Genomic DNA, 72,089 nt, shown 5'->3' with positions numbered 1-72,089 from the left:
GTAATTTCCTTTATAAACCAAGGTTGTTGGACATGTGTCTCAGTGAATCCAGCAAAGTAACAATATCAAATTTCACATTACATATTACTGATCAACATAGTAATCTAGCTACACCAACAGCAAAAATACTGAAGTCAATACTGTAAAGTTTAACAGCAGAACAAACTATAAACTCCAAAATAACCATACAGTTGATTCATCTCCGGTAATTTAACTGGGCTGACTCTTTGTTAGGTGTGTTTAATGGGCAGAATAATTCCCAATTATGTACAATTATAATATGTTAAAACGGACTTATGTACATAAGGCCATTAATAATTAACTGTACATAGCTATTTGCTTTATGACTATCTAGACAGTGTGAAGAAGTGAAGTATTGAAATTATTTTATGTTGCATAATGACAACATGTTGCCCTATACATTTAAGGACAAAAAGTTCAATGACCGCCACCTGCTGGATGGTGAGTGCAGAGGGCGTGTAATTGTTGAGCTGGACAAAGAGAACATCTTTGCTGATGCAATGTCAGTCTTCTTTGGTTCATTCTATGTATTGAACCTGGAATACCAGGAGTCAGCGTGTGCAAGGTTTTTGTAAGGATAAACCCTGAAGAGGGAACAAAATGTACCTCCAAGGTTGGGACAAGCAGAAAGACTGGGACCACTGTGAAGCGAAAGGTTGTTCACATTAACCCTCATGTCACAACTTTCCTCCAGTGGCTTACTGAATTTGAGTGGAGAACTTCAAATTAGGTAACTGTTTTTGCCATTTTTAGTGAATTTCTTGTATAATTTAAGTGACCAATGTGTTGTTACCTGTGTCTCCACAGATGATCCGTGGCCCATGCTTTCTGGACATTTACACAAGATGAGCAACAATGAAGACAAGCTCTCTTGCCATCTTGCAAGACGCTGTCTCTGTCCAACAGGTTTTTGAGTGCAACAGTGTTGATTTTTTCCCTTCTTTTACCCGTTTGTTAAAAATTATTTCAGCTACTTACACTTTAATTGTCACATGTATTGGCTCACCCTACAAATCAATGAACTCAGTCCACAAAGCAAGATCAGGGTTCAGTGCAGGTCAGTCAAGTTCCTTCACACCACACACGCTCATCCATGTCCTTGTGGACCCTGCTTTGTGCATTGATTTGGTGGTGTGAGCCAGTATTTTGGACAAAGTGTATATAAAGGCAGAAGTGTGCGGACTTGATATTATATTCATTACAATTCAGTTTGTTTGTATGGTGCCAACAAAATGAATGCCAAGGCACTTCACATTGTAGGTTTAAGACCCTACAAAATATAACTAAGAAAACCCAACACTTGAGCATATGTTGTCTGCCATGATATGGATATGACATAATATCGTTATTGTTTGTACAACCATCTGAGAAAATAATGGATTACATGGTTTAGTAAAAACAAGTGCTTTCTCAATGAAAATATGTTTTCAGTTCGTTTCAGTTTTTGATTTTGGAAATGTGTATTTCTGCAGAGGAAAATCGGAACTGAAATAAAAAGTGGTGTAAAGCACATGAATTATATTTTGTGTGTGTGTGTCTATCTATCTATCCATCCATCCATCCAGTTTTTTTGAACCCTCCAGTCTCTTACAGTATGTTACTGTTAACTGAAATTACGGTAAATTACGACCTGTTAAACAGTAAATGACCGCCTGTTGGGACACGGTATCCTCTAGCAGAGATGAATATTTTTGGTACTGATGATGCGTGATAACGGTAAGTTACTGGTTAATATATTGCAGTTTATTACCTTGCAGCGGGCTTACAGTGACATACCGTGAATAAACGGTAGTATACCAATTTCTTAATCACAGTATGATGTTACTTTGTTGACGTAATTTACGACATAACGACATGACGGTATCTCACTGGCGACAGTGACGCCAGTGAGATACCGTAAAAAAAGCTACGGTGCGTTACCATAATTTGTCCAAGAGTATTATACCACACCAGCAAAAAACGGTATCATCCTGCAGAACGGTAAGCTACCGTAACATGGCGTCACGGTATGACGCTGGCAACAGTGACGCCAGTATGTTACCGTAAAGTGGAGATGAAAAGTCTAACAGTGTGTGTATGTGTACATACCACTGAGTAGGGTTTCTGTCAGAAAGTTAATGATGCATGAACTCGCTAATCAATTCACAACAGGTCCTATTGCAGCAAGACTTGACAGTTATGGAGAGCCTCAAGTATTCACTTTGGTGTGCATGCATTCAGAGATATATTAAAAGGAAATCCGCTGTACAGTAGTAATGTATGTAGTTGTTTGGCATACAAAATCATGTATTTCAAAGTAAGCATTCTACAGTCAAACATGAGATACTTAAACATTATTCAAAGGATCAGCTCAACATTTCTACAGAAATTATGTCACTGTCTGGTGCTGTGATCATCCCTCCAAAAAAGTAATAAGTTACGTATTGCTCGCTACTCTTCATAAGAGTAATGCAGTGTGTGACACTCTCAGTGCAGGACTCAGCTTTAACATCATACTGGATTCTTTGCTAGCTTTGTGTTGGCATGCTGTCTGTGCGGATGGTTGCAAAGAGTTAAAGCAGTTTGTACTTTATCATTGTTCTGTTTTCCTCTATACCAATAAAAAGAAATGTCCATATCTCCACTCCTCAAAAGCTGTAGACAGCTTCACCATTTCCCTTCTCCCTGCGTACAAACTAATATCACCTGGCTGTAGGGTTCTCACTGTAAGTGTTCAGGACAAAAAAGCATTTTTGCTTTTTTTTCCCTTTGTAATCCAAAGAAGAACATAACTATAATGTGATTACTAAATTTAGTACAGTAACACATTACAGTACTGCATTAAAGACTATAATGTGATTGTAGCAATGCATTACTTTGGAATGAAATACACCTAGTACTGTACTTTACTAGTACTTTAATGAACATAGACAACTTAGGTTAGTTAGATGTCTTCTTTCAAGTTAGATATCTGAATAATATAAAAATTACACACTGAAGAATAAAATGCTGGCTGTTTTGGGGTAGTGCACTCCAACACACATTACTAAAAAAGATTTAAAAAGATAAATGAATCAAGCTTTTTTTGGAAAGAAAAAAACTTTTTAGAGGTCATTCAGAAGTAATTGATGATAAATAAACTAAAAACTAGATATATTTCCTGTCTCCTCAAATGGTTATGAAAAGAGTCGTGTAATGAAATTTTCCACCTAGCTTTTCACATTCAGTTTTTAGCACATAAACCCTGAGGCTGTGAGCTGATTTTCAACCACAGCCCCCCTCAGCTTCAGCCACAAACAGTGACCATCATTATCTGTTGATTTGTAAATGTGCTACCACAAGATGATTTACAGTGCAGGCCAGCCATTAGCATCACAAAGGCTCAAATGTCCAAGATATGGGAACAAGAGGTCGTAACGAGCACTTGGGCTTATGTTCGTGTTGGGGCACATATGGATCCTTATTAATGAATGTGTTTCCAGGCGAACAGGCAAAATGTTTTATTGTGCTTCAGAAATTTTAAATGTCTGGGGGGTTTTGTAAAGTTGTATGATAACCCTCTAAGACTTAAGTCATAATCAGTGACTACCCCAACTCTAACCCTATAGCCAAGCAGAGTAAAACATTTTTTGTATTTAACCACGAGTGAACCACTTAATGTGTGGTTGCTGCTGAAGGTTTTCTATACTGTACATGCAGAGTGAATAATTCTCTCTTAGTTGGCTACATGCTGCGCCCACTGGGTCTTGAAAGTGACTTTGTGTCTCTGTAATTGGCAGAATGATCCACCGCATGGTGATCAGGCAGTCTGCTGCCGTTACAGATGTCTGTAACCAGAAAAAATCCAAAAGACATCAGCAGAGAATGATGTCTGCTAGTTAAGGACTTATTGTTACATACTTTGTCATGGAATTTGTATCACTGAACACATTCCATGGCACTCTTTTTCCACCTTCTCCTGACACTGATACAAACTGCATGACTTTAAGAATCCGATTTGCCATTGTATCTCTAAGTGTGCAGACTTGCAGCAGTCCCTGACCTTTTCTGCCAGGGATGCTAGCTGGTCTGGTTGCTTTTCTACCTGCTACCTCCTGTACAGGTTTGCAACTCAGCTGTGGCTTTTGGCAGTTGTGTGCAGGCTGCTGGATCCATCTTATCTCCAAGTGATGCAGTAGTTTCTTTATCTCTGACTAGGCTGATTTCATCAGAGACCAATAGCAGTTTCTTTCTGTCTCTGAATGTCCGAGAATGCATTTGCTTCAAATTATTAAACTTCTTCTCTTATAGTGTCCGCCTTGTTTAAACCAATGTCCCCATAATATCTCTGTAATGTCTGCCACACAAAAGGTCAGAAGAGGAGATTTTGAGCTTCTCACGCATGGCATAAATTGGAAGGCATACACAAAAAACGTCATGTGAATAGGCCAGAAAAGCACTCATGAAATGGCCAGTGTTTGGAAGGATTCCCCAACTGTTAGGGTCAAATATATATAGTGACTTTGTGTAACCAAAATCGGGCTACTATGTAGAAACCACAAAAAACGTAAAAAAGGTATTTTTAAAAAAAAAACAATGTGTGGCATTTGATTACTTGTGTAAAGTCTATAGGTGTGCGTTGTATACAGAGAACATGAAATTAGCTCCCACTGTTCCATACAAAATAACACTCAAGCTAATAAGTGGCACGTGACTGTCCTCACTTGATATCTCGGGTTAAAATGCCCCGTAACCAGGGTAACGACTCATCATATTTGATGACAAGAAAAAGGTTGTCATGCCCGAGTGCTGGCCAACATGCTCAGATCAAATTGCAAACAGCAGTCAGGGTTTGGTCCTTATTCTAATAACATCTTCATTAACATGAAGAGTTAAAAGACATTGAGGGAGACTAAATCCACTGGAACAATTTAAAAACAACATCACTATTGGGTTATTGTTGCATTATTAGACACATAAAACAAAGCATCTTCTACCTGTTTATAAATGAACTATAAAAGAGTTCCCAGCAGTATATTTCCTATTTCTTTAGAGATTTTAAGACTTTATATCAACTTCTAAAGTTGATGAGCTGCCGGGACAAACTGTCACGGTTAGCACTGGCCAACCGTGGGTGTATGGAGAAGGAGGACCCAAAATGCAGGACTCTGTGCGATGAATGCAGTCCGTTTATTTACAGTGAAGTAAATAGTACACAACAATAAATCCCCGTGCGTTTCCAACTCCCGTGCCATGTCTTCTTCTCAGTGCTCGTGCTCCGTGTCTCTGCTCCCGTGATACTTGTGCTTGCTGCTCTCCCATTCCCACTCCTGCTGGAAAATCCACAGAGGCAGCCATTAACACACAACTAAACAGCGACAGACTAGCACTCACTGATTTTGCTAAAAACACTGATGGGTAGTCACTCAACGATCCAGCATTGAGGAGCTCTCAGCTACACTGCTTTGTAGCTCCCCCAACGATGCTTGATCAGCTGCAGGTGTTTGTGATCATTTCCTTAGGTGTGGCCAACCACCTGGCAGGTCACACCCACCAGGCCTGAAGATGCCTGTAAACAGGTGCTCCCAGATACACCTGCATCCACACCCACACACTCACACACATATACCTGCAAGTAGGGAGGACGAGGGACAGCAATGCGGAGCAGCAAAAACACATATAATATAATACAAGTCCATAACTGCTCAGGGACCCTGGGTCGCTCAGACCCAGGACCCTGACACAGTCAATAATCCAACAACTGACTCATGATCTTTCTGCAGGTTTTGTCCATCATCGTTCCCTCCTGCACTAATGGTGTGTCATCACATCATTTTGAAATGCCTAAACCTTAGGGAGATTTAGGTCAGGATATTTACCACAGTTGTCCAGTTTCAGTAGGAAATTGTGCACCTCAGATGTGTTCTTGTGTCAGTGGCATTGACATTTCTGTCAGGTGAATGAAAAACGTATGCAGTGCATCTATGACATTTGCTCTTTTTTTTAATAATTACATGCAGATATTCATGTTACAATCAAACTAATATCAGTCACTCCAGAGAAATTCTTTAGTCAAGAACTTCCATATAGTTTTCTAGGTTGTGTGATTGGCCCCTATGGATCTTAAACCCTAAGGAACTAATTTTTCTTCCAGGAATTTCCAGCATTGTTTTGATAGAAAGGGGTTGAGACAGTTTTTAAACTTTTTAAAAAACTTTGTAATGAAATACCTTTCTGTAAGCATCAAGGACATCACAGCACCATAAGCAACTGTGATTTCAGGCATGAAGCGAGCAGAAACTGAGAATGCTCATCAACTGTCATTCATCACAACAAGCTACTTCTTTTAAACACACCAATTGAGCTGTGTCCTAATCTAGTTATCAGTTGGATTATTTCAGTCTAAGCAGGTAATCAATACTTTGCAAAAAATAACATAAACATTAGATTTTTTTTAAAACACTGAAATAGGTTCAAGTTTGACAGCCACCACCAGCATTTGTCACGATATTCACAAATTCTTGAAGAATCCTAAAATATTTCTGGTAATGACATCAAACAGTAAATAGATCAAAATAAAGAGAACTTCTGCTTTACATATACATTTTCAAAGAAAAAAACATTTTTTTTCTATCCACACTTAATATCCTTGGGCAAGATGTTATCCACAACTTGCTCTGCCATGCATATGGAGTATGAATGTGTGTGAATGAAATGAATGAATGGGTGAATGAGGCAAGTTGTTCAAACCACGTTGAGTACTCAAGAAGAGGCGAAAAGTGCTATATAAGAACCAGTCCAGTGATCATTTCAATGAAATAAAAAAAAAAAACACAATTTTGAACAAAAACCCGATAAAAACAGACTTGTCTTTTCTCAAAGATAGACGATTTGAGCATAAAACTGATTTCATATTCACATGTTTCTTTTTCTTCTAATTGTCAAAGGGGGGAGACATTCTGGGGTTTCATTCTGGGGCCTCAGTGTTCACCAGGAACAGGAGAACCACAAAAAATTAAACATGACTGCATAAAAACCACAGACAAAAGCTGTAGTGGGCAAGTTCTAACTTCGCTGGCTGACAGACAACAGACAACAACAGCACAAACAGATCGGTTGTACCACATCTGATAATAGACCATCCCTGGACTATCAGCAGACTTGACCTATAGGACTTGTTAGCTTCTTCATTCAAATCTGATTCAAAAGGTGTACTGAAGCATGGATCGTCAGAATTTGAGTCCTTCAACAATTCTTAACTCTAAACTACTTCTTCAGCACTGGGATTCTCTGCTTTGTAGTATACATGCTTATTAGCTCTGCTGTGCATAAAAGCATTTTTCTTTTCCTGTCAACTCACAGCTGGAGAAACATTTTGCAACTAAATTAAGTAAACGTCTTGATGCATTCTCTATCATCCAGGAAAGTAAATCTCCAAAAGTTGAATCTGTTCATCTGGATGTAGCGTTTTGTGGGAGAAACGTTTCGATTAAGGAACTGACCTCACAGCCCATTGTTCCTTCAGTGGGCTGTTTTCAGTCATTATGCAAATGTACTGTTTATAAGGTTTGGGGAAACCTGCAGTCAGCTGAGACTGAAGAAGTCACTTGGATGAGTGACGAAACATTTCTCCCACAAAACGCTACGTCCAGATGAACAGATTCAACTTTTGGAGATAAATTAAGTAAACTAATAACAGGTCAGTTAGATGATTTTATATAGTGTAAAAAGAGCATTTTAGAGTGGCAGACTTTCTTTGAAGTCAAGTTGGACATCTGCATCTGCAAAAACAAAAGCTAGATGCAAAAATGTCTACAGATTTGGGGTGTGTCAGTGAAGAGGCTTGTACCGTGTTTCCTTGTTCTTATTAAACACAGACTAAAGGTCTTTTGTCTGGATACTTCTGGAAGACATTTCCACAGTGTATTTTGTCATTCTCCCTGTCGCTCTCTGCCACGGGTTGTGTTTAGCTAAGTTAATTGGTTGAGATCGATTTCCCCCCTCTGGGGTATGCACACACATCTGCCTGAACATTATTACTCTGGATATAAATGCAGAGAGCAGTGCTGATATTTGTTTGATTGGTGTATGAAGGTTATTTGAGTGTGTGTCATGTAACACACACTTAAAGATGAATGGTCTTCTGATTTCCCTCTTTGACTGCCATATTGGCCACTTTTTATTTAGTTTGGAGTTAATATTTCGAGGTTTTAAAAATAATTGTCTAACCATATATATAAATTAAAGAATGTGCATGTATAGTCATGGTAAATAGATTTCTATTATGCCAAACTATTCATACTCAAACAATATGATAACTCATTGTGATATACATATAAATGTATACATTCATTCCCTTTATGTCATGTTGAACATTTCTGATATTTTCAAAAGATTAAGTGGAGAATTTATAATTTACAAAATTGTGCTTCAAAGTAAATGTCCGAAAAATAGGTATTACTATGATGGGGACCATTTGAGACTTTCGTCTTGAATGAGGCTTTAGGCTCCATGCCGATGATGTCATACTACTGCATGGTTCTGCAGGTGGTAGTACTATGCCAATATACGCCAATAAGCCTAGATTTAACTCGTTCCAATACCTCCCCTAACACCTTGTAGGGCGTTTCTCATTTCCCCAGATAGTATCTACAAAATACTGCTGACCCATAAGCCTCACTTTGATCTAGTTATTTTGAATGAACAAATTAGCCCTTGCCAAAATTGCTCAGCTCTTTAAAACTGCCTGTTTCTACCTGCAACACACATCACACATTAATATGCAGAGCCCAGCCAACAATGGATTTTTTTGGACCGATGCCAATAACTTTTGTTTGGAAACTAAGAAAAATATATTAGCTGATATTCTTCAAACTGTGTGATGATTTGACCTTTTACAGTGAGCACCTTAGACATCCGGAGGGAGCTCCTTCAGGCACCTGACCAAGATGCCTCCTGGGCCCCTCCTTCTGACGGTTTTCCAGACACACACACACACACACACACACACACACACACACACACACACACACACACACACACACAGAAGGCCTGCTATAGACCAAGAATTTGTTAGAGAGATTACTCATCTCTATTGCTTGGGAACCTTTCTGGACCCTGCGTAACCTGCTGAGTTTGGAGACGTGAATCGAACTGGAAAGATAAAATGACAAATTGGTTTCTGACCAAATACCTGTCAGAAACATCTCACAAAATGGCTTGTCAAGTTCACTGACAGTATTTCAGTATTTAGGAAATATTAAACCCAGACCACAGAAGAATCTTTCAACAAGGTAAGACCTAAAAGGAGATTTCTGAAACTTTACTTCTGTAGTTCAGTGCTGTTTCTTGCCACTGTGGGTTTAGAGCAATACTTTGTTCATATGTTTCAGAGAAAACACAGGGAAACCATTGGATTGGCTATGAGTAGCACTTACTGTAATTTTGAAAATATGGAGTACACTAAGTAAACGGCTCTAGCTGGTAACCATGGTGCAGCCGTATTTAACTTAATGGCAGAAGAACATGATGTTACAAAGCCAAAAAAAAAAAAAAAAAAAAGACATTGGGAAGGTTTTAATAGAGCAATAATAGCAATGACACAGCTAAAGAATGACTGAAATAGTAATAATAAAAAATAAAAATAAAAAAATCTGTTTTGAACTGCATGTTAATGGCCTAATCTGTGTGTGATGGTCCACTGAATGACCATCCACAAACCACAAGGACCAGGGTCTACTGCCAGGCAAGACACTGTGACACAGTCCTTTGCAGAGACTTGGACAATATTTAGGTTGGTGGTTTTCATTTTATGTCTGATATGTGTATATGTGCAGTGTGTGATTTGTAAAAAAAAATATATATATATATATATATTTGGGAACTAGAGTGATCCTGTATAGTTTAACACCAGTAATGAATACTATAACAGGCTTAAGTGTAATTTTTTATAGAAAAGTTATAGGTTTCAACTAAACGGGTTTAGAATGTAAAAATATAACAGCTATAATGATAAATATAACATTTACAAGAATATTATTTTAATGAAATTATTAAGTGTCATGTTCTCAACTCACTGTTGCCTGGCCCAGAGTTCAATTCCACTACCAGGCCTGGGTCTTTCTGTGTGGAGTTTGTGCAGGTTCTCTCCAGGTACTCTGGCTTCCTCCCACATTCCAAAGACATGGGTAATTGGAAATTCTAAATTGCCCATGGGTGTGAATGTGAGTGCGAATGGTTGTCTGTGTCTATGTGTTAGCCCTGCGACAGACTGGCGACCTGTCCAGGATGTACCCTGCCTCTTGCACTGAGACAGCTGGGATAGGCTCCAGCCCTCACTGAAAAGGATAAGTGGAAGAGAATTGATGGATTCCTACAAATCAGACTCCTGATTTGTAGCCTGGTTGTACTTGATGGTATGCTTTTGCATACCATCACGTTCATTGCTTTCACCATTAGTGGGAACAATTTTCCTGCATATTTTGCAAAATACTGTGATTTGTTGGAGGTTCTTCTTCTTGCCTCAAGGTGATTTAATACTTGGTTCTGTTGTCTACACTCTGTACTGTTTCCAAATACTAAAACACTACAAAGGAAAATCAGAGAGATTGAAATTGTAGCACAATCCAAGGAAAATCCCCCTAGCAATCAGTATCCTCTATATGTGATGTTTATTCATAATTATTGTACATAAGGCATATGGGTATCAGTGTTCTCTTTGTCTGCATCAAATGTTGCTCCCTCATATTGTGGCATAGTTGAAAAAAATGTTGCTTTAGTGCATCAAATATTTTACATTTACATTATACATGATCTTCCATTTATAATGTGGTTTCTAGCACCTCTCCAGCTCCAACTTCAACTTAGCTAGCAACTAACATCTGGCCTTCCTTTGGCGTCCATCCATCATGTTCATCAGACCCACATATCATGTGGAATAATGGTAAAAATTCAAGCAAAGTATTGCCTGCCAGGACGCAGGCAGAACAGAACCGGATGACGGACATATCAATAAAAAGATAAAGGGCTGGTAAATTGCTAGAATACTGATATAAAACATTAAGGACATTATTCAAAATATCCTTGAAAGTAAAGTCACTGAAGGGAGGTAAAATTAGTTGTTATGAAGCTAAAATGAAGGACACTTTTCTATTTATTTATTTATTTATTTATTTTGCAGTAGAATGTGCTTCACTAGAAACACCCCAAAAGCACATTAATATGTCTTTTTAACACAATGGAAAAAAAGTTGTGAGTGGTCAGCTATTTGATCTTTCGGGTCAGTAGCTGTATGGGATTTGCCGCTCACAGTTTGCCCCTGGAGGTCTGACTACTCTAAAGTGGAACTGTGTATCCATGCTTGTAATTTACTTTGGATCTGAGAATACAGTTGGGGAAAGCAGAAAAGATTAATTTTATTTTTCTGCCCATTTTCCCCTGTATATGCTTTCACTCTGTCCTAGATCTCTGAACTCTGTGTACTTTTCTCTTTTATGCTTTTCTCTGTCTATATGTTGATTCCTATCCATTATGTTTCTCTCTCTCAGTCGTTATCTCTCTCCAATTATCTCCATGTATCTGATTCTTTCTTCCTATGCCCATTCTTGTCATGTTCCAAGCAATTTTCATCAACTAAGGTAATATAATAACTATTACTATATGAGTGTCCAACAGAATTTAATTATTGATGTTGGAAAGTATCCCTTTTTTGTAAAGATCAAGTTCTAGATATATCTCAAAGATAAATGATAAAAATCCGAAAAAGGACGCTATCACATCTGTCTTTCAGTCTTTTCTTACCTGTCCACTAGATGGCCTCTGTTTTTAACTGACTGCTGCTCCTGTAGCTCATTACATTTCAAGCCCATGTTCTTTGTTGCATGTCACAAGTTGCTGTTCATGAATAATTAGTCTCCCTGTGTCTGAAGTCTGTATTTCACGTGTATCAGTTTCACATGATTGGAACTACCGTCATCTTGCTGCTATTCCTGGTTTTGTTTACGGTGTATCCTGTCTCCCTGTGGTGCTTGGGTTACTTGCCAGCTTTTGAACTAATCTGCATGTGACTAATTTATGTGGCAGTGGTGTCCCAGGTATTTGTAGTTTCTTTCTTAACATTACCAACCACTAAACTATTGATCCATAAGTGGAAAAATACATTAAATGCATGAACACAGGGGGTGACCACTCGCAGAGCTGATAATTTTAGAATGCTTTTGAATGTGTACCTATGGATGATTAAAAATGGGTTCTAGTTAGACATACTACAGTAATTAAAACCTTATACAGACTAACCATGTGCCACAGAGACGCAGAGGTCTGCAGGTTTTCATTTCAGCTGGTTGCCTCAGCAGGTGATTGTAATAATGAGCTGGTCTCTTCTTGCAGGAGTGCTAATCAGTAGGGGGGGTTGACTGAAAGACACAGCTTCTTTGTGCCACATAGTTGGTGTCACTCTGTAAGGAAAGAGTCATTCTGTTAAATACCTAGTTAAGAGTACACCAAAATAGCTAGATCACAAAATTGATAGTTGATAGTTTTGTCCCATTTGATGAACCATAATTGGTGATAACTGATTACACAAACAAAAGTCTCTTTCTTTTAATTGTTCAACACTTTCCACAATTTCACCAGCAACTTAACGGAAAGGGACAGAAACTAGTTCACAATAACAGTTGTCTCAAGGCCTTATATATTGTAAGATAAAGACACTACAATATTGGTGATGGTGACCGGGTAGAACTCTCTAGCAGAACAATATCACAGAGTATCAGCAATATTTTGGCAATACTGGAGAGATGAAAAAAGTGATATTTGTTTAATATGTAAGTTAAAAGGTCATATCCTGATACAAGTGATACAAGAGGTAAGGTAACACTGTGCACTGTTAGTATCTGATAAGACTTTGGGACAAATTAAATAACTTAAAATAATTCCTAACCTTAAAAACTACAGGTTATCCAGGCTTTTGTGTTTTTAACACATGACTTTAGCTTAACCAATTGATTTGAATCATTTGACAGTGGGCTCATCTCTATGCTTGTACTGCTAGACCTCAGTGCAGCAGTTAATAAGGTTCACCATAATATGTTATTACATTAGATTAGATACATTAAAAGCATTTTCAAGTATATGGCAAAAGAACACGATAGCATGACTTAGGTTTGCAAAGTTGCATCTGAACAAACCACAACATTTCTTCTGGAACAATTTCTTTTGAACTGATGAGGGTAATGCAGTGATGTTTAGCCATAATGCACAGCTCTATGTTTTGTGAAAGCAAAGACGAAATATCAGTAATAACACCTCAACTGTCAAGCACAGTGGTGGAGGAGTCATGATATGGCTTATTTAGCCACAGGACCTTAGAGTCTTTGAGTCTTCTGTATTCCAAAATATTCTATAGTCAAATGTGAGGCCATCTGTCTGATGGCTAAATCTCGGCTGAAATTACATCATGCAACAGGAGCATAATCCCAAGCACAGCAGCAAATCTACAGTAGAATGACTAAAAAAAAAGGCAGTCGAGGTAGTTCAATGGCACAGTCACAGCAGACATAAACCCAACTGAGTTTTTTGTTTATACACAGATTCCTCTATGACTGAAGTCAGACAGAAAACAATTACCTCAAGGTATTGCTGATAAAGGTGGATCTGCAAACTACTTAATCACTGAAAACTACTGGGTGATGACTCGGACTCTTAGGGAATCAACTCCCATATTATACGAGGATGTAATCAAACTGTTTATCAGAGGGAAAACGTAATTTTTAGAAAGTTCAAGTCTAACATTAACTGACATAATGTTAAGTAATGTAAAATAGCCAGCTGTTGTTGTTGTTGTCCAGCACTTGTTAGCTGCCACATGTCTGATCAGCTGACAATAATAGCAATTGTGACAATATCTGTAATAAATAAGCATGTTTATTCAAATTTGAATGTGTTTGTGCCCTGACTTTAGATGAAGAAGAGAAGGAGAATGAGATGATAGGAAAGTGAGAATGAGAAACATATGATGAAATGTACAAATCCTACATGGTCACATATAGTTCAAAGCTGCTGTGAGGGGTCAGTTATAAGTGAGTTTTAATTTAAAGATCACAAGTAGCTCTTTTAAACTATATGTAGATGTTTAAAATGTTTATCAGATTTCCTCTTCTTTTCAGAATTCTCAAGAAACTCGGCCATTCTAATAGCATTCTATTAGTTCATTCTGTTAATTGAGGGTTAATTGACTTAGTTGTGACATGTTTTTTTACTCTGCTATTCTTGCACTTTGTCCTTTATTATTCCTCTTTCTGTCTTACTGAGCTTCTCCACATTCTTTCTGCCCTGTTGTTTTTTTTAATTATTCTACTCTGCACCATACTATCCCTTTCTTTTTTTCCACTTATTTTTGTTCCCCTCTTCTCTTCCCCACTAGCTGGTAGATTTGGGCCCCTCCTATTAAATCCACAAGCATTTCAAGGCTCATGCTGTCATCTATTTTATTCTGAGGCTAGTTGTATTCAGCATGTCTTTCTTTTTTTCATATGGACATTGTATCTGCATTCCGGGGCGACCATGGCTCAGGGGGTTGGGAAGGGCACCTGTAACCGGAAGGTCGCCGGTTCGATCCCCGGCCTCTCTGTCCTGGTCGTTGTGTCCTTGGGTAAGACACTTTACCCTACCGCCTACTGGTGTTGGCCAGAGGGGCCGATGGCGCGATATGGCAGCCTTGCTTCTGTCAGTCTGTCCCAGTGCAGCTGTGGCTACAACTGTAGCTTGCCTCCACCAGTGTGTGAATGTGAGCGTGAATGAATAATGTCCTTAAAGCGCTTTGGGTGCCTTGAAAAGCGCTATATAAATCCAATGCATTATTATTATTATTATTATTATCATTCTAAAATTAATTGAGACCTTGTGCTTCTACAGCGCAAACACAAAAGGGTCACTTTAAAATGGTAGTAGAGGGGAGTCATGAAGTGCAGAATTGAGGTATAAAAATGTGGAAAACTGTTGTGGGTTTTTTAATTCAGCTAACATGTTGGATTTCGGCATCTCGTCACTAATATTGATGGCTTTTAGAAATTAAGGCAATTGCATATCCTTGCTCTCTTTCCTAGAAAATGTTCGCATGCCTCTGTTTCACACCAAAAGGTATTTATTTTGTCTTGCATCTGTATAGGTTAGAACATTAAAAAGTCTGCCAGAGTGTGACACAAAAGTTTTTAAAAGTGCATTTTTCTGTTCCAAGAAGTGCCAAGATGCATTGTGCCATGTTGCCTTATCTGAACGCACTTGTTAGATGACTTTGAAAAGAACAGGCAAACTAGAGTGTGAGCCTGAGACAGGAAGTGGGAATATAAGGTGACAGAAAAGGATGAGCTTCAGGGAGAGAAAGGAGAAAGGACATGAATTGGAGGTGAGAAGGAAAGAGTTGTTTGGGATAAAAAGAGAAAGATTTTTTTTCACAGAGAGGTGAGTACATCATTAAGAGAATGCACTTTAGCCACCTACAATGAAGTCTCCAATTATATCTGAAATTTGCAAGGCAATGCATGAAGTGTTATTGTTGCTGTTCTCCACCTGGAAATAGACCTTACTCCATGTGATGCTGATATCAATTTTTTGTTTCTTCTTTTGTCTGAAAAACAACAGCAATGAAAATAATTGCTGGTCCTCTAACAAGTGAATTTATGCACCTCTCAGGCATCATTGTAAAGGTCGTATTGCTACCCTTGACTTGAAGGTGAATGCAATTCATGGATCCAACCCCAGCACTTCATGGTCATGTGACAAAGAAACTTTCAAAGGATTTGAAACCCTAACCCTTGATCAAACCATCATGAAATTCCACAGTATGAAGATGGATGAAATCAATAAGATGCTTGAAGGTGCCCAGATCCTGATCCTGTCGCTTAAATCATTATCAGATGCTATTTTGCATATCTAAGCTGTGCTGCCATTTTCTTCTTAAGGAGGCTTTCCAAGCAAGTCATACTTTTTTCGGCCTTTCTAATAGTACTGCCATAAATCTTAACATATAATAAGCTGAATAATAACTGAATCCTGTATAGTCAACAATGAGACGTCTTGATGCATGCTCAATCATCCAGGTAAGTCAACAATGAGACGGTTGGATTTTTTACAATTTGCTGAAAATTGCACCAGCTGACTTTTTAGTGAATTTGCTGGGATGTCCACTCCTGGGAAGATCGCCAGCATTCTTGAATGTTTTCCAATTGTAAATAATCATTCTCAGTGTACAATGACAACTTTCACATTGTTTAAAAATGGCCATATAGATGGATAGTAACAATTGCTAATTTGATATAATTGCTTTTCCTATTTGGAATGATGTTAATATACTCCTGGATCATCCAGACCTGAAAATTGCAAAAACATTTGCTTTTAAACGGTGATCACACTTGCGGATTATCAATTAATCATCTGATTATCAACACCTGGCTGCTACTTACCCTCTAATTCTTATGAGGAGGTAAGAGTTGTACTTAATTTTTCAATTTTTTTTTTGTTACACAAATAGTGAAATGTGTCATTTCTGGTCATATTTTGTAGTTCATCTAAAGCTGTATTTACCTAATTTTAAGACCTGTTAAGGGCCAGATCACTTTTATTTTGTCACCCTGGAATTTCTCAAAGCACAGAAATAGATTTGGGGAAAATATTGAAAAAGCTACAGTGGATTTAGAGATCTGAGGTAAGCAACACTGATCATAAATTGCAAAAGCTAAAATTCTTACATTTACATGCAAAGAAAAGCTGAGTGGTAAAAAGCAGCACACTTGGACAGGTCTGTGGTACAAACAAGAGCTATCTGCAAATGGCATCTGTTAATCTCATTATAGATGAAATACAAGGTTGCTTTGTTATCTAGGTGACAAAAGGTGGTTTTAAATGGTGCAACTTTATTTAATTTTCTCTTCGTTCATACTGCATGCTGTCAATTTAACAGGTGAAACTTTTTCACCCCGTTTCCAAGGTGAAAACAGATGGAGTGCTGTCAGCCGAGCCAAACAATCCAAATTGGTTTTGAAGCCAGCTGAGCCCATTCATATTATCAGATTATATAGTAATTCAGCATGGTTTATCAACTGATTAAGACATTAACTGCACTGGAATCCCAAAGGGTAGAGAAGCTGTTATTATTAAACACAGGCATCATTCAAAATTTTAGAAATTATCTGTGTGAGCAGATAAAAATGAAAAAATATCAGTGATGTGTACTTGAATGTACTGCCTAGGTTTAAAATACTAGATCTTAAGGTAACTGTATAGGACTATAAAATAACAGTCTATTTCTCTATGTGTAAAAATAATCTAAATTAAAATAATGCCTTTTTCCTTTAGAAAATAATTACAAGAAATCTACAACTACTACTCCCTGTCATGGTTTCAACCGCAGTTCCCATAACTCCAGTCCTAAAGTCCAAATTTTGATCCTAACAGCAGCAACTACTAAATGAGTGAAATTTAAGTTTTAATTGCCTGGTTGTACTTGGAAGTACTTTATCATATAGATGTACACTGGCACATTAATCTGCTGGTAACTTCCTAGTTGGTAGCTGTGAATGTGATTCACATTCACTATATGTCACATCTTTGTAGGGTTATGAGGTACACCAAAAGACTGTTTTATTGTTATTGTTTTAAATTTATATTTAGTTTGATGCTGTAAGGTCCTTGTTCTCTGATATCTGCCACCTTTTGTTGATCTTAAGTTGATCAGCTAGTTAACAGTGTTGACTAGCTGTTTCATCTGGCTTCAGCTGCCACCTAGATCTGCATGTAACATTACCTTTACGTCATTGTTTTTATATACACATACAGACATAACTAAATATACCATAAAGATATAAAGGACTGATGAGCAACTTGTATTGAGCACTAAATCTAATTTGTCTTTTGTTATCAGCTCCTCAGAAAACAGAGCCCAATACATCTGTCCAGTCACTCAACAATGCACTCGTTAATCAGGAACAAGCTACTGGAAAATATTTCAGATTTCAAATAATAACAAAGGAGATTGAAAAAGTGTTGTATTTTGCCTGGAGAAAGATAAATCTGTTATGTAACAGAAATCTATTTAAATGTCAAAATCATTTCACATCATTTACAGCTGACATTAACAGGTGTTAAAGGGGCTCGTAACATTTACATGAAGCCTAATGTTTTTTTCCACACTGCCCTTTCGGAGAGCCAAAGTTCCAGACTACCTGAATTTGTAGATGGATGACTGAGGCTACATCATAAAAACCCGCCCATAAGAGAGGGAGACAGATGCAGAGAAAGAAACAGCCAGAAGACAAAATCCATGAGAGAAATAGGGAAGGTTTTATGGACAGTGGCTCATTTTGACAGAGACACATTGAACAGTCCCCTCTGCACACCTCACCGAAAAGCCCAGAGTTTCAACACCATAACTCTTAACTGACAAACTGCCTGTTTCTCCAGTTGCATGGACAGCCCTGCGTCAGAGTGAGAAAAGTAGTGAATCAGGAAAAGTAAAAGAGATATAGGCAAATGAGACAAACCAGTTCTTCTACCAGGCAGCTCCACATTTTGCGCAGCTACAGTACTGATTTTCACCAGGCAAATTGTCATTTTGGAATTTTTATCTACACCAAGGAAGTTGGGTTTTTGGTAACGCTTCTGTGTGCATGGGTGTGTCATTCTGTCTGCACACATGATAGCTTAAAAAGCTTTACATGTATTCTGATAAAACTTTGTGTGGTCATTTTAATTTTTCATTAAAATTTGGTTTAGATCCAACAAATAGACTCAAGGACAGCTTTTACAACAGGGCAATAGCCCTGATCAATGCAAATAGCTGACCTGACTGGCTACCTACCTGGACTTTGTTGGGGGGGGTTAACAACGGTAAAAACAGTAATAATAATAATATTTATATTTATAACAAGGTGCAATAATAATTAATGTGCAATAATAACAGTGTGCAATACAAATACACTTATTCTTTTTTATTACTAAGTTATTATACTGTGTTGTGTTGGTTGTGTTGTTTGTGTTGCGTTGTGTCGTATCGTATCGTGTCGTGTTACATGTAGTGCCGACGTAGGACAGTTTTCCAATTTCATTGTACTATTGTACTATGTATGACTGTGCAATGACAATAAAGAGTTATCTTATCTCATCTTATCTTATCTATCTTATGGTCTTTGTGTTCAACTGAATGATTTATTGTTCAAAAAATGGCTATGATTCTGAAGTGTTGTGTGTATAGTCAACATATAGAAGTACTGTACAAATACTTACATTTGACCGTTGATCTCTCCTTTAGAGACAATACAATGCTCTGAAAGCAAAGTAATAATAATGTCATTGCATTGCCATCATTTCTTATTGAAATGTTCATTTGCATGTGTATACATGCTGATCTGTATTGTGTAATTGTTTGCCATGTAGGCTTGGACTTCATCACTCCACATGACATTCACACACTAGAAATAGATGCTCATGAGATTTTCTGGGTAGAAAAACAAAAGGTAAAAAAAACAACAACTCTACAAGGGCTTCAACATCAGCAATATGAAATAGCAGCAATGTGCCATAATTAAAATGCTATCTAAAAAGACTAATTAGAAGGCAACAGTAAATAACCACTTGTTGTACTAAGGTATGCAGAAGAGCATCTCCTAACAAGCAATATGTCAAACCTCAAGGCAGATGGGCTACAGCAGCAGAAGATCACAGATCTTTCTTTATGTTATCCCAAATTTAAACAGTGAGTAGTTTTATTGTAGTCATGCCCCATCGTTTATATCAAATTTAAAGGTGGCCCACCAATGTTGACTAATGTTCCATTATTAGCCTTTGTGTGTCTGTGAAGGGTCTCAGTCGTAGTCTAAGGAGTTTGGAAAGAAAAGCGTCTGGACTTCTGTAAGTTTTCTTGAAGACGTTTCACCTCTCATCCAAGAAGCTTCTTCAGTTCTAAGCGCAATTGGTGGAGAGTCCCAGGTTTTAAGCCGTATCGGAGTGTCCCAACACTTTTCTTTCCAAGCTCCTTAGATTAGACTTTGTACTTTTGCACCTCATGAGGAAAGTTGAATGATGCAGTAGACCACCCATCAGGAGGGAAACGGGCAGTACATGAGAGAAAAAGGAAAACCAAAGCAGAATACAGCACTATAGCAGGTAATATTTATGTTCAAGTCTTCTTCTTTTTAATCATTTGCCATTTCATTAAACTACAGTAGGTTCAATTGACCCTAATATAATGCCAATCCAAAAATTATAGCAGAAAAAATGCTAAATTACACTTACAGTGGGCAGAACTTCTTAAAGTATGGTCAAGCATCCCAATAAATCTGCAGTAGAAAAGTGTGGACTTGTTTTCTAGCAGAAAAGGCAGAAATTGATTACTTTCCCAAAGCAGAGTAGATAAGTTCTCAGCTGGCAACTTTACTGAGAAATCTGCAGAGCACTTTCTCTTCCCCTCTCTCCATCTCTCTCTCCAAACAATCCAATAATTCACTGATAGAGTACTTTACCTTGATGCCTTCTGGCTGGAATAAATAGAAAAACAAAAAAAGTACAGTGCAGGAATGATCCAATATTCAGGAGATTTAACGGCTCAGTGCCCAGCTGTGCAAATACTTCTCTTTTTTACTGTAAGGCCAACCAGCACATCTTGTTTAATTTAGCAGACATTCTAGCTGTGACCATCTAAACCAAAATTCTGACTTATAATGGTCTAACCATAAGAGCAAGCTGTTTCTCTGCAGTGGATTTGACCAAGTTTAAAGACACACAGTACAAAATGTTACATTGGGAACACGGGGCTGTTCATTTGTTGTCTAAAAGAGCCATTTCTGGTTAGTATCTATCTTAGCAATGAGGCAGGGAGAATGTTACATTTGCAAAAGTTCACCAACTGCATCAATCACAGAAAAAGGCTCTAATAATTTGGATGTACTTTTATTCTTCCGAGAAGATCTTCAAGAACAAAAACATGAAATCAATTAAAGCAATTACAAAAAAATTATTTCAGACATTTTGAAATACTACCACAGTGAAATACTGCAACAATTGTCTAAAAACATTGTACTGTTAAGGTTCTAAAGTTCTGTAAATTTCTAGATTTATGTATCTATCAGACTCGGTCTTGAAGGACGTCCATGCAGGAATTGACTAACAGTGAAGTAGCAGAGACCTCTGAGAGTCAATTATAATCAATGACTTCAAGAAATGAAGGGTAAAATAACTGCTGGTGATGCAAGTTAAGCCTTTCTCAAAGGCTTAACCAGTTGAACTGACTCCAAATAAGAGTGACGGACTATACAGTTTTACTAAAAGGCACACTGGAGTCTGCAGTAACTGATTCGTTTCTGGAGCCAGCCTCAAGTGGCTACTGAAGAAACTACTCATTATTCAGCCCTGGAGGTATTCACTTAAGTTATATACCAATACCCAGCTTATTAACCTCCTCCGTTAAAGGTGTGTTGATGTTAATTCACCTAAAAAACCAAACAAAAAAACCCCACCTTTTTATTTTCAGACTGTGACTTTGCTTTTATAGCAAATATGTCATATATTGTAAAAAGTGTTTGAATCGTTATTAGCAACATGAATATATCTGTACTATTTGGTCAGCAAATGAGTTTAACCTTCTAACATCTAACAGTTTCCCAGTAATCTGTTTCGGCTCATTTCCACTATTTCATCTGCAATTCATCTGTTTAGTATTTTAGGTATTAAGTCAAAATTAACTTTATGTAGCCTAGTGCAACACATTCTCTTCAACTTAGTACTGTACTTTCATTAGGTGTTAGTGTGGCCAACATCACTGTTGTTTTCCTTACGGAGAGCTGATTACTTACTCTGGTCAGCCTTAGTCTATTCTTCCATTTGCTCTGGGAGGTGGAGAAACAGTCTTCATGTTTGTGGACCCATGTAAATTTAATGAGTCTGGTGTCATCAGGTCCTGATCCATGCACCAATGTTTTGCTCCTTATTCACCTATGGAGAAAAGTAAGGACAAGAACTCCAACACTTTCCCAACACTATGATGCAAGAAGATTTGTTGCCACATCCATTATTCATCTGTTATCTTCAAGCTAGCTTTTATCCTTGTCTGTGTACCCATGACAAGCTTCATGAAGTACATGGAGGAACAAGCTAGTACACTTTATTTGAAGTTGTGTGTTACCGGACATAGCAATTCAAGTTGGAAAATAATGAACAACAATGTAGCTAATGAATGTAAAATAAACCTTGAGAAAAAACTATTTAGATAAAAATGTGTGGTTATATTTGAAGCATGTCTTCCATCTCTGCAAACTCAACATGGAACCATAAGTTCCAGGTGTCGCAGTGGACTCATTTGTCAGTAGCATCATCTGCTGGGCCAAATGGGATCACTTTCTGGCAGATGGTATGGGGGCTCCCAGCTTGTAGAGCCAGAGGTGACTTCATCCTCCATTTTTCAGTGTTACCTACACATCTTTGATAATTCATTTTCTGTGGTGCAAACTTTAGTTTAGGGGAACTTGTTCTCTTTTATGGTAGTACATAAGGGATCTGATGTTTGGATTCAATAACAAATTCCCAAAAGGCTTATATTGTAAGGAAAGGACCCTATAATAGTTGGGAGAGAGGACCAATAAGCTAATGATCTTCAAGGAGCAAGAAGTGCAGATCAAATTCTCCTCAACAAAAAGCAGTCTATGGAAAAGTCAGGCTCAGTGACCGGCAGCCTTAAGCTTACTGGCTGGGTGTTTAGGGGGAAGAGAAAACAGAAAATGACTGAAAATAGATGGCTGGGATTCCTCTCATATTATGATTTTTGTGTCCTGTAGTCTGTGTCTATGGAGGATCACTAAGGGATCATTAAGGGTCATCTGATCCTACAAGCTATATCACAAAGGAAAGTTTTAAACTTTATCTTAAAAGTAGAGCAGGTGGAGATGCCTTCCTCCCCCAAGTGAGTGGCAGGCAGTCAACATGCAAAGAAAAGCTTTGGAATGTTCTTCAAGACATCTGGAAAGCTTGTCAGTTCAGGCTATGTTCAGGCCGAATATGGACATTTAAGCATGATAGACTTACATACTCTGTGTTTCCCTTATGTAGAAGTTCTATGTATGTGTGTGTTTCAATAAATTGCTTCTGAAAAATATGAGAAATAAGGTCTAAGTCATGGTTTTTTGCACAGTAGTGCAATTCTTAAAGCAAAAGGAGATAAAAGAAAACATTTGAAAAGAACTTGTCACTGTGCATAGCTGCCATGACTACTCATTCCACTGAGGCAGGAGATCAAGAACTGTTTGTGTAGGGAAAATCCCAGGCTTAGTTGAGTATAGAGGCTGAAAACTTTGTCAGGTTTGAGATTCACTTAAAAGTCAAATGAAATAGAACTTTTTTTTTTTAATTTTTCATTTACTTTTTTCTTTATGAGTCAAAATGTCATGTCAAAATTCCAAAGTTTTTGTTACATGAATTTATTATAAAACATATTATTACATTTAATAGAACATTGTAAAATACACATCCATGCACATACACAGACAGACACAGACACATGCACAAAGACAAATATATATGATTGCACACATTAAGGGACCTTGCAGGCAGTAGCTGAGTAAAGCTAAGTCAAAGTGACAACTTCTTCTTTCTGAGTCACAATAAATGTACTAATAACTGCACTCTCAGTCTTGCTGTCTCTTTCTCTGACCTCTCTGCTATTCAGAGAAAACAAACTAATATTTATGGTCTCATTCTCATTTCACACCCACCCCTCACCCACCACCCATTCTCCACCACATGCGCTAACATTCGTCAGTCCCTCTTTGTTTATGTTATAATACTTTGCTTTATTCTTTGGGTTTATTTCTCAGTTGCCATGATTTCAAAGAAGATTTTTGATGTAATTTTGCCACACAACCAACATGCCCCTCTGGGTGACAATGTAGGTCAGGTCAATAGTCCATTACTTTGTTCCAGACCGGAAAATCAAACTACTGAATATTACAAACTAAAGCACAAACCCTTTGTTGAGAGATTCATTGACGTTAAGGCAGGGGTCGGCAACCCGCGGCTCCGGAGCCGCATGCGGCTCTTTAGTCCTTATACTGCGGCTCCGCGTGGTTTGGGCAAATAAATTAGAAGTATTTAGCTGAAGTGTATTTTATTTATGTTAGTTCTTTTTAACTCGTAGTTCTAAATTGGAAGATTGTTGTGCTTTTGAAATATAAAAATAAAATTATATTCTATTATTTTTTCATTGCTCAAAATAAGAGTCACACTCGCGGAAGCCGGTATACCCCCCGAAACGCCGTGCATTTATCGAGACTTTCAACCCCAGATATGCCAATTACGGATCTTCGGATCCACATTATGTCAGCAGCTGTTCTCCACCGTGAACTATGTTAAAGACAAACACTGTGAGTAAACTGACTTCGTATATCCCCGATTTGTGGACTCTGTGTGCAGAGGTTCAGGAGCAGAAGTCCCATTGTAAACAAATCACGGCAGACCCGACGATGTTTCCATGAACACGCTTTTGAGCATCTCTTTATTGAGCACTTTTCACACACTGTTGCTGTACGCATACAGCCGGCTGTAGCTTTTCAGCTCACAGCCCGACATACACCACCAACAACACAACAGCACAGATAGCGCAGGCGCGTAAAGGCGGCGAGGTGTGATTGTGGGTGTCGCTCAGGTGCGTCCACTCCCCTGCAGCGGCGCTGCAAACCACGCCCGCCGCGCGATTAACCAGGTAAAATACATATTTAGGCAGAATTTTGCAAATATCTATTTTTCATTTTCAGCAGCATAGTGCTTTTTTCCAATTATTTTTTAAGAGTCAGGTCAAGGCTCCAACAGCCCAAAGGCGATATAAGGGAGGCGGCTGACAACAGTTTTTGTTTGCTACATGGATCATTTTAGTTCAGCTGGGTGTCTTTCCTTTTGTTCTATTTCTTTAAGAGTTCAAAATGTGTTAATTACGTAAATAAAATGTAATTTTCTCTGTAGCACTTCATGGATTTCATAAGCAACACACCTTAGTTGTTCACACAAAGCACAAAGATAAAAAACAATATATACAGTGTTATCTTCATTTTAGATGTCAAAAAGTATTTGCGGCTCCCAGAGTTTTCTTTTGCGTGGAAACCGGGTCCAAGTGGCTCTTTGGGTGTAAAAGGTTGCAGACCCCTGCGTTAAGGCATCCCACCAACCACCTAAGTCCAAAACCCTTACTATGAGTGCCAACATATTCCCCCACATTTATCTCATACTTTTAAAAAAAGACTAAATTCTTAACCCTACACTAAATCTAAGGAGTGTGTGGGATGCCCCGGTGGCCACATCCCAGGCTGGGCCATCACCATCACACCTGCATCCCATTCCAGGTGATTGCCAGGAGGACTATTTAACCCTGCGCTGACGGATGCTCCATGCCAGTCCATTAGTCACCCCTCAGTGGTAACTAGGCTCCCCGCTAAGCTTTGTATATATCTAAGTGCTACATGAATTGTGTTAATTCTGCGTCCTTGTGTCCAGGTTACTATCCAGCGTTTTGTGTCTGCCACCTGCCTATCCTCCTGCCTGCTCGGATCTCCAAGTGCACCATCTGTCCTCATCCCTTCCTCCTCGGATTGGCTTCCCACGGACACGCTTCCCCCCTTCCGAGCCCCACGGTCCGGCTGTGATCGTAAGCCTAATTACTATAGCCCTTTTTAGTTGTGTCCCTCAATCTCCCTGCTCACTAGTAATTTTCTCCCCTTTCTGTTGCAGCCTCCCACGGTCCCGATTACGGCTTCCCTGTGTAATTTGTCTTCCCGGTTCCCTTCAGTTCTGCGATTTTGCTTCCTTGCTTATTCCGGGTCACCTTTTGTTAAAACAATAAAATCTGTACTTGCTCGCATTAAGCGTATTGAGTCTGCTTTTTGATCCCGCTTGTGTGCACAAACTGTGGTTCATGACAGGAGATGTGTTCTCTGGAGTGACAAATCACACTTTTCCATCTGGCAATATGATGGATGAGTCTGGGTTTGGTGGTTTCCAGGAGAACTGTACTTGTCTGACTGCAATGTGCCAAGTGTAACGTTTGGTGGAGGGGGGATTATGGTGTGGGTTATTTTTCAGGAGTTGGACCCTTAATTCCAACGAAAGGAACTCTTAATGCTTCAGCACACTAAGACATTTTGGACAATTTCATGCTCTCAATTGGGAGCATGAAACAATTTGGGGATGGCTCCTCCTGTTAAAACATGACTGCACACCAGTGCACAAAGCAAGGTCCATAAAGACAGGGATGAGGGAATCTGGTGTGGAAGAACTTGACTGACCTGCAGAGACCTGACCTCAATCCAGCAGAAAACCTTTTGTATGAATTAGTGTGGAAATTGCGAGCCAGGTCTTCTTGGCCAACATCAGTGTCTGACCTCACAAATGTGTTTATAGAAGAATGCTCAAAAATTCCCATAAACACACTCCTAAACCTTGTGGAAAGCCTTCCCAGAAAAGTAAAAGCTGTTCATAGCTGCAAAGGGTAGGTCAACATCATATTCAAGCCTATGGAATACAAATGGGATGTCACTCAATTTCATAGGTGTGTGAAGGCTGATGAGCAAATACTTTTGGCAATACAATAAATCTGGCCCGTTCTTGCAGGGTCCCTATACAACCTGAGAGTTTGGAGTGCATTGTTGGCAGAAAGTCAGCCTCATTCGTGGTGGGAGCTGGCATCTACCAAGGTTGCACTGTCATCTCATACTGGAGCAGTTTACACAGAGGTCTGGGCATCCCTGTTTAGACGTTTGCTCTGGAACTTTGACCTGGATATCAGTTAAAATAATTTATTAAAATATATAGAAAAAAGCACTGAACAAATGAATGGGCTTATTTGGCTTGTAATCTTAAGTGTCTCAGTGGTTAGTAAGGGTAAAAAATATGTATGTAAGTGCCAGTCCAATCAATTTCAGTAGTTCCGATTGCAGACTGCAAAGTGAAGCCCATGTAGTGGTGTGTTAAACCCACACTCTGGCCAACAGGGGGTTCCTGTGGCTGCCAAAAAAATAGACTTCAAATAGAAGTCAATTTGAAGAAATCTGGAGTGTGTAGAGTATAAAAAGATTTCACTCACATGATTAAAAAAAAAAAAAACACGATAAAAGCAATATGGATGAAAGCTTGTTACATTCAAATAATGAAAAAGCAGCAGAAAATTACCAGAAACAAATAAACTTAGAGTGAATATAACTGAAAAAGAATGGGATTACATGTACTATTATAGCTAAGGGTACGTGTTAAACTCAACTCAGCCCATTACTTGTTATGAATATTTTATTAAGCCAACAAAAAAAAAAAAATAGGGATGGATGTATTGAGCATTTGTTTCCAATTATAATAGGAGCAGATGAGACAAGAGAGAGATGAACTACAAAACTATAATAAGATATATTACAAAAATGGACTTGAAAAGAAGGGCTTGGATTTTTAGTCACTCTCCTTCAGTTAGATAGCATTAATAGCCATTCAAATGTTAAAAACCTCTTTCAGACCCAAACATGGAAGACTTTCCTAAACAACTCTAGCTGTTACACAGCAGTAGGATCCATGCTGTCTCCAATGTGTAAAGGGGCTGCTGGGTAAATTATTTACATCTTTTGATGTGTCACTGAGATCTTAGAGTCGTCATATTAATCTAAAACCTTTTCTAGCAAATGAGTGAGTCCCTGATAACATATTCACCGATTCCACAGTGAGAACAAAGCTATCATACTCAAGAGGAGTCACCATCAGAGCTGTCTACATGTTTTAAGTTATGGTCCAAATAGTCTTTCTTGTGAAATGATAAGAGAATTGCAAGATTTGCTCCAAGTTTTACAGGCAGTTTTGTTTTGTTTTTTTGCTTAAATGCAGTAATATCTGTAGCAATGGCAGCATTTCAAACAATGTACAATTGTCTACATTGATAAAGCTGAGGGAGTGTGTCTGATTGCAGGTCTATATGCAGATCTCTATGACGTGTGTCTAAACTATACTACATTTGCACATTTTGCATCTTGCACATGTCTTTGTCATGTCTCGTCTATAATATCCTGACAATAACTCAACCTGGTATTCAATACCACTGCACAATCCACTTTGTATTGTCTCTGTCCTGTCTTTGTTTACCGTACAGTTAGTATTGTATAATTATCATCATAGTATTGTATAGTATTATATAGTTAGTAATTAGTACCTTTTATCCCTTAATTTTACTGAAATTTAGCACGTTATTTATTTGTAATTTCAAGTTTTATATCTCTTTGAGATATATCTTTTACATACCAGTATCAGAATAACAAATACTCCCTTAATAATATGACCAAGATGAACTAACTTTATCCCATATTTCAGAATATCTCTAACAGTGAAAGTAGAATTCATTTATTTACTTAATACAGGACAGTTACAAAACTTTTTTATGAAATTTGACACTAATGATACACTAGCATTATCTAATTTAACTAAAATGCAAATAAAGAAATATATTGGAGATTACTTAATTAGTTAATTTAGGTGGCTTTGGCTCAGGAGGTAGAGCAGGTCAGCCATTAATTGCAATGTTGGTGGTTCTTCTATAGTCTGCATCTAAGAGAATCCTTGGACAATATAACTGACTCCCGAAGACTGCCCCGGATGTGTCTGTAAGTGCATAATGAAGAAAACAATGTATATATAGAATAAGTACAATGCGAATACAGTAGGTGAGCAAAATACAACTTTAATAGTGTAATTAAATGGTCTCTACTCACCTTTTCAAAAATTCTGTGATATAACTAATTTTTTGGTGAAACACTTGTTGGTAAAAAAAAAAAAAAAAAAAAGTACTCATAACTGTAACACCGATTATTTTATAATTGTCAAGTGTTTTTTTTGTTTGTTTTTTTCACAGGAAAGATTGATAAATTAACCAAAATCACATCACATATATCTCATTCTGAACAACTTTGACTTCAGATGATCGGGGTCATTAAATTCTGGAGGGTTAAACTTCTTTATTTTTATGTCCCCATTAGAGGCATTTTTTAGGGTCAAAGCTTGCTTTTAGCATTACAGTTACAATTATAGTTCAAGTTAGGCTTAGCACTTATTTCCACCCCTGTGTGGGTATGTGTGCCCCATCTCATACACACAGAGTGGCGCAGGCAGCAGTCGCTCTACTGCAATATAAGAACCACTCATCCAAATGTCAGATGGCATACCATACTTACTTACCTACAAACTATAAGTAACAAACTACTGTTTGAAGCTAATCAAACAAAATGATTGTAATGAGAGCCAAAGAACAAATGGACAGAGGGATGGTCAAAGAGATACCCGAATCACTAGGAAGATGAAAATTCAATTCAATTCAATTCAATTCAATTTTATTTATATAGCACCAAATCACAACAACAGTCGCCTCAAGGCGCTTTATATTGCACAGTAGATTGTATAATAATAGAAAGAAAAGATTCTTATGATTAAAAAATGGCAGTGTATTTTACATAAAATCACATCCAAATTTGCATTTGAATATTTAACTGGAAAATTATTTGTTGACATTCAGTTTCTCCTGTTCACTGGTTCCCATGTGTTTTACACAGTGCACCGGTCAGTGAAACCTGAGTGGCTATCTTATGTGTATATAAACAGGAGTTCAACTGTGGACTCAGTTGCAGTGCAGATGGTTGCTAAGCTACAATTTACTATATACAGTTTGACTGTCATAACCCATTGTAACACAGACTCAGGCTGCTGTCATAATAGAAAATAAACCCATATTTTTTCTGCCATATTGTAAAAAGAGTGTTGTATCAAAACATAAACAAAACCTGCAGGTGGGTGCAACTACTCAAGCAGCACATAGAGCAGGGTGATTCAAGCATGCTTTGGTCTGGACGCAAACACAACAGTGGTTTATTTAGTTGTTTGCTAATTTGTTTTAACTTCAGAAAATCAATCACACACCTACGTCTCCATGACAGTGCTTCTACAACCATGCTGAGGCTCTGTGTGGTTATGTTTGGACACAGCATTGCCTGGAGCTGAATACCATCACACTGTGTTCATAAGCTTAATGTGTTATTTCCCCCCATCCAGTGCAGGCTATTCACAGCTTTAAGGCTCTTTTAAAGCCTTGAATAAAGTTTTTTAACTTTATGGCCCTAGGATTGTCAATCAAAATTCTTCAGGAATTTAAAAAAATATATATATTAACTGTTCAACATTAGCTGGAGTCTGTTAATAGTGCTGAATAATGATGACCAACATCCACTGCAAGTTTGATGAATTCTTAAATGGATGCAAGATTATCACAAATCTGCGGCTTTTAATACTGATATCCAGAGATGGGCAGTAACGTGTAATCCATGTGATTTTATTAATTTTTTCCTGTTTTACTTGCATCTATTTGAAAGAGCAAGTCTAAACACACACACAATATATTTTTTATGCAGGGATATGCAGAAAATAGATTTAAATGTTAAACACATTTCTTCAAGTCAAAGACAGTTGCATATTATTTAATTTTTGCTTGATGCAATGCGCATAAAATTAAAAGATTAAAACTAATAAAGCAAATTTTAAAAAGAGATTTTACCATTTGATTCAATTTTATATGATGGTTTATGCAGAAAAAATAGAATTGGGCTGAAAGGTCTATTGCTTTATTGCGTATTCAGGTTGTGTATCATGTTTTTTAAAAGTAACTAAGTAACTAATTACTTAAGTATAACTAATTAGTAAAGGAATTGCTTTTTTGGAGAGGTAATCAGTAATTAGTACTGTAACTAATTACTTTTTCGAGTAACTTGACCAACACTGCTGATAACACAATAAACTTTAATGTACAGAATTTGCTTCTTCTACTGTATTTAGTGGAGAAGATAAGATTTCATAGCTCCATATTTGTTTTTATTATTACTTTTTTTAATAAAGAACATCAGTCATTGGCTGTCAACTATGATCTTTCTTGAATGATCTTTGAATGTTATATATGTTAGTATGAAATCATACACATTTGACCATGTGTATGAATGCAAGTAATGATATATTTGCAGTCACACTTTTTACTGCTTACCCAATAACCACCTAGACCCCCTCAAAAGTCTGTTGTATATGGTGGCTCAGGATTTACGGCGGGTAGTCTACTGTTTTGAAGGTTAGTTGTTTTGGTACCCAGCTCCTGGGTCTGTATGTTGATGTCCTTTGGCAAGATACTAAACCCCGTTTATTATGGACTAAACTAGAAGAGGATAGCAAGAAGACTTTCGGTTTTAGTGAAATCTTTGAAAATTGTGTAGGTGTTCTATAGTAAAACATCTGTCTCCAAAGGTGGAAATGATGGCTAAATTGGAAACTTTGTTGATTCTTTTGCCTCCACATGGACAAACATGCAGATTTTACTGATTTGAAAGTTTCCATTTTCTGCTGAACTATAGCAAGTAAACAGAACTGTCCACAAAAGCTAAAATAATTAATTGCCATTACAGTAATTTCATATATGACTTTATTTATAAAACTGGTCAAATGTTGCTAATGGCAATTAAATGTGCCAATCTGTCCAGTGGTAGCACAAATTCCCAACATCTGATTTGAAACCAGACCTTTTAAGCTTAAGGAGCAATATCACACAAACTATGTTGGCAAAGGTTTCATGAGATATAATCAGTCCAAGGTTAAGCAAGTTCTCTGTAAGAGTAAACACTGAAAACAGATCTCCTGTCATGCTTTTCCTGATGGTTATCATTTCTCAGACTGTGTTTTTGAGCTCAACATTGGTGATAATTCTTCTGAATATAGATATGAGGAGCTGTTTTGAACTTTTCTGTTAGCAAAGTTTCCATCATGCATTTATTTGAATTTATGTACTTGGAAGCAAAGCACAATAGAGAAGCGTTCAGAAACTCAAGTTTTTGTTGTAATGCCGGAGTACCATGACTTTAATCGCGCTTACAGACATCAAGTATCCAAACAATAAAGCCACAAATAATGAACACAGTTATATTTCTACAATGCAAAAGAATAAAGGAACATCTGGTACTGTAATCATGAGTTGATAAGTCCTCCAACACCATACAACCACAATATTTTCAAACCTAATTTCTAATATATCTAGGTTTCTGTAATACATCTGTGAGTCAGCTTAGAATCTAACGTTTCTTTAGCACCTACAGATCTTAAAGCATTTTCTTCCCACGGCCTCAAATACTTCCGTTCTGTATGATGCTTCTGGTGTCTCAAACGTTTCCAGACAGTTTCACCTGTGATCTGTCATTTGAAACAATACTGCACATAATGGGTGGCAGCGGTGTAAGTCTTAAGTCTGTGTTGCAAAGAGGCCGTTGCAAGTGCTTCTTTGTCACAACTGAGTTTTTGATACAAAAAGCAAGAGATCATTGAATCTTCAGCATCTGGTGTTTTAAAGCCCTCATGTCTTTCTGTCATGAACCTGGGCCATGTTGGCCCAGCATTCTTGGTTTTCATGCATTTTTGTATTTACCCCCTGTGTGCCCCTCTGTGTGTCTGTGAGCCCTCGTCTCCCCTCCTTGTGTTTTATTCCATGTTTCCCTAGCCCGCTATGCCTGTCTTTCTCTCCTCCTGTCTGCACCTCTGTGTACTTCCTGTTTTACTTTGACAGTCTCCCGTCAGTGTTGTGTTTAATCCTGCCATGTCTCGTTAAGATTATCTGTGTCAGCTGTGTTCCCCGTGTGCTCCCACTTCCCTCGTTAACCCTCTGTGTATTTATGTCCACGTCTCCCTCAGTTCAGTGTCGCGTTCTCCCTCATGGCTGTGTTTCCCTGCGTGTCGGTTTATCCATGTCCCAGTTTAGTTTTCCGTGCCATTCTGCAATAAAGCAGCTTTTTGAGTTTAATTTTGTTGTCGTGAGTTTTGCGTTTGGGTCCTCTCCTGCCTGCACACAGCCGCAACCATGACACTTTCATCCTGTTTTCCTTCTCTCACCCCAACCGGTCGCAGCAGATGGCCGCCCCTCCCTAAGCCTGGTTCTGCCAGAGGTTTCTTCCTGTTAAAAGGGAGTTTTTCCTTCCCACTGTTGCCAAAGTGCTTGCTCATAGGGGGTCATATGATTGTTGGTTTTTTTTCCTGTATCTACTGTACAATATAAAGCGCCTTGAGGCGACTGCTGTTGTGATTTGGGGCTATATAAATAAAATTGAATTGAATTGAATGTTTTAAATTGCACAGACATATTTAACAGAGGTTTTCCTCCCAAACGGCCTAAAAAATGCAACCATAGCAGGCAGAGCAAATTATTGATTCAAGTTTACAATTTGTGACAAATCCTGTGACCAAAACTGTGACAACCATAGGAAAAATAATGCAAGAAATGCTACAGTAACCAGCCTTTCCTCTGCATAAAATGAAAAGCCCCAAAAGTAACTGCTAAAATTCATATGTAAAGGAAAGGAATGTTTATCATTGAAAGCACAAGAAGTGAGATTTTTGAAAAATACAAAATTCTACTCTTCTTCTGTTAGTGATTGATGTTATTAGTTCAGATTCAAATGTTTCGAATATTCTGAGACTGATCCTGGGATTTATTGTTATGCAAAGTTCAGACTCTAGGAACTCATAAGCAATTATTAATAATGTACAATTTGTCTCTGTGTAACATCTCTGTAAATTGCAGAACATCTTCAACAGCTATTGAGTGGTTTGTTCAGTGGTTGTCTTGACTTCAGGCTACATAGTCGATAACCAAGGATGGTTTCACAGCAGCCCAGACCCAGTCAAATAAACACATATACCAGTGCTCATTTGAAACTGGTGTTGGAAACACTGTGAAAGCACCCTGCTTCACACCTTCACAGTCTCATCTGTTTCATGGGGTTTATATTAACCTTTATGTACTTGCTATACATGCAGCTTTGTTTCAGCTGCTATGAAAGCTGCTTCGCAAGCTGGTCAATCATCAGGCAAGTGATTAACACACAGAAGAAGTATTCCTTATATATTCCTCATATATCTACATCTCCCACTGCCCTAGCACCACCACGGGTGTAGTGCTATTTGTTTAAACACCAGAGTACATTGGTCATGCACACGCAAGTGTTTCACCACTGTGCCAGATTTACATACATTGTTTAAGAATATCTAATTAAATGATGAAATGTCAGCCGGAAAGTAAATAAACGGCAGACAGAAATGAGGCGGGTCGAATTGTCTTGCGTTTCACGCATGTGCAGTACTGGAATGTAAGCGTTTTCGGCCTTTTCAATGTGGACGCACAACTCTGTGAAAACAATAGTGTGGATGCGGAGCTTTGTCCTCATGTGTCTTCTCTCTGTGTGTTTCATTCTTTGCTGTGGAATACTTCCCTCTCTCTTGCTCTCTCAAAATTTCATACCATATCTCTCCCTCATGTATTCTCTGGTGAATTTTGAACTCTACCACTTTTTACAGAGTTAATGTCAGAGTTATAGCTAGATATAGGCCTTTCTGACAGCTCCGGTGGAGTGCAGGATTCATCCAGAGGAGGGCTGCACAAAGTATTTACTGTCAGATCCCAACCCATTAATACTGAAGTTACACAGTAACTGGAAAAGCACATCAGTGTTTTGTTTTGTTTTTCTTTATATGATCCTAGGCATTTTTTAAGGTCAGTATTATATAATGTGAGATTCAGAAATAAATTTGAGACACTTAAATTCTGAGTCCTGTTAATTGTGGCCATTTGACAGCTATTTCAGTGCTGTACATTAAAGATTGTGGAGAAGGAAGTAGTATGTTTTGTCATTTTGATTTATTATTTTGTTATTATTGGTATTACTGTCATTACTGTTGCATCATAAACATATAGCAAGCATATGTATACAAGAAGTATTGATACAAGAGGTATTGATATTGCATTCAAATGTTCAAATATATTGGTATCATATTAGTCTTTATTACAGGTCCAGTAAGAACCACTTTAAACTGTTGAGTTGAATCTATAAACCGAAATGAGACAGGAAGTTATAGGCTTTTGAAGTTGCAGGTTTTGCAGAAGTGAAACCGAAAGCAGAGTGAGTGCAAGCCAAAGAGTAGGGTGTTTATTATGCATTTATCTTTGATTTAAGCTTTTAGTAGAGGCTTTTGATTAAAACATTTATTCAGTAGATTACATATATAGTTCCAGTTAGGTTATTATATGTAAGGATGAGCCTCTGTTCTGGTGAAAGGTCAGAAGTGTAACGGGTGAGATGTGAGAGCATTTAAGGGCGAGACACACATACAGACACAAATAGTGAGAGGTCATGACACGTACGCAGTACACAGCATGCACGCGCCCCCGCACGTGCACGCACACACATATTTGATAGACTCATGTAGGTAAGAGTTTATAACTGCAAAGTCGAGGCGTACGTGGTAGTCTGTTACAGGAAGTGCACCAGATGTCCCAGGAGATAAGCGACAGCGAAGGCGGGCTGACAGGAAGCACCTGCCGTTGACCCGAAGAAGATGTTCTGTTTTAGACTATGTTAAGAGTCATTGTGGTTTTGGAGTGACGTATGCTTTGTTTAAATCTGCCTAGCAACAGAAAAGGGGGCTGTACTATCTTAACCCCATAAAACCCTTGTCTGAATATGGTAAAGACAGTTCAATACTGATTGGGTTGTTGAACTCACACATGTGTTCATTAAAATGCCGTCTAAATTGCACACGCCTGGATCTGTGGTTATTTATGGATTCCTCTCTCAACAGTGAACCCTTAACAAGGTATAAGAGAAGAAAAACCAACCGTGTGAAAGTGTAAGCACAGATAAAGTACACTTGTTTGTTGTTTCTAAAACTTGGCTTGATTTTAAAATCTGAAACACTGCAAATCCATATCTTGATTGTCTGTATCTGTCTTTTTTATTGCTTCCCTCTCAAGGAAAACTTTCAGAGCTGAATTGAAGCCAACTGCAAAAGCAAGTGTCCATCTACTAAAGCTCTGCACCAGAGCAAAACCCTTTTTTGTTATTAAAAAGCTACTTTTGGGATCCAGTAAAGACGCAGTGTGCCAGGTTTGCATTGAAAGGCAGGTACACAAGTATTTTTATTATTGCACATGTATTTGTAGGGGTTCTCCTTTCATAGCACAAGTTTTTGGGATAATATGTAAATAAATCATACAAATGGGATTTACTGAGGTAAATTTAATTGAGAAAAAAATAGTGTCCTGTTTCTGTTGTGGGTTTGTGATAGTGAGAATATATATATGAGAGCGAGAGAGAAATATTGTAGATCAACTGCATAATTGCCACAGGTTAATGGCTCAAAGCTCTGGGCACAATGTTTCAAGTTTTTATTCACATCTTTACATAAAGATCGATACACGATTAAGGCATCTCTACACACCTTTTCTGACCAGTCAGCACACAGAGATTTTCATGTAGTTTCTTTTTTAAAACTTTTATCAATCAGAGGCATGAATAAAATATGACTGTCATAATGAAGCTGTTAATGTGACTGTGCCAGTGTGTCAGATTGATGTCTGCATTTCAAAACATAAAATATTGATTTTAACAAGTTCTGTCAGCCTCACACATCTATCATAACAAAATAAGAGCAACGCGGGCAATCATGCACCTTCATTAACATATGGTCGGTTCAGGATCTAATGGTTAGCTTTCTTCTATACGTCACACAGGTCAGTTGTTACATGCAGGTTTCTGGTTTATACAGTTTGTAATAACGCAGCTCTTCTCTGGATAAACCCTGCTCTCTACTTGAGTCTCAACCCCAAGTTCCTTGCAGTCTCCAACAATTTGTATCAGAAGACTGTACCCTTACTCAGAATGAATACATTGTCCTAACTTAGTTATCTTAAGTAAGCTTTACTTGCTTTTTTTGAGACAACATTTGCATAATTGGGAACTAATTAGATTTTACAGTGTATATCAAAATCATATTGATTCTTCTTCAGCTCCTCTCTTTTAACTTAATTGCAATGTTATTCTCAGAAGAACATGTTTATAAACTGTGCTTACTATCACCCGCTCCCTTGCATTTCTTCATGGGGTCTGCTCGTTTTGTGCTGCTCTTGGTAGGTAACTATTGAAATTAACTGACTGCATTTTTTGTATAAATTCATGCACTATTAGTGGATTATGCAAATAACTTTCCTCTCACATCAATGCATTTTTACTAATGCATCATCACATTTTGCTACATGACTTTCAGTTGCAAAGCTGACTGTTTTGTACACCCCCACAGTGTTTTTTTTTTTGTTGTTGTTGTTTTTTAAAGAAAGGTTTTCCTCTGATGCAGGCAGTAAATCTGGCCCTAAATATCATGATGACAACTTTGACCAGTCATTTTGTCTTCACGGGCTTTCTTGCATAAAATATGTTTAAAGTGATGACTGAATTCCAACCGGTTAAGCTGACTGAATAATTTATTTTCTCACTTGGGGGAAAAAAAAGTGGTGGAGCTTAGCCTGGGCTGCACTACAGCTCTGTCTGCTATGCAGTGTCGTCTCTACTGTCACAGATTGTGAATACTGAAAATGACTTTTTGATTCGAATTTTTATTTGTGCCGTAGACTGTTTCAAACACTTAAAAATAAAAGTAGGGGATGATGACTTTTGGGGGTAAAAATAATTTCAGCAGAGGCAGGGATTTGTGGACCACGGGGGGAGAAATCCCACCAACTGCAATTCCTAGCAAGTTGCACCCTTACTGTAATGGCAACAAAGTTGACTTGCTAAACAGATACATGTTGCTTAGACAGGTTATATGTAGCCAAATGCAACTAACTGCCAAAAAGACAATAAAAGATAAAAGCAGCAACGGTCCTTGGATTTTGGGTGAATTAGCAGCCCTTATCCATTCAAGATAGTATTTTGTCATCTTCACACCGAACGCGATAGACGCGAGCGAAAATGCCCCAAACGCCCCTAATTTGACGCGTGCACATTCGCACCTCAACGCGTGTCCAAGAAAAATCCATCGCGCGTCAAAATTGCATATTTTGACGCGCGTGAACCGGAAATGTGGGAGGGATGTGGGAGGAAGTTGTGCCAGACAGTATCTTTGCTAGATGGCAGCTGTCGAGCTAGCGTTTGAAGAGAGAGTCTCCCTCCTCGCTTTACTGTGGAGAGCAGAGCAGCGGCGTTAAGGACGTCCTCGCCGTACCTGGGTCCATCAGTCCTCCAGAGGCGTGAGCAGTTTGGTGAGTTTCACCACTTGCTCGAGGAGCTGCGCCTGGATGACGGTCGATTTCAGCGATATCACCGTCTTTCACTCGCCCAGTTTGAGGACCTGCTGTCCCGCGTCGGTCCCAGAATCGCCCGCCTAGACACCAACTACAGGCGCTCAATCCCACCTGCAGAGCGCCTGTTCATCTGCCTGAGGTTAGTAAAAGTGTTTAATACGGTAGTCCTTTATTGATACCTGTGCTAATATATGCTAAACTATCGTTTATACACTGCTAACATAGCTGTGGTATGCTAACAGTGAATGCCGTCGGTGTTTACTGATAGCAAACTGTGGTATGGAGACGACTGTTTATAATATTTCTAGTGATACTCGACAGTTCTCATCAAGTCCCCATTTAATTCAATTTGTGCTATGTTATCAGTGTTAGCAATGATAGCATGGCTGTGGTGTCATATCAATGTATGCTCTCGGTGTTTGCTGATATCAAACTCATTTATTGCAGCAGGGGTTGTCAGAATAACTAGCCCCTCGCCACGCAATTTATACACTTTTTTTCCCCACACACATGAACATTAGTCACAGTTCTCACAAGTTAATTCTCAAAGTGCAAACCTTTGTAGATTGCAAAACGTAAAAGTATTATGCCGTGTTTTGTCTTCATCTGCCTGCCACTTTCGTGCGCCTTTTTCCCTCGCGGTGCAGGTGTCTATTTCCGAATGAGGGTCATAGTTATGGGTGTTTTTGTGCTGTTTTATCTATTGGACGTGATGGTTACAAAAACAAAACATGATAAATTTGACAAGCGCAGGAGACACGACACGGAGGAGATTTGTCAATCAGGCTGCAGAATGCAATGCTGTACTGTGCAAAAAAAAAAAAAAAAAATCAGCGAAAAACTGAGGCAGTGACGGATGAGCGGGACCACTGTGTGCTGTTTATTAATAAACAAAATATATTCCTATATGACAACATGCATAAAAGCAGAACAGTATTTGTACATCAGTGGGAAAATAGCGGTGGCTTGCTAGCTTTTGTGCGGCTTCCTCGGGTCAGTGAAAAATTTCAAAAGAGAAACTAGAAAGGGAAAATTTCAGAAGAAATTTTATGTGTGCCTATGCCGCTGGTAATCAGTGTAGTTTGCCATTCATACAGCTACAGAGAGCAAAACTCAGCAGAGCAGCCATTCTCCACCATGAACTATGGTAAAAACAAACACCGCTCGCGCCTCACAGATGACAGCTTACAGTTTTGGGTAAAGATGAAGTGACTTCGTACAGCGCCGATTTGCAGACGCTGTGCACACAGGTTCATGAGCAGAAGTCCCATTGTACCACGGCAGATCCGACAATGTTTGCATGAACACGCTTTGAAGCATTACGTTATGGACCACTTTTCACACATGGTTGGTGTACCCAAACAGCCGGCTGTAGCTTTTCAACTCACAGCCCGACACACACCCAAAAAACAGCCGAGAGAGCACAGACTACGCCCGAGAGGCGTGATTGCAGGTGCCGCTCAGGTGGGTCCACCTCCCCTGCAGCGGCACTGCAGACCACGCCCCGCCACACACATGAAACACGTAAAATAAATATTTATGCACTTTTGCATAAACTTTTTGTTTTTTGTTACTTTTATAGTGTTCTGAATGATGAACAATGGTCTACAGCCAATCTTCTGTATTATTATACAAACTTTGGTTATAAGATTCAGATAACTATTTAATAAAAGCTAAATATTTTATATGAGAGTAAGAAAGAAAAGTATATCTTTGTGTCCACCTTTCTCTGTTAATGCCCTACCTGGCCCCCCTGGCAAAAGCTTTGCTAGATCCGCCCCTGCACAGTTACCAGCTGTCAGCTACACAAAAAAAGGAGCTTGGTGTATATTTGTCTCTCAGAAACAGTTCATAACTTCCCTTCAACTCATTCATGTCACCTAAGGGTAAACCTGTTTCTCCATCACCTGTTCAGCTCTGATGATTCAGTAAGGACATCTGGTTTGGAACAGCCGTTTTACAGCTGTGGCTGCAGCAAACATCAGCTGATACTAGAAATTAAAAGCAAATGAATTCTAACAACAGCTGATCAAGCTTAAACATGCTGCTGTTGTTTAGCGATAAACAAACAAGAGAGAAAAGCCGATCATTGATCAGTTTCATGACTGAAGTTTCAACAGGCGAGAGAATGACAGGGAGGCTGTCATAAAGTTCAACATCGGTAACATCGGTAACTTAGCGCGCACACAGCTGTATACAAACTCCCTCGTGCTAGCTAGCACGCAGTACAAGTTATTGTAAGTGATTGAAAAAGTCAGCACAACGAAAATAAACTACACCTAAACTCGGTTTATATCTGACCCAAATAGAGTGCAGGTCATAACTTCTTACCTGAAATTCAGTTCACCTCACGCTCCTGCCTTCGCTTTCCCTGATCCACGATTGACCTCCGTGTTAGCAAACACCGGTCGATCGGGCGGTAGCCTCACCGCCTTTTATGTCTCGCTTCATGGGCATGTCCTTTCTGTCACACACCGGTGGATAGCTGCCCTCTGTTGTAGCTCCACCACCAAACAACTCAGTTGTTTTTCCACATCGACATCAGCTGATACTAGAAATTAGAAGCAAATGAATTCTAACAACAGCTGATCAAGCTTAAACGTGCAGCTGTTGTTTAGGCGATAAACAAACAAGAGCGAAAAAGCCGATCATTGATCAGTTTCATGATTGAAGTTGCAACAGGCAGAGAATGACAGGGGAGGCTTCGTAACGACAGAATAAATCGTAATATTTTCTCTGAATGTGGCACGATTCCGCTTTGTACGGCAACTCTGAAACGAACCCTTATGAATAAAATAAAGTCCAACGTCAGTAACTTAGCGCGACACAGCTGTATACAAACTCCCGTCGTGCTAGCTAGCACGCAGTACGATTGTAAAAAAAGTCAGCACAATGAAAACAAACTACACCTAAACTCGGTTTATATCTGACCCAAATAGAGTGCAGTTCATAACTTCTTACCTGAAATTCAGTTCACCTCACGCTCCTGCCTTCGCTTTCCCTGATCCACGATTGACCTCCGCGTTAGCAAACACTGGTCGATCGGCGGTGGCGGCATGTCCTTTCTGTCATACACCGGTGGATAGCTGCCCACTGTTGTAGCTCCGCATTATAGCACCACCAAACAACTCAGTTATTTTTTCCACATCCAGCTGTAACTCCGATTCTGTGCGAGCATTTGCGAGAGACCGGGAAGGTGAAAGGAGAGAGAGAGTCCCCTCGCTGTGCATTTGCAGCCAAGTGCGGCAGCTAGCTAGGTAGCCGGCTAGCTGTCAGGCAGGAACGAGGTCGTCAGAGCACTGTCGCTAATATGATAAAACAAGCAGATATTTGAAGTTTACACACCTACATTCTCGCCTGAAAATATCTTAAAAGTTGATTTTGTGACCTAGAAACACTAATAAAAGACATATAAAATGAAGTGGTGGCCGCCATTGTTTAACTCGGCAGAGGTGTGCTATGAATTGTGGGATATGGAGTTTTCCACCAAGCATAGAAGCCATTGTGTTTACCGTAACTATTCAATGGTTCGCGCAACCTTAAAACCTCCAATGGTTCCTGAAAGCAGCGAGGCTGTGTCGCGCCATTGATATTGTCATCATTACGGTATCCAAATAAGGGTCGACAGGCTGTACCACTCCCGGCATACCACTAGAGAGAGCCAACACACCACAAATGAAGTTTGAAATTTGTTTCAATGGGACCAAAAAGATGGCGCCAACACACCACAAATGAAGTCTGTTTATTTGGCGCCAAAAGATGAATTGGCCTAAATTTGCACTAAAATATTAATATTTAAAAAACTATAAAAGTCATAAACACCAAAAGTCATGACATAATAGTCCAGCTCCAGCCGCACAAAATGATCTAACATATGTAACCCTAATGTCAAAACTGTTCGGCAGAGGAGCGCGGGAAAATTTTCACTAAAATATTAATATTTAAAAAACTATAAAATTCATAAACACCAAAAGTCATAGCACACCATTCCAGATCCGGCCGCACAAAATGAGGTAACATATATGAAGCTTTTCTCAAAACTGCGGGGTGTGATACGTGCCGAAATTTAGGCGGAAGATGGAGAATAATAATAAGAATAATAAGAATAATAAATCCGACGAATAGTAATATGTGTGCCTCTTGGCATAGGCACACATAATAATAAATCCGACGAATAGTAATATGTGTGCCTCTTGTCATAGGCACACATAATAAATCCGACGAATAGTAATATGTGTGCCTCTTGGCATAGGCACACATAATAATAAATCCGACGAATAGTAATATGTGTGCCTCTTGGCATAGGCACACATAATAAATGAACTTACCAGGTTGCCCGATCTCTTCACATATCTTCCTCCAAGCTCGGTCCTTTATATTCCTGTCTCGGTACAGAAAGCAGCTGGTGTCATACATCTCCGGTTGTTTGCTACAGCGTTGATTAGCCTTCCCTCCATTGAAGAATGAAGGGCTTTGGCTGGATCTGCCCCTTTGACCTAGGTTACAGCCACGTCACCAGGCTCCTGATTGGTTGTTGCGGTGCGATTTGACGCTGGAGTTCAGATTTTTCCAACTCGAGCGGTAGAGGTGAAACACGCGTATGCACAAAATGCAACACAAAAACTGACGCGCGTGATTTTTTTCGCGAGTCCAACGCGCCAGACGCGGTACACTGACGCCGCGTTCCGAAGTTTTGGCGTTTCGCCAACGCAAATCTGCTTCAAAATTTTCGCTGGACGCGCAATCGCGTGTCATCACGCTTTTCCATTGACTTTACATGTAAACCTGACGCTCTGGCCGCCTCTATCGCGTTCGGTGTGAACACAGACCGCAATTGGCCCATGTTAGCCTGGAAGCTAGTGTTCATAAACATTAGCATCAGCTAGATTTCCCCAAAACTTATCAAAGGTCCTCCTAATAATTGACTGTCTTGGTGATGCTGCCCTATAGTTTAACTTTTATCAGAACTGCTTTTTTGCCAGAAGGGCTTTACCAGTTGACTAGCATGAAAGAAACCGCTTACCACCCCTATGCAGACAGGTTGGAGTAGACTTTTAACTTGCATATAAAATCAACCAAACCAGATTTAGAACAACAATCTGACGTAACAGTATTTGGAGCTTAGGAAAAACTGGTCATTCATTGTCTCAGTGGCTCAGCTTCTATACTTATACTTCTGATACAAGTTTTTAACAGACAAAGACCAGCATATATTTTTATCAGTAATAACAGACTGTTATGGTTGTTTGTGCAATCAGTGCTCTTAGATTCATCCGTGCATACTGAAACAACTATTTAAGGTCACATCATTTGGTTTTCTTGTCTGCCTCTGATGTTAGATGTAAATTAGCAAGGCTGTTCTCTCCACGAAGCCCCCGGTGAAATGATTGAAAGCAGTGTGTTTGTATGTTAACACAGTTAATGAAGGAGTCTGTGGCAAGCTCAGTAAGGAGCAGCCTTGATTTAGGCAAGATTTAAATAGGTTATGGCCCATGACTTGGAAGGTTTGATGTTGGAATTCTTCCTATTGCTGCACTCAAAGTGTTTGGTTGTAGTGTATTTGTCTTAAACGCAGTAAATTCATATAATGTGTATTTCTATTCTGCTTTCTAAATGCCCCACTAAGGCTCTAAAGATCAAGCCAAATTTAATTAATTAAAATGTACAAGTGGAATGAAATAACAGTGGCAAATGAACCCACATAAGTGCTATGCTGAGCCTTTCTGGTCTCTTTGATGAATGGAGCATTTAGGAAAAAAAAATTGAAAAGGTTTCAGTGATGGATAGAGTTGGGGGGGCTTGAGGATCCGTGGAGGGTATGTTAAGATGAAAAAAATCAATAAGCAAGTGTTTGTTACATGTTACACAATCTGCAATGGCCATTGTGTGGCAATATCAACCTGAGTAGATCTGCATGGATGTTTTGGACATGTGCTCTGCTTGACACAAATCTGTTGACAATAAATCGGAGCTAAAAATCTGAGGGGTTTTTTGTAGCATTCATAGTTTTTGGTCTCCTTTAACCAACTTGCTCAGTATGGGAAACTGCAGAGACTCAGCAACAGAAGTGTTCCTTCAGCATATATAAAATCATTAATTTTTTTTCTCCACACTTTACACATAGTCAATTCATATATGGCCGGCAATGAGTGACTAAACACTCTCTCTTAAAATGCCACACACACCATTTAGCATGAAAGTGAAAAAATTGTAGTTCCTGTAATGGCCACTTGAAACCGGCTAGCTGAGTAAATCCCCATAAGCTCTCATTGTCACGGTCCTGGGGTCCGTTCTTCGTACCTCGCTCACTACATCCAAGATCAAATGACACATCCAAGATCAAATCATCGCGCTAACTTTGAGCTCGCTATTCCGGTTCTCCGAACACACCTGTTGTTGACGATTAGTATAGCTGGATAAAGTAATGTGAGATCACTGGGTGGCTTAAAAGGGGCTACGCATCGATAGTAGAAACATTGATCGGCAACCCTTTGATTGGTCAGCGAAAATGTCGAAGGAGCGCGCTCAGTATTTTTCAGCAGCAGAGCAAGAACTCTTGATTGAGGGATTTCAGGAGTTTCAGAGTTTAATTAAAACGCAAGGGAACACTGCAAAGGCTGCAAAAGCAAGGAGAGAGGGCTGGCAGAAAGTTGCTGACAAATTAAACTCGTAAGTAATTTATTATATTATATTACATTATATCCCCTTTCACATTAGAGCCACAACAGGACCCACTAGAACATGGGAACAAGTAAAAGTGAAATATAAGAATATTCTGCAGAATGGTAATATTTATCACTTATATTGCTTTTAGTCTCTTGAAAAGAGACCCTGAAATAATCTGTTTGTTTATAACAGCAACCAAGAAAAGGGCAGAGCAAATAAAGATAAGAGAAGGATCGTTGAGTGCCAGAGGAACTGACCTGAAGGATAGGATCATGGCCAAGCTTGAAACCTGGATCCCCCGTAGCCGGTTACCAAGATTACGTGAAGTACCCCCAGAAGGTCTGCTAGATGATGTTAATGCAGCACTACGGATGATACCTACAACCACGATTACCGACACTAACAAGCTGATCTACACTACGGCAGCAGTGATCAGTGAGATGCTTGGCTACAAGTTGAACAGCCACAAGGGGCAATACCCTCCATGGAGAAGGAGGCTAGAGGGCAAGATCAAAGTAGCACGGAGGGAGGTTAGCCAACTAACGGAGTTGCAGAAAGGTGCGACAAAGAAGGTGCATAAGAAATACAGCAAGCTGTCCATACCTGAGGCCTTGGAAACTGCCAAGCAAAGACTCACAGCCTTGGCCACCCGCCTGAGGAGGTACACCAGAGAGAGAAATAAACCAGCTGTTCTTCACAGAACCAGCAAAGGTGTACTCTCAGTGGCAAGGGAACGATAACAGAACAGCACCACCAAGGCTGGAGACGGAGCAATACTGGAAGAGCATATGGGAGAAGGACGCAACCCATAACGGCAATGCTCAGTGGCTAGTGGATCTGAGGGCAGACCATAGCGACCTCCCTGAACAGGGTCCAGTAACCATCACAGTGGCAGATATCCAAGAAAGGGTCTCCAGTATGAAGAGTTGGACAGCACCAGGGCCCGACATGGTTCACGCCTACTGGCTGAAGAAGCTGACTGCACTCCACGGCGTCTGGCAGCACAAATGAACCAGCTGCTAGTTAACGAGAGACACCGGAATGGCTAACCGAAGGTCGGACGGTCCTGATCCCCAAGGACCCCAAGAAGGGACCGGTCCCATCCAACTACCGACCAATAACCTGCCTCAGTACTACATGGAAGCTCCTGTCAGGCATCATATCGGCTAAGATGAACAGGCACATGGGTCAATACATGAGCGGGGCACAGAAAGGGATTGGCAAGAATACCAGAGGCGCAAAACACCAGCTACTGGTAGACAGAACGGTCAGCCGAGACTGCAAGATAGGGCTGCCACAAACGATTATTTTGATAGTCGACTAGTCACCGATTATTTTTGCGATTAGTCGACTAATCAGATCATGCATCCATTGAACGTAAAACATACAGCTTATTGCGCCAGCATGCATCTGCTCTTATATAACTATCATTATCTTACAGCTTTAAGTGTTTAAGGTATGCGCTAACTAAAAATAAAGACAAGATGATAGTTTATTGAATTTAAATGAAATTTGCAGATTGTTTCGGAGGAGTTTAATAAACGCAGCCATCTGCTCCTTGCTATCTAAAATATAACAGGACACCGGAGTATATTCTCGAGGATCTCACACTTCTGATAATCAGTCATCTGCTTGACGTTTATTCAGCTGTGTAAAAACTATAACTTTCATCTCAGCCAAACCGATTTACTCAGGAACAAATAAAATACTGAAAAAAGCCAAAGAATAACATTTTTAAGTTATCTAAGTGACTTATATATCATGTTTCACCTGAGTAGCGAAAGACAGCGGTGGGTTTGAAAACGATTTGCCCGGAGTCCAGTGTTCTCACCGGCTCTAGTGAGCCGTCAACCCCAGCTAGCTATCGAGCTAGTGGGTAACAGACATCTCCGAAAACATCGGAGCGCTTTTGAAAATATGTGGTGTCTTGATAAACTACGCAGATATTTTAAGTTTACACAGCTACATTCCCGCCTGAAAATGTGTTAAACGTTTATTTTGTGACCCAGAAAGAATAATAAGAGTAACATTAAAACTAACTAGCTGCCGCCTATGTTGGAAACTGAGCAGGGCCGCGATGGGTCGCGCTATGAATTCTGGGACAGTTTCTTCTTCTTCGGGGTTTAACGGCAGCTGGCATCCTTGTGCATGCAGTGCTGCCATCTTCTGTTTCAGTCCGTTATTACACTCTTAAATCCTACTACTTATTCCTGCGTCTTTTGCGATCTTACAAAGCTTCAAACGACGTGTCGACTATTAAATTAGTCGTCGACGATTTTGATAATCGACGTAATCGTGACTAGTTGACCAATCGTGGCAGCCCTACTGCAAGACCAGACTGACCAACCTGTGCACAGCCTGGATTGATTACAAGAAGGCCTATGACTCAATGCCCCACAGCTGGATACTGGAATGCCTAGAATTGTACAAGATCAACAGGACCCTAAGAGCCTTCATCAGGAACTCAATGGGGATGTGGCGCACAACACTAGAGGCCAACTCCAAGCCCATAGCACAAGTCACCATCAAGTGCGGGATCTACCAAGGAGATGCTCTGTCCCCATTGCTGTTCTGCATAGGCCTGAACCCCCTCAGTGAGATCATTAACAAGACTGGCTACGGATACCGACTACGAAACGGAGCGGTTGTCAGCCACCTCCTGTACATGGATGACATCAAGCTGTATGCCAAGAGTGAACGAGACATCGATTCACTGATCCACACTACCAGGCTATACAGCAATGACATCGGGATGTCATTCGGGCTGGAGAAGTGTAGTCGGATGGTAACAAAGAGAGGAAAGGTAGTCAGAACTGAGGGGATCGAACTACCAGAAGGCAACATTGCAGACATAGAGGACAGTTACAAGTACCTGGGGATCCCGCAGGCGAATGGGAACCATGAAGAGGCCGCTAGAAAAGCTGCAACCACCAAGTACCTGCAAAGGGTCAGGCAAGTCGTGAGGAGTCAGCTGAATGGTAAGAACAAGATCCGGGCCATCAACACCTACGCCCTGCCCGTGATCAGGTACCCTGCTGGGGTAATAGGCTGGCCAAAGGAGGAGATAGAAGCCACTGACATAAAGACAAGAAAGCTCCTTACCATGCATGGAGGGTTTCACCCCAAGTCCAGCACCCTGAGGCTGTACGCTAAGCGGAAGGTAGGGGCCGGGACTGGTGAGTGTCAGCACCACAGTCCAGGATGAGACAACGAACATCCAAGAATACATTGGGAAGATGGCCCCAACTGACCGAGTGCTCAGTGAATACCTCAGGCAGCAGAAACCCAAGAAAGAGGAGGAGACGAGGAACCATCATGGAAGGACAGGCCCCTGCACGGTATGTACCACCGGCAGATAGAGGAGGTGGCTGATATCCAGAAATCCTACCAGTGGCTGGACAAAGCTGGACTGAAAGACAGCACAGAGGCACTAATCATGGCAGCACAAGAACAAGCTCTGAGTACAAGATCCATAGAGGCTGGGGTCTATCACACCAGGCAAGACCCCAGGTGCAGGCTGTGTAAAGATGCCCCTGAGACAATCCAGCACATAACAGCAGGGTGCAAGATGCTAGCAGGCAAGGCATACATGGAACGCCATAACCAAGTGGCCGGCATAGTGTACAGGAACATCTGTGCCGAGTATAACCTGGAAGTCCCGAGGTCAAAATGGGAGATGCCCCCAAGGGTGATGGAGAATGACCGAGCTAAGATCCTGTGGGACTTCCAGATACAGACGGACAAAATGGTGGTGGCTAACCAACCGGACATAGTGGTGGTAGACAAACAGGAGAAGACGGCCGTAGTGATCGATGTAGCGGTTCGAATGACAGCAATATCAGAAAGAAGGAACACGAGAAGCTGGAGAAATACCAAGGGCTCAGAGAAGAGCTCGAGAGGATGTGGAGGGTGAAGGTAACGGTGGTCCCGTGGTAATCGGAGCACTAGGTGCGGTGACTCCCAAGCTAGGCGAGTGGCTCCAGCAGATCCCGGGAACAACATCGGAGATCTCTGTCCAGAAGAGCGCAGTCCTGGGAACAGCTAAGATACTGCGCAGGACCCTCAAGCTCCCAGGCCTCTGGTAGAGGACCCGAGCTTGAAGGATAAACCGCCCGTAGGGGCGTGCTGGGTGTTATATAAAAATATATATATATATATATATATATATATATACACTGTAAAAAATCAAACTTGCAATTGTTGAGCTTACAGTCATTTCTTTCACAATTCAACAATAAAAGTTGAATTGCGCCATAAACTCAAATACATTAAGGGTTTCAACTAATCCTTTAACGTTTTGGAGCAAAAGTTGGTCTCAGATGAAATTTATTGCTGGCAAAATGAATGAATTCAAGTTTTACATGAGTTGAAGCTGTTGGCGCCTTTCTGTGCCTGAGCACGCATGCGCATCTCATATTTTTGGATAATGCGGGGTCTACTTTGCGCTTTTGCAAGGACTGAAAGCCACCTGGCCGTCTGCCTTAATGAGAACGTGAGGCTTTTTATACCAGGAGCTGAATAGATCGTTCATCTCAACTTTCTAAAGGCAAGTAATGTTTCTTTTATTATATCAGACAGTATATGTTTGAACAGTCTCAATTTGTCTTTTAGAAATATCACAACTGAACTTAGCATAGCATTACTTTCTAGGCTAAGAAGCCTTGTGGCTTATGGGTATGTGTTTACTATATCATTTAAGATTCCATGCCACAAACTATGTGCCATGTCACAAAACAATGAAAATCCGACAAACATCGCTACTAAAGAGTCGCGCTCATATCTGACAAACCTCCGCGACACCCCCTATGTGCATTTCATGAAGTGCAGTCTGTGGCCGCCATACCACCGAACGAAACAAAATAGGCTGTCTCGCTCATGACCAACGGCGGCAACCCCCCCCCCCTCGCTGCTATTTAAAAATAAATAAATTTCGGGGGTGCCCGCTGCCATGTCGTTTAATTTGTTCGAATCACTTTTAGCCAATAAAATGTGTGCTTTAGTTTCTGTGTGAACCGGGTGGTGGAGTCCTCATGGCCAGCAAGCTCCACCAAACACACAAACAGGGGGGAGAGGAAGATCAGAGAAGCAGCTACAGAGCTGTAAATATGAGGGTATTTTAAATACGAAGGCCTAATAGAGTCTGCAAGAGTCATATCAAACAGACTTTAAATAACTTAAAAAACACAGATGCATTAGAACTATGCATCCAGTAATGAAGCTGGAACAAAACAGATGAACAAGTGATTAGGACCGGGCGACATATCGAGTTTCTAAATATATTGATATATTTTTATACGAGATATGAGATGTAACAATATCGTTTATATCGATATAGTCTGTTACATTATAATTATACTTGTGGAGCCGCAAGTTTGCCTCTCTTTCGTCCACTTTTGTCTCTATGCAATGTTACTCCGCCTCGGCTCTCTCCTTCACTGACACAACTCCCCCTCCCCCATCGCTTCACCTGCAGGCAACAAGATGGACACGGCAGCTATCAAAAAGGAACTGGTCGGTAAAAAGAAAACATTTGAAGATTACTATTTTAGTGCTGTCAGCGTAAAGTTAATGCCTTAACTGCATTAAAGGGGCAAATCTCCGTTAACTATTTACCGCGGATCACCGCATGCGTGGAGCTGGGCGGCTCTAACGAGCTAACCGGGCTAACGCCTTGACGCACGGCTTAAAATCCTTACATTTTCTCAAAAGTCGACAGTGCGCCTTATGTATGAATTCTGGTTGTGCTTACTGAAAGCGAACCAATTTTATGTGGTACACAGCTTAAAAAAATCTGTCAAAAAATGTTTTGGTACGACTTTGCTAAGCTATGAAGCTGCACTGCTTGTTACGGCTACCGAGGAGCCTCGCAGAGTGATATTACTCCTCTTCAACGTAATATTACCGTATTATGTGTATAAGGACCATAAATGGCACCTGTAAGAGACACGGTTACAAAGAGGATTTCAGACTCCAGGCTGTCAGTTGTGCAGTAGAACTTGGAAACAGAGCAGCTGCGAAATCTGTCTTTGTTATTATGCTCAGCATCTTTTAGTTTACATTTTGACTGCACAATTGTGAGCTTTTTGTTATGCACAAAACAACATTGTTTTGGTTTATTTATGGAGCATCATTAATAAATGCACTGATAATTTAAACAGATGCTTCAGGACTTTTATCCCACTCATACTCTCAATCCAATGTTTGTCATTCTAAGTTGTGAAACCAATCACACAAAATTATCCTTGGCATACATAATACATCCCAGTACACTGTTGGTGCATTCCATTTAGAATACAATTTGTTAATAATAAATTAAATAAATTAAACATTTGATGTAATGTATGTTTTGTAAATTATTTGTTTTACTCTGTTTTACATGGCATTTTACAAGGCAGAATCAGCTCACTTTAGTGAGCCAAAACAATTAGGACAGGAGAAAAACATTCTTAAGTAATGTCAGGAAGCTGGTATTTTATTTTAAAACTAATTGCTATTTTTATTTATTTAGAGAATTAAAAGCCAACTCCAGACCACTGCTTGCTTGTCCTGATTTGTGAGGGATTGATGGAGAGTTGGTAAGGAGAGGAATCAGAACAGGAGCGCCTCCCTCTGCCCCCCAAACACATAATCAGGTAATGTAACTTTGGTAATTTGAGATTAATTCAGGTTTCTTTTGAATTGTTGACACTGTCCTCTCCTCTCTTCTCATTATAGTTTTTGTATGCAGTGCCAGTTCTGCTCTTTTGTCTGTTCAAGCCAAGAAGTACTCTTAAGGCATCACCAGCTACGACATAGAAGAGGATTTCATTTGCCCTGTGTTTACAGTGACTGCGTCTGTTCGTTTAGGACACGAGGGGCATTGAAGTCTCACCTCAGCAGATCACATAACAGGGCTAAGAAAAGGCAGGAGATCTCAACATTTTTTTGTGATTTTTGTGAATTTAAGGAAAACTGTTCACAGCATACATTTATTTCACATATTTTAAGGCACTTAAAAAAACATCAGACTGTATCCTGTCCTTTCCAAAAATGTGACTATGTTACCAACAATTTATCAACCTTTACGTCACACACAAGCAGAAAGCACAAAAACTCAAAAGATATAAAAAACTGTATTAGACTGATTTCTCATGCAGATGCATGTCCTAGTGAAAGTACCTCCCCTGATGAATCCTTAAATACCTCTCAGGAGCCAGAGACATTACCAAGTGGTTCAGGTGTAGCATCAAGTGATAAACAGGACAATGAGTTTGTAGATTACCAATGTCTTGAACATAAAATAGCTAGACTTTTTCTATGCATGCAAACATTGTTACATGTTTCTAAAAGTGCTTTGCAGAGAATTATTGAGGAAATTAGTGACATTTTAAAATTTTCTCAGGTTCATTCATTTCAAAGAATCAAAGAGGTGCTTGCTGAACAGAACATTGAGGCAGATGATGATGTAATTAAAAATATAAATGATGCACTTTTCAAAACCAACGCATTAATTATCTCAACAGAACCAAAAGGTGCATTATCTACTGATTACAAGAGAAATTTTTATTTCAAGAATAATTTTCATGTAATTGAGCCTAAAGAGTACACCTACAAAGCGAGAACTAGAAATACATTTGTTTATGTCTCAGTAAACCAGGTCTTGGAGAACTTATTGAAAGAGAAAAGTTTCTTTGAAAAGTTAGCATTTGATAAAGAAATTAGTGAAGGTTACAGATCATTTAGAGATGGGCAGTATTTCAAAAACAACAAGCTTTTAGGATTGCAAGATACTTGCATTAGTTTAGCTTTGTATATTGACGACTTTGAAATATGCAACCCTTTAGGAACATCTCGAAAAATTCATAAAATAACTGCCGTTTATTGGGTTGTACTCAACTTATCTGCAAGGTTTCGTTCTACATTGCCCTCAATACAGCTTGCTCTTCTTGGTAAAAGTGTGGACGTTAAACAGTTTGGGTATGATGCTTTTCTTTATCCACTCATTGAGGATTTAAAATGTCTTGAAAGCACAGGGGTGTACGTTGAATCTTTAAATATTTTTTTGAAGGGAACTGTATTTTGTGTCTGTGCAGATAACCTTGGGGCTCACAGCCTTGCAGGCTTTTTGGAGTCCTTTAATGTCGACAAGTTTTGTCGATTTTGTAGTATTGATAAACATCAGATTGCAACTCTTGATCCTACAGAATTTCCATTAAGAACTGTGGAACAGCATAACATTTTTCTAGAAGAGCTTGAGGCTGGTCAAAGACAAAGTGTGTGTGGTGTCAAAGGTTCCTGTGCCTTAAATGCGTTGTCCTATTTTCATCCAGTCACTGGATTTCCTCCAGATATATTACATGATTTCTTTGAAGGTGTTGTCCCTGTGGAATTGTGTTTGTGTCTTCAAGATTTAATCAGAAAGGGTTTTATCACATTTGAAGGACTAAACAAACATATAAAATCATTTCCATATAAATTCTCTGATAAGCTCAACAAGCCACAACAAATTACAAAAGCTAGTTTTGGAACAGGAAGAGTGAGTGGCAATGGACATGAAAACTGGACACTTTTGCGTTTGCTGCCTTTTATCATTGGGACCCGTATACCAGAACATGAGCCATCATGGGAAATATTGATGGACCTTAAGGAGCTTGTTGAGATTGTTGTCTCGACAACTCTATCAGAAGAAATATTGTCATACTTGGACACCAAAATATTGGATCATCGACGACTACTGACAGAGACTTTTCCTGATTTTAATTTGAAGCCAAAACACCACTATATTGAACATTATAGTCATCTTGTGCGTTGTTTTGGTCCCTTAGTTGATTTGTGGACTATTCGATTTGAATCTAAGCACAACTTTTTCAAGAAAACTGTGCATGATGTCCAATGCTTTAAGAATATACTACTAACACTTTCTTCGAAGCATCAACAAATGATGGCATACTTCTTAGATGGACACAGTCTTTTTAAACCAAGTCTGCATGTTGATAATATTGACACAGTTGACATCTGTTTCTAGAATGAAACTCTTCAGAAGTGCTTGAAACTGAAATATCCACATGTAAAAGCTGTGTCATTTGCTAAATGTGTTTATCTGTATGGGACCCAGTATGTTAAAGGCATGATCATTTCATCAGGACAACTGAGTGGACTGCCTGAGTTCTACAAGATACTGAACATTTTGGTAGACTCTGGGAAAGTGTCATTTGTTGCTACAAAGCTCTCCTCTTGGTTTATGGAACATTACAGATCATATCGGCTTGACAGCAGCTACAAAGATCTGGAAATACTTGACCCAGAAGATTTGAATGATTACCACCCTTTAGCTGAATACTGCGTAGCTGGACAACTGATGGTGACACCTGTTACGTGCCTCCTGCATTGAAAGCGATGGTATGTATTATTCTTAAATAGTTTTCAGTTGATTACTTTGAATTTGTTAATTATTTAGAATTGCGCCCTTTTTTTGGTTTGTCTTCACAGGCCCTGTTACTGCGAGTCCACGTCAGTCCAAAACTTATCAGAAAAATCCAACTGTCCACTGTTCCAGAATCTGTGAAGCAGCTTCAAGATGAACTACAAGCAAAGCTTGGACTTGAAGGTGACTTTGCAATACAATATGAAAACCCAGATTTTGGGAACGCACTTTGAAACCTGATGAATATTAATGAGCTACCCGCTGGACGGGCAGTGTTGCACCTCATTTGGGAGGAAAATGCATCAGCCTCGCCACCACAGACTCCATCTGATCATAGCGCCATCTCATCTATTGATACAGCCAGTATGAGTTTAGCCCATCCTCATCCACCCATACCTACATGCGTAGCACTTCACAGTGGCCAAATCCATTTCCTATCCCAATCTTTTCCTATGATGTAGAGTTAAAACTTCGCAAGGGCAATGAGGTATATGAGAAAGCAGGGGCAAATTTAAGTGTAACAAGAGACATCAAGATGGAAATTCTAGACAAGCTGGCACAAGAAATGTTTGCAATCAAAGCCTACCCTGACAAGAATGAAATAACATCTGTTGCCCAGGAGCTAGTTTCCAAACATCCCTGCCTCAAAGAGCCCGGCAATGGCACAGGATATGATGGTTGGGCAACAAGCATTAAGTTCAAGCTTGGCAACTACCGTTCCAAGCTAAGTCAAGCTGGATGTAGTGAAGTTGCAGTCAATCGAAAAAGAAGAGGGGAAGAAGATGACAGTGGATCAAATAGATTTTCCTTAAAGAAACCAAAGCGAGGTGAAGTCAACTTTATCCCTGATGCCCCAGAAAACTACAATGATGAGTCTCTTGAAAATGAAAGATGCATTTTGGAAGATGAAATGAAGAAGAGGGGTAAGAACATGGCACTCATCACCCAAAAGATGGACATCACATTCTCTCTCAGGAGGAAAGAAGTTGTGGAGACGCAGCCCTTGGTCAAGGAAATGCAGCTCAGATGGCCAGCTCTCTTCTTGAAAGAACAGGTAAGATAATCTCTTAAATATTTAAAGGAAAACTTCCATTTTTTTTTTTCAGTGTGGTCTTATTTCTAGAATGGAAAACATTCATTTACTCACCCAGACAAATTTCAAGGCATTTGGGGTTGTTAGAAAGAAATTTTAATCCCAATGTTACGAGTCAGTCATTTTGCAGGAGAGAGCTGAGCCACGGTTATGGGGAAAGGATTCACTGAGACAACTAAGAAATGCCTGAATTAAGACAAAAACCACTCTGGAGGGTTTTTAATATAAGGAAATAACATTAAAATGTGTTTAAAAGCTCCAAAAAGTTGATTTTACATGATATAGGACCTTTAAAATTTCTTCTGAACAACTCCAAATGCCTCGAAACTTGTCTGGGTGAGTAAATGAACGTGAGCTCCATTTCTTGTGCCCTTGACAAGCATCTGTTTGTATCACTGCAATGTCTTGTAGAAAAGGTTGAAGGCTACCGTTGAGCTAACAATGCTAATGGTAAAATATAAAAAATAGTTGGCTCTAAAAATATGAAGCTAATTTTGGTATTATCAACAACTCTATTGAAGTGAAATCTATTTACTTGTCAACTTACTGTGTATAATAATGGATTGCATTTATTTCGCTCTTTGCTGGGCACCCAAAGCGCTTTACAATTCCACTACTTATTCACTCTCACATTCACACATCGGTTCAGGGAAGCCACAGTTATAGCCACAGCTGCCCTGGGGTAGACTGACAGAAGCGACGCTGCCATATCGCACCATTGGCCACTCTGGCCAACACCAGTAGGCGGTAGGGTAAAGGGTCTTGCCCAAGGACACAACGACCAGGACAGAGAGAGCTGGGGGACAAGAACCAGCATCCTTCCGGTTACAGATGAGCTTCCCAACCCCCTGAACCACGGTCGCCGCAATGACTCTTCTTCACTGGGCATCTAGAATCTTTTGGTGCTGACCCTTAGCAGGCAACAGCCATGAAACTCACAGAACAGGATTGAGAAAGTCACTTGCGTGTTATGAAAGTATCCAAATTTGACCACAGGATGTTATTCTTACTTCATTCCTACATAACTATAAAATTAATGAAATTTTTGCAATGAATTTAAAATACAATTTATTGATTTATTTCTTTTCTGCAATGCATCCTGTAACAATTGAAACCATTATTTTGTCTAATCAACATTTGATTAGGTATTCTATAGACTTAATGTAAAATCTGCAGATCAGATTTTTCTTGTTCCTTTTTTTTTTCCTAAAATGTGTCAGTTAGAATTTGTACTACCACTAAAAGAGAAAAAAAAAATCCAATCAAGACCTGACCAATAGATCAACCGAGACTAACTAAATGTTTTGAAATTAAGCTGTTTTAACCAAATTTGAAAACAATGTTATTTTTATATAATGTACCTTTAAAAGTTTTCTTCTATATTTTTTTGTTGCTTTGTAGATTTGTGCGGAATTCTCACGCATTACCACCAAGGATCTCATGGGGACCTTCATGACTGCCCTCGACACTTACTCACTTCGGCTGATTAAGCTGTATCGAGTTAGAAAAGCTGCTTTCCGCAATGACATGGATTCCCTGTTGCAGAAGTTTGATTCAATTCAATTCAATTCAATTTTATTTATATAGCGCCAAATCACAACAAAAGTCGCCTCAAGGCGCTTTATATTGTACAGTAGATAGCACAATAATAAATACAGAGAAAAACCCAACAATCATATGACCCCCTATGAGCAAGCACTTTGGCGACAGTGGGAAGGAAAAACTCCCTTTTAACAGGAAGAAACCTCTGGCAGAACCAGGCTCAGGGAGGGGCGGCCATCTGCTGCGACCGGTTGGGGTGAAAGAAGAAAAACAGGATGAAAGACATGCTGTGGAAGAGAGACAGAGATTAATAACAGATATGATTCGATGCAGAGAGGTCTATTAACACATAGTGAGTGAGAAAGGTGACTGGAAGGAAAAACTCAATGCATCATGGGAATCCCCGGCAGCCTCGTCTATTGCATTGCAGCATAACTAAGGGAGGATTCAGGGTCACCTGGTCCAGCCCTAACTATATGCTTTAGCAAAAAGGAAAGTTTTAAGCCTAATCTTGAAAGTAGAGATAGTGTCTGTCTCCCGAATCCAAACTGGAAGCTGGTTCCACAGAAGAGGGGCCTGAAAACTGAAGGCTCTGCCTCCCATTCTACTTTTAAATACTCTAGGAACAACAAGTAAGCCTGCAGAGCGAGAGCGAAGTGCTCTAATAGGGTGATATGGTACTACAAGGTCATTAAGATAAGATGGGGCCTGATTATTTAAGACCTTGTATGTGAGGAGCAGGATTTTGAATTCAATTCTGGATTTAACAGGAAGCCAATGAAGGAAGCCAAAACAGGAGAAATATGCTCTCTTTTCTAGTCCCTGTCAGTACCCTTGCTGCAGCATTTTGGATCAGCTGAAGGCTTTTCAGTGAGTTTTAGGACATCCTGATAATAAAGAATTACAGTAGTCCAGCCTGGAAGTAATAAATGCATGAACTAGTTTTTCAGCATCACTCTGAGACAGGATATTTCTAATTTTAGAGATGTTGCGCAAATGGAAGAAAGCAGTCTTACATATTTGTTTAATATGTGCATTGAAGGACATGTCCTGGTCAAAATGACTCCAAGGTTCCTCACAGTGTTACTGGAGGCCAAGGTAATGCCAGCCAGAGTAAGAATCTGCTTAGATACCATATTTCTAAGATTTTCAGGGCCGAGTACAATAACCTCAGTTTTATCTGAATTAAGAAGCAGAAAGTTAGCGGCCATCCAGGTCTTTATGTCTTTAAGACATTCCTGCAGTTTAACTAATTGGTGTGTGTTACCTGGCTTCATGGATAGATAGAGCTGCGTGTCATCTGCATAGCAGTGAAAATTTATGCTATGTCTTCTAATGATGCTGCCTAGGGAAGCATGTACAATGTAAATAGAATTGGTCCTAGCACTGAACCCTGTGGAACACCATAATTGACCTTAGTGTGTGAAGAGGACTCTCCATTTACATGTACAAATTGGAGTCTATTAGATAGATATGATACAAACCACTGCAGTGCAGTACCTGTAATACCTACAGCATGTTCTAATCGCTCTAATAGGATATTATGGTCGACAGTATCGAACGCAGCACTGAGGTCTAGCAGGACAAGCACAGAGATGAGTCCACTGTCAGAGGCCATAAGAAGATCATTTGTAACCTTCACTAAAGCTGTTTCTGTGCTGTGATGAGCTCTGAAACCTGACTGAAACGCTTCAAATAAGCCATTCCTCTGCAGATGATCTGTTAGCTGTTTGACAACTACTCTTTCAAGGATTTTTGATATGAAAGGAAGGTTGGAGATTGGCCTATAATTAGCTAAGACAGCTGGGTCTAGAGATGGCTTTTTAAGTAAAGGTTTAACTACAGCCACCTTGAAGGCCTGTGGTACATAGCCGATTATTAGAGATAGGTTGATCATATTTAAGATCGAAGAATTAATTAATGGCAGGACTTCTTTGAGCAGTTTTGTAGGAATGGGGTCTAAAAGACACGTTGATGGTTTGGAGGAATTAATTATTGAAGTTAACTCAGAAAGATCAATTGGAGAAAAAGAGTCTAACTTAACATCGATGGTACTAAAAGTAGCTGTAGATAATATTACATCTGTGGGATGATTATTGGTAATTTTTCTCTAATGATAAAAATTTTATTTGTGAAGAAGTTCATGAAGTCATTACTAGTTAACGTTAAAGGGATTGTTGGCTCAGTAGAGCTTTTGACTTTTGTCAGCCTGGCTACAGTGCTGAAGAGAAACCTGGGGTTGTTCTTATTTTCTTCAATCAGTGACGAATAGTAAGATGTTCTGGCTTTGCGGAGGGCTTTCTTATAAAGTAGCAAACTATTTCTCCAGGCTAAATGATGATCCTCTAAATTTGTGACACGCCATTTCCTCTCCAGCTTACGAGTTATCTGCTTTAGGCTACGTGTTTGAGAATTATACCACGGAGTCAGGTACTTCGGATTTGAGGCCTTAGTTTTCACAGGAGCTACAGTATCCAGAGTCGTGCGTAGTGAGGAGGTAAAATTATTAACAAGATAATCGACCTCTGTTGGAGTAGCGTTCAGATAGCTGCTCTGCTCTATGTTGGTACAGGGCATTGAAGATGATAACAGTGGGTGGATTATATTCTTAAACTTAGTTACAGCACTTTCAGAAAGACATCTACTTTGATAAAGTCTACTCTCCGCTGCTGTGTAATCAATTATTGTAAATGTAAATGTTATCAGGAAATGATCAGACAGCAGAGGGTTTTCAGGAAACACTGTTAAATGTTCAGTTTCTATGCCATATGTTAAAACAAGATCTAGAGTGTGATTAAAGTGGTGGGTGGGTTCTTTTACATTTTGAGAGAAGCCAATTGAGTCTAATAACAGATTAAATGCGATGTTGAGGCTGTCATTTTAGCATCTACATGGATGTTAAAATCACCCACAATAATTATTTTATCTGAGCTGAGCACTAAATCAGATAAAAGTCTGAGAAATCAGAGAGAAACTCTGTGTAAGGCCCAGGTGGACGATAGATGATAACAAGTAAGACTGGTTTCTGAGTTTTACAGCTGGGTTGGACGAGGCTAAGCATCAGGCTTTCAAATGAATTAAAAGTCTGTCTTGGTCTTTCGTTAATTAATAGACTGGTGTGAAAAATTGCTGCCACACCGCCCCTCGGCCTGTGCTTCGGGATTTCTGGTAGTTAGAATGACTCGGGGTGTTGATTCATTTAAACTAACATAATCATCCTGCTGCAACCAGGTTTCTGTAAGGCAGAGTAAATCGATTTGTTGATCAATTATTAAGTCATGTACTAACAGAGACTTGGAGGAGAGAGACCTAATATTTAATAATCCACATTTCACTGTTTTACTCTTTGGTTCAGATGTGGATACTGTATTGTTCTTTCTTTGTGATTTTTTTTATGTTTAAGTTGTTTATTGCTGGTTTTAGTTTTGTTTTTGTCTGTTTGGGAGCTGACACAGTCTCAATGGAGATGGGTTTTGGGGGTAGCAGGAGGAGAGAAGCTGCAGAGAGGCGTGTAAGACTGCAACTCTGCTTCCTGGTCCCAACTCTGGATAGTCATATTTTGGGGGGTTTAATAAATTGGTCCATATTTCTAGAAATGAGAGCTGCTCCATCCAAAGTGGGATGGATGCCGTCTCTCCTAACAAGACCAGGTTTCCTCCAGAAGGTTTGCCAATTATCTATGAAGCCCACATCGTTTCTGGGACACCACTCAGACAGCCAGCAATTTAAGTTTGTTTGATGAACAGGTAATATATAAAAATGTATTTGTGTCTGGTTTATGAGGAACCTAAAGTTCCCACTGTAATGAAAGCTACTTTATTAAATATTTACTAAATTGACGTAAAAATTGTTAGTTTTCAGAAAGTGTGTCCTGAATGGGATTATAAGCTAACAAGCAGCGCTGTGTGTTTGGCAGATGGCAGGTCATGACAGACAGTTCAACTCTCATCCCACTCATGGCACTTTTTGTTATAAATGTTGTAATAAGTGTGCTACATTTGTTGCACATCAAAATTACTTTAAAAAAAACTGACAAAACCATGAGCAAGTATCTGGAATAACTAATTTCAACATCTTATTTCTTGAGGCTGTATTTTTAGCAACAACACTTAATGTGTTTTAAAAACAAAATGGTAGGTTTATAAATGAGACTGAGTCTTATTTGATTTCCTTGTTTTAGGTCTCAAACATAGTCCAGCATCGACAAACCATCAGTTTGGAAGGGTTACCGATATTTGTTCGCGACGATGAGACCAAACTCTTCTTAACATGTCTGGTGAGCATGCAAATCTACTCAATCTTCAGTTTTGGTTTTCAGAGACTTATATGTACTGTTTTTTATTTTGCATAGGATACAGATCCAGTTGAGAGGGTAACCCGAGGTGTTACGGTGGGCATCCTCACTGTTCTGGAGGACTACGTGGGACCCAACTCGCAGTCCACAGTGATCAACACTGCCATTGTTCTGGAAGAGGACATTATTCTTGATGATCTGCCAGACCTTCCTACTGCCTTTGCCTACCTGTTTGGCCTACTTTATGGGCTCAATATGGAGTTTCCCAAAGAACTCAAGTACACATTTGAAGCTGTGCAACACATTTTTATGGAGTTGACATCTACCTGTTCCCAGAGGATAAGAAGCTTCAAAACCAAGCTCTTAACCAAAGTCTAACCTATTTGACAACATGTTCAACTCAAATGCAACTTGTGTAAAACAGAATGCAGCAATTTGTTTTGATTTACAGTTTTTGGGTTTTGTGTTAAGTTGCTCTGAAAAAAGTTAATTTCTGGCTTTAAGAAAATGGTAAGGTGCAGAAAGTTTTGAATCAATCTCTTCTGTTCTAACTTTACTTAATGTAGCTTGCATGACAGATTGCAGATTTCATGTATAACAAGTTTTTTATAAAATGTTGAAAGGGTTTATTCTAACTTGAACTGTTTTAAGCAATTTTTATAATCTGGTTTTAGGTACATTTGTACTAGTTTTATAACAAATGTGGCGCGATACTGCACTTCAGAGGAAATTAGAGTGTTGATACATTACTATTAAAAGACAAGTGGTGGAAAAATTTGTTTGAAAGTTGTTTGCTGTATGGAAACCAGATATTCACATACCAGATGTTCACATCCTGCCATCTGATGTTTTGAATCTGTTTGTTAGTGACTATCTATCAAGATAGGTTTGATATTCTGTCTGACAATACCACATCTTTAAAATTGAATGAGTAACATTTGTTACAAAAATTTGACTTTTTGTGTTTTTGGAAGGACTTTATTTGTGGCTGAATGTTGTCAGTATGTTAAAAATGGCTCATCTCAAAAGTCAACATTGTCAGTGGTGCAGTTGTGTTTGAACACAAAGTTATTTGAAAATCAACTGTGTAAACATTCATTGGTACAACAGGGAGCACCTCATGAAAACTATAAAAGATACTTTTTCTAAACTTTAGGAAATTAATTGGCAAAACAAAAAAAAAATATGTTGTGTAAACTTTAGGAAATACGTTGCCAAAACTGAAACTAATACCTTGTGTAAACTTTAGGAAATACATTGCAAAAACAATAAAATATGAGTTAAGAAAAAGCACAATTATCAATTTTGTAAACACAAAAACATTAGCTGAAGCAACTTTTCTCCTAAACTTAAAATTATAAGTTATCCATCAGAACCTAAAACCATAAATGCAGTGGGTGGCCTTGAGTTTTTAAGTTTTCGCGACGTTTTTTTTTTTACAGTGTATGTATATATATGTATATGTATATATATGTACAGTTAAGCCCATAATTATTCATACCCCTGGAAAATTTTGACTTAAAGTTACTTTTATTCAACTAGCAAGTTATTTTTTGACTGGAAATGACACAGGCGTCTCACAAAAGATAACAAGATGATGTACAAGACGCATCATTGTGGAAAAGAAATATTTCTCAGCTTTTATTTGCATTTGAGCAAAAAGTATCATGTCCAGAATTATTCATACCCTTTACAAACTGTCACAGTCTCTGGGAAAATCCAAAGTTCCATACCATTCCAAATAGTCAAAGCTGTTCTAAAGCATCCTAATTACCCTGATTAATTGGAAATAGCTGTTTTAATCAACTCAACAGGTGAAAAACAGCAGCTCTCTGCAGGTGGTCTGTGGACATTCATGGCTAAGACAAAGGAACTCAGTGAGGACCTGCAGCTGTGCATTGTGGCTGCTCACAAGTGAGGAATGGGCTACAAGGCCATATCCAAATGTTTTCAAGTTCCAGTGGCTACAGTGCAAAGTATTATTAAAAAATACAAGATGTTCCGCACAGTGGAAAATCTCAGAGGACGTTATCGGAAGCCAAAAGTGAAACCTGTGCTGGCCAGGAGAATAGTGAGAGAGGTGAAAAAGAATCCAAGGATCACCACCAAGGCCATTCTGGTGAATCTGGGCTCTGCTGGTGGCAATGTCTCAAGGCAGACAGTCCAACGGACACTGTTGGATTCCACGGATGCAGACCAAGGAAAACGCCACTTCTCCAGACACTTCTAAGGCATGCAAAAGCTCATTTGGCCTTTGCAAATGCTCATCTGGACAAAGAAGAAGATCTCTGGTCTTCAGTGTTATGGTCAGATGAAACAAAAATTGAATTATTTGGTCACAATGATGTTGGCATCATTGTGATCATTTGGCATAAAATGGAGAAGCCTTCAACCCAAAGAACACCATCCCCACTGTCAAACATGGTGGTGGGAACCTAATGCTTTGTGGGTGTTTTTAGCCAATGGACCATGGAACCTAATCACAGTAAACAGCACCATGAAAAAGAGCAATACATGAAGATTCTCAACAACAACATCAGGCAGTCTGCAGAAAAACTTGGCCTTGGGAACCAGTGGACATTTTAGCACGACAATGACCCAAAACATACAGCAAACGTGGTGAAGAAATGGTTAGCAGACAACAACATTAACGTTTTGCAGTGGCCTAGCCAGAGTCCTGACTTGAATCCAATTGAGAATCTGTGGAGGGAGCTAAAGATCAGGGTGATGGCAAGAAGACCCTCCAACCTGAAAGATTTGGAGCTCATTGCTAAAGATGAATGGGCAAAATGCCTGTGGAGACATGCAAAAGCTGGTCTGCAATTATAGGAAGCGTTTGATTGCTGTAATAGCCAATAAAGGCTTTTCTATTGATTATTGAGAAGGGTATGAATAATTCTGGACATGATACTTTTGCTAAAATATAAATAAAACCTGAGAAATATTTTTTCCACAATGATGCCTCTTGTACATCATCTTATTATCTTTGGGGAGACACCTGTGTCATTTCTGCTCAAAAAAGAACTTGCTTGTTGAACAAAAGTAACTTCAAGTCAAAATTTAGCAGGGGTATGAATAATTATGGGCTTAACTGTATATATATATATGTATATGTGTGTATATATATATATATATATGTATATATATATATATGTGTGTGTGTGTATATGTATGTGTAAAAAAAAAAAAACACCCAGCACGCCCCTACGGGCGGTTTATCCTTCAAGCTCGGGTCCTCTACCAGAGGCCTGGGAGCTTGAGGGTCCTGCGCAGTATCTTAGCTGTTCCCAGGACTGCGCTCTTCTGGACAGAGATCTCCGATGTTGTTCCCGGGATCTGCTGGAGCCACTCGCCTAGCTTGGGAGTCACCGCACCTAGTGCTCCGATTACCACGGGGACCACCGCTACCTTCACCCTCCACATCCTCTCGAGCTCTTCTCTGAGCCCTTGGTATTTCTCCAGCTTCTCGTGTTCCTTCTTCCTGATATTGCTGTCATTCGAACCGCTACATCGATCACTACAGCCGTCTTCTCCTGTTTGTCTACCACCACTATGTCCGGTTGGTTAGCCACCACCATTTTGTCCGTCTGTATCTGGAAGTCCCACAGGATCTTAGCTCGGTCATTCTCCATCACCCTTGGGGCATCTCCATTTTGACCTCGGGACTTCCAGGTTATACTCGGCACAGATGTTCCTGTACATTATGCCGGCCACTTGGTTATGGCGTTCCATGTATGCCCTGCCTGCTAGCATCTTGCACCCTGCTGTTATGTGCTGGATTGTCTCAGGGCATCTTTACACAGCCTGCACCTGGGGTCTTGCCTGGTGTGATAGACCCCAGCCTCTATGGATCTTGTACTCAGAGCTTGTTCTTGTGCTGCCATGATCAGTGCCTCTGTGCTGTCTTTCAGTCCAGCTTTGTCCAGCCACTGGTAGGATTTCTGGATATCAGCCACCTCCTCTATCTGCCGGTGGTACATACCGTGCAGGGGCCTGTCCTTCCATGATGGTTCCTCGTCTCCCTCCACTTTCTTGGGTTTCTGCTGCCTGAGGTATTCACTGAGCACTCGGTCAGTTGGGGCCATCTTCCCAATGTATTCTTGGATGTTCGTTGTCTCATCCTGGACTGTGGTGCTGACACTCACCAGTCCTCGGCCCCTTCCTTCCGCTTAGCGTACAGCCTCAGGGTGCTGGACTTGGGGTGAAACCCTCCATGCATGGTAAGGAGCTTTCTTGTCTTTATGTCAGTGGCTTCTATCTCCTCCTTTGGCCAGTCTATTACCCCAGCAGGGTACCTGATCACGGGCAGGGTATGTGTATATATATGTATATATATATATATGTATGTGTATATATATATATATGTATGTGTATATGTATATATATGTATGTGTATATGTATATATGTATGTATGTGTATATATATATGTATGTGTGTACATATATATATATATATATATATATATATATATATATATGTGTGTATGTATACACATATATATATATATATATGTGTGTATACACATATATATATATATATATATATGTGTATATATATATATATATATCTATATATATATGCAGTGTTGGGAAGGTTACTTTTAAAATGTATTCCATTACAGAATACTGAATACATGCACAAAATGTATTCTGTAACGTATTCCGTTACGTTACTCAATGAGAGTAACGTATTCTGAATACTTTGGATTACTTAATATATTATCGTGCTGTTTACAACTACGTGAATGTACTATTGCTGTGATTTATTACTGTTACTGAAGGTCCGCGGCTCCGAACCGTAGTAAAGGGACCTCTGGCTAATACGGTGGGTTCCGTGTCGGGCTGGTAGCCGAAAACTAGCTTTACTTTGTTGTCTGGGTCAACTTTGCTTGCCAGAGACAGAGAGAGGCGTTGAAAGGCTGCTCCAACGGAACTTTTTTCCGGAGGAAAACACGAACACAGTGTACAGTTGAGTCTTAATAGCTTACTTACAGCTGGGCTCGTCAGGCACTCTTCTTTGCTGCAGTGGTTATTATTATATTTACATGCTTCCAGCTCCCGTTTTTGCTCCGTGACAGCTCGGACTTTTCCTTTCTCTCCCTCCCTCGCTCACAGACACATAACGTGTATGGCAGTCCATTCTCGCTGCATGCTGCATTCTTTAGGGCCATGCCTGTAGCATTCTGCCTTTTAGCTTAGCACAACAACAACAACAAAAAAGCGCTCTCTCACCCAGGAAACACGCAGAGAGAGAGAGAGCGTCACCCTGTAACCATGGCAACCGTAACGCTGCCGCCTGGAACAACAGAACATAGCTGTCAAACAAACCCAAACAGTCCTGACCCGCGACAATATGAAACAGGGAAGTACCGCCGTGTAATCCATTTATTTCAACAAAGTAACTGTATTCTGAATACCACCTTTTTAAACGGTAACTGTAACGGAATACAGTTACTCATATTTTGTATTCTAAATACGTAACGGCGGTACATGTATTCCGTTACTCCCCAACACTGTATATATGTATGTATATATATATAAATCTGTATGAAATCAATAAAAGAATCAAATACTGCATTATCTTTAGTTACATTGATAATATTTATTTATGGAAAAACAGTGGAGAAATATCGCTGTTGCTTTCGTATAAATGAAGCGGACATACTTGAGTGGCCGCGATCTAATCCTGTTTACATAAAGTAAACCTGCTCCCAAGTAAACCTGCTCCCAAGCAGGTTTACGCTTACGGATCTGTTGCTATGACAGCAAGTCCCGGATGAGCTTCGGAGAACCGAACGATCCAAGATCACACGAAATCGTCAACAATCAAATCCAGCTAACTTACTTAGCGAGGTACGAAGAACGGACCCCTGGGTCGGTGACCCAGTGTTTTGAGTTTCTTGTGTCTCTGAGTTTTGTATTATGATCTTAGTTCCCTTTGTTCCCCCAGTTTATTCTTTAGTCTAGTGTCTTAGTTTGGCTTTCTTGTATTCTCTTTAGTTCTCTGAGTATTTAACAGCTGCCCTCTATGTCTCTTTGTTGTTGTTCTGTGTTTCTTAGTTGCTCTGTCTCCCCTAGTCTAGTTTGCGTCTGTGCTACTTCCTGTTTTACTTTGAAGGTCCATGTCTCTTGTGAGTGTATTCTACTTTGCTCCCTCGTCTTGTCAGTTCTGATTTCTCCCAGCTGTGCTCTCCTTCTGTGTCTCATTCCCCTCGTTACTTCCCAGTGTATTTTAACCCTGTGTTTCTCTGAGTCAGTGTCGCGTCGTCCCTCAAGCTGTGTGTTTCCTCGCGTGCCTCTCCGTCAAGTGTAAGTTTATATTTCCCAGTTTAATTTTTTTGTGCTTTCCCCTGTCAGCAAATAAAGCTGAGTTTTTGAGTTCATCCCTCGAGTCTGAGTGCCTGCATCTTGGGTCCAACTTCTGCCTGCCACACAGTGTTTCATGACACTCATACTGAAATGTCCAATCTTAGAGAAGGGTTAGAGAAATTTTCTTAGGGTGGCATGAGGGTGGCAAAGAAATCAAATGGGGTGGCAAAATCAAAGCCTTTTTTTTTCCCCAAACACATATGCAGGTGGTTACATATGGTTGAAATGATTCAAATGCAGTAAGTATACACGTTTTTCATATAAATATAGTCTATAACTTAATTATTGTCTGTAGCCCACATAATTACAGACTTTAGTTACATAAAACATGTGAGTTTTGATTTTATGTACTGTATAGCCTGTATGATAAATAAATATGGAGCCCAATATGTATAAAATCCAGAAAGTTACACAACATGGGGCGGTTCATTTACAAACACAAGTCTAACTTAAGTTTCACACTGTTTTTTGTTAGAAAACAATCACATTGTTACATGCTTAAATTACACAAAATGTCAGAAATCTGCACTGTCATGAACAAAAATTTAAACCTAATGTTTCATGATTTGTTGGATTAACCCACTGAGGTCTGAAATACAAGCGGCCATTTTTGACTCCTTTTGAGTTTACGTTTGTATTTCACCCTCAAATTGTTTCATTTGATTTTTTTCCCCCTTGCCTTGTTTGGTATCATTCTTTTCAGCTCAACTGAATTTAGGGGTTTTTTTCACTGACATACTGCATTAGTATTACTGATCTGAAATCACACAAAGAACTTAAAATCCTAGTAGTATTTTTTACTGTAAAAAAACCCCACAGACATGTTGAGTAAATTTTTATAACTTGAAATGCAAATATAAATTGTACTTTTGTAAACATACACAACTATTTATCTAAAAATGCAGCCAATACACCTGCCGGTTTTTTTTTCATTTTGTACAACCATTTAAAAATATTACTAAAACTAAAATGAGAGAACAATCAGGTTTCGCAATAAGATGCCCCACAAATGATGTGTGCCAGTAAAAAAAAAAGTTTGTCCACCACAAGACAGAGGAGAACAGCACAGGGATAAACCTGCAGGCCTGACAACAGGAGGTGTATATGGGCTCAAAATGTGGTCATAAATATTTTGTACTTATAAATCAGAATTTATATGTGTAAAATGAATTTGTGTGTGGGTAAAAAAGATTTGTGTGTAAAAAGAATTTGTGTGTGTGTAAAAAAGATTTGTGTGTGGACTTAGCCAAAAAAAACACCTGCAAGTTACAAGTACGAATTTTGACCCTATTTTTCTTCCTTTCATCTGATTGGTCAATGTCATGTCAATCACAAATGTAACAATCCAATCAGAGAACAGATGGGTTTGGCTGTCGGAGGGCGCTTTTTGAACTGCAGGTCCTTGAAGGAATAAATGCCCTTTACATGCCAACCCAACGTTTTCCTTCATCACCACGAAGGAAAACAGTCTGTGGTCGTCCGAGTTTGGTGATTTTTGTGTCACAGGTTTACGTGCTTAATACAGGGACTTCCACAGCCTTTTCAACACCGCTGCACACCGCGGGGGGGGGGGGAGGCAGTGTTTTGGAAATGACAGTCTTCACTACAAAGCTTTCTTTGTTATGAATTAGCATACATGTTTTTATTGAACATCTAAAGAACTAGCAAAAAAAACCAAACTCTTGTAGAGGACATAAAGTCAGAGATAGAAATGACAAGGAGCAGGTGCATCTAGTACAGGTAGAGCTGCTGCAAAAACCCACAGAGCTCAGCAGCCAGCGCAACAAATTCTGGATCCTTGGCTTTTAGTTAGCAGTTAGCATTAGCAGCACATGGTGTGCTGTGAAAGGACCTTTATGCTGCGCACTGTGACTCACAGCAATGGTCCCGGGTCAGCCTTGACTTTGTGTTAAACTAATCCTAAAGTAATAATGGTATTTCTAACCACTGACATACCACAACTTTATCCTTTCAACAGCTGCTGAAAGTTACGGGACCTAGCTTCTATCGGATATTTATATAGAGATCCTCCAGCTTCAAACTGTATTACCCTTCAAGGACCTGCAGTTCAAAAAAGCGCCCCTCTGACAGCCAAACCCATCTGTTCTCTGATTGGATTGGTCAATGTCATGTCAATCACAAATGTAACAATCAGATGAAAGGAAGAAAAATAGGGTCAAAATTCGTACTTGTAACTTGCAGGTGTTTTTTTGGCTAAGTCCACACACAAATCTTTTTTACGCACACACAAATTCTCTTTACACATATAAATCTTTTTTACACACACACAAATTCTTTTTACACATACAAATCCTGATTTACAAGTACAAAATATTTATGACCACATTTTGAGCCCATAGGTGTATCACTCCGCATGTTTTCTACTTAGTGACAGTGTTTACATTGCAAATGTGCCTTAGTGACATTCATTAGTGCCCTCACTGACACACAAAACAAAACAACTACACAACAGAACAACTACACAAGACAACACAACACACTAACCGTCACAAATCTCCCACATTTAAAAACTTTCTCTCTCTCTCTCTCCCACTCGCTCGCTCTGTCTCGCTGCCGTTACCGTCACTCCCAAAACTCTCCTCTTCCTAAACAACCAACTCCCACATGTTGACTTTTTTTTTTTTTTTTTTTTTAATTGGCCCACCGATAGGAAAAGAGGTGGCTTTTTTTCTTTCTTTACTGTTTTCGCGCTGTCCTTAGAAAACGCTTAAAACACAGACAGACAAAAAAAGTGACGACAGTATTTAGAAAAAAGCGTGGCTCATATATATGTTATCATAACTCTGGATTTACTGGCCTGTAATTAAAATTTAAAAACTTTGAAGTCAGAACTTTCAATGTGGGCTGAAATAGAGACTCAGCGTGGCTGCAGCTTGTTGCTATGTCAGCTTAAAAAAGTCATGTGATTTGGAGGTGCAGCGTGTCTGTGGACCCCACAGGGTTAATAACACTCACCTTCCTTCCATTTCCAGAGTGTAACATCCAACCAAATGTGTAAAATCTGAAATTCCCATGGTGTTGTTCAAAATGTGCTCTGGCACAATCATAAGCATCGCTTGCTACTGAAAACAAGAAAAAAGCCGGTCCCTGCTATGGGCTGAACCATTTGTTAATGGTGGAGGGGGAGGAACACTATGCAATATATTCAGTTTTAGCATTTATATTCACTGTTGACTGTAACTACGCTCAAACTGTTAATGCTATCTTATTTTAATAAACAACACTGTCATATGCAAAACTTGGGTGGCACATGGGGTGGCAAAGGATAATTTTAGGGTGGCACTTGCCACCCCATGCCACCCTTCTAGATCCGCCCCTGCCTTAGAGCAATAAGGAGAACTAGCAAAATCCCACCCCACAGGCAGTTTTGCCAGGCCCACAGGTGTATTAGTCTGTAGCACTAGAATGCAGATATATGCCTTTATATTTCAGCAATATACTTTATGATTTTAGCTTACTTAGCTTGTTAATATTACCACATAATTGCCCCATCTCACTTTGTTCTTTCTCCGATCCCTCATCTGCAACCAGCTGTGGCAGATAGTAAGCCTGGTTCTTCCTGTTAAAAGGAGTTCTTCTTTCCCACTGTCACCAAGTGCTGGCTCATAGGTTGTCCTCTGATTGTTGGGGTTTTCTCTGCTTTGTTGTAGGGTCTTTACACAATCTAGAGTGCGTTGCTGCAACAGATGTTGTGATTTAGGACTTTGTAAGAAAATCTGATTCGAATTAAATTAACCTGGGACTCCAGGTCCAAATATGGTCACTTCTGGCCCCAAAACCCCCAAATAAAACCAGAAGTCCATAATCCAAAATTCTTAGTGGGGTTTATCAGTCAGTCCTTTTGTGAAATGTCCATTGTCCGGTAATTTCCCAGAGACACTAGACAGACATATTTTTCTTTTTTGGTGGGGGGTCAGGTTCTCACCTGTCTGTTTCTCTAGAAAATGTGCAAGCAGTTAGGAGCCAAGAACATGTCTTTCCTTCTCCATATTGCCTTTTCTTTTCCCCGTCATTGAAACCTCACTTTCATTCCCCCACTTCATCTCCTCTCGCCTTTTTATCTCCACCTTTTATCTGCTGCTATCGTTACTGTTCTCTCTTATTTTCCATCAGTGCTCTCGCACATCCTTTTTTCCTTCTCTCATCAAGGAGCCAGATGTGTTCCCACTATGATTTATTCAGACACAGAGAGAGCCTGCTACAGGCAGAATGCACTCTGCTTATATTCAAATGCTTGAGTATGCTTCCTGCTGTCATTCCATATGCAAATAAGTTTTTCTTATTCACATGAGTCATGCTTTTAACTTTTTAGGACTAAGAAAATGTAGACAGGACATAATTTCTTTACATTTGCTTGTGTAGAACACAACAGTTCACAACAATTTCTTCTGAATATCCAATAATAATAATGATAATAATAATAATAATAATAATAGTAATAATTATTGTGACTTTTTACACATCTCACCACAGCATTTTTTTTTGTTGTTTTGTTTTGTTTGTTTTTTTACAGTTGTGGCAATTT

The 72,089-nt window shown here is 39.4% G+C and overlaps 2 protein-coding genes and 1 long non-coding RNA gene across 3 annotated transcripts; all 3 read left to right on the top strand.

Annotated features, from left to right (window-relative positions):
* The first annotated feature begins 25,409 nt into the window (after window positions 1-25,409).
* Window positions 25,410-25,867, top strand: LOC120443522. The gene is made up of 3 exons (XR_005615476.1): window positions 25,410-25,425; window positions 25,504-25,654; window positions 25,738-25,867. It is a non-coding gene; the product is annotated as an uncharacterized LOC120443522 (long non-coding RNA).
* Window positions 25,868-51,266: 25,399 nt separating this feature from the next.
* On the top strand, window positions 51,267-53,846 carry LOC120441339. Its single transcript, XM_039615894.1, has 2 exons — window positions 51,267-51,474; window positions 51,557-53,846. Exon 2 carries the CDS (start codon window positions 51,564-51,566, stop codon window positions 53,844-53,846), a length of 2,283 nt encoding a protein of 760 aa, XP_039471828.1. The 5' UTR covers window positions 51,267-51,474; window positions 51,557-51,563.
* LOC120443361 lies at window positions 53,779-62,374 on the top strand. Its single transcript, XM_039621934.1, has 4 exons — window positions 53,779-54,220; window positions 54,311-55,299; window positions 61,061-61,156; window positions 61,232-62,374. The coding sequence occupies exons 2-4, from the start codon at window positions 54,646-54,648 to the stop codon at window positions 61,550-61,552; spliced, it is 1,071 nt and encodes a 356-aa protein (XP_039477868.1). The 5' UTR covers window positions 53,779-54,220; window positions 54,311-54,645; the 3' UTR covers window positions 61,553-62,374.
* The last annotated feature ends 9,715 nt before the right edge of the window (window positions 62,375-72,089 follow it).

This window comes from Oreochromis aureus, linkage group 2 (assembly GCF_013358895.1).
Source record: "Oreochromis aureus strain Israel breed Guangdong linkage group 2, ZZ_aureus, whole genome shotgun sequence".
Lineage (NCBI taxonomy): Eukaryota > Metazoa > Chordata > Actinopteri > Cichliformes > Cichlidae > Oreochromis > Oreochromis aureus.
The sequence above is the reverse complement of the archived record's forward strand: the minus strand, read 5'-3'. Positions and strand labels throughout refer to the sequence as shown.

Coding starts and splice junctions, on each gene's coding strand:
- LOC120441339 (XM_039615894.1), top strand. CDS start 51,564: ATGCAGTGCCAGTTCTGCTCTTTTGTCTGTTCAAGCCAAGAAGTACTC.
- LOC120443361 (XM_039621934.1), top strand. CDS start 54,646: ATGCGTAGCACTTCACAGTGGCCAAATCCATTTCCTATCCCAATCTTT. Junction 55,300..61,060: donor CTCTCTTCTTGAAAGAACAG/GTAAGATAATCT, acceptor TCCTTGTTTTAG/GTCTCAAACATAGTCCAGCA. Junction 61,157..61,231: donor AACTCTTCTTAACATGTCTG/GTGAGCATGCAA, acceptor TATTTTGCATAG/GATACAGATCCAGTTGAGAG.